At 40.3% G+C, this 67,758-nt stretch overlaps 1 protein-coding gene across 1 annotated transcript; it reads left to right on the top strand.

The window, feature by feature from the left end:
* Positions 1-33,376: 33,376 nt before the first annotated feature.
* On the top strand, positions 33,377-65,331 carry LOC109201497 (protein NLRC3-like). Its single transcript, XM_019357198.2, has 11 exons — positions 33,377-33,418; positions 33,503-33,595; positions 40,645-40,785; positions 41,042-41,143; positions 48,446-48,524; positions 48,687-48,873; positions 49,026-50,844; positions 54,946-55,119; positions 55,476-55,649; positions 63,270-63,316; positions 64,693-65,331. The coding sequence occupies exons 3-11, from the start codon at positions 40,667-40,669 to the stop codon at positions 65,241-65,243; spliced, it is 3,252 nt and encodes a 1,083-aa protein (XP_019212743.1). The 5' UTR covers positions 33,377-33,418; positions 33,503-33,595; positions 40,645-40,666; the 3' UTR covers positions 65,244-65,331.
* Positions 65,332-67,758: the final 2,427 nt, after the last annotated feature.

Genomic DNA, 67,758 nt, shown 5'->3' with positions numbered 1-67,758 from the left:
GCCTAAGATATGATTGGCTGGCTGGGAAGCCATGAAGGCAACAATATGCAAATTGTAACGTGCCAGCCCTCAGATATGATTGGTTGTCTTAGAAGCCATGAATCCCCCCATATGCAAATTTGAATGTGCCAGCCGTCAGATATGATTGGCTGGCTGGGAAGCCATGAAGGCAACAATATGCAAATTTGAATGTGCAAGCCCTCGGATATGATTGGTTGTCTCAGAAGCCATATAAAAAGCAGTAAAACTGTACTATGATTTGGTAGAAAAACTATAATTAATCAAAAATACTATATTTGGCAGAAATACTATGTTGTAGCAGAAACACTATATTTAGCACAAATCTGATGAAATAGAAGAAATAGTATGATTTAGCAGAAATGCTGTATTTAGCACAAATACTGGAAAGCAGCAGAAATGCTATGACTTAGCACAATAGTAATAACCTAAATAGAAAAATTGGAAAAGCAAAATGGACAGCTGAAAAAATCCTGAACATGCTAAGGGTCCCTCAAATGTAATTGTTAAATGAAAAAAAAAACAGCGAAAAAAAGTATAACAGTCACACAACCACAAATATGTACACATATGGTAACACACATGCACAGACAGACACACACAGGATCAAATTCAGTAAACCAGTCTAACTATATTGAATTTAAATCTTACAATGAGATCATCCCATTAAAAGGCTTTCTCTGTCTCTCTCTCTCTCTCTCTCTCTCTCTCTGTCACACACACACACACACACACACACACACACACACACACACGCATACACACACACACACACACACACACACACACACACACACAGGGAGAGAGAAGTAAGTTTCTAGCTCAGTCAAGCAGCCTGGGAGCTGCTGAATTTGAATCCACCAATCAGAGAGCCTGTGCACTTTTTCCCGCCAAAACAGGTGCAGCCGTTTTTACACACACAGAGCACAGAGACAGGATTTCTGCAGTGAATTTCTCATAGTGAGGATTCCTCTCAAACAAATGGCCATAATTTCCTAACCGTAGGGGCTAGAACGGTCATTCTTACACCGTTTTGTTCAGAAGAGATGAGGGAATCTTACAGTGTTGACAATTTATCATTAAAATATGAATTTTTAAAGATATTTCACTTGTAATGCACCATAACTGAGTAGAGGCGAAGCAAAAACTGCCTTGACCTGCCCTCAAACAACGCTTTCTAACTCTAAATCTATTTGGAGTATCAATATCATTTTTTCACCGTAAGAGACAGCAGGCTTTGGTGAACAGTCATGAAAATTTTCAGGTCTTTGTGGAAATCTATCAAAAAGATATGACGAGAGAAAAAAGTGGTTCATTTCCAGAGTTTGAAAGCTGAAGAAATCTGAGCGAAGGACGAATTTCCTACCCTCAAACAAGTCTAACTCATTTCAGAACGGTAATAGGTGAGAAAGAAATTCTTGAACTGTGAGCGTCAGGAGTGTCTGAAGATATACCGGGACAAGCCTCATGTATTAACTTTGCTTCGTTAAGGAGATATGACGATTCGAATATGCCTCTCATTACAGAAATCAAGCTGTGATTTTGAACAAGCTCTCCATTGACTTTCTATGGAGAGTTTTGAGACTTTGTGTTGGTCTGAGGAGATTTGCCAAAATTCTATAAATCTCACAACCATGATAGTGACATTTTCGGAAAGCCAGCAAAAATACCTACATTTTGATGTATAATTTGTGGAAGTTGAGTGAAAATTGAGCAAGTAGCAAGAAGTTGTTCGGACATGAAGAGAAGACTGCAAAACCTTCAGTGGCACACTGGAAGCCAAGTGCATAGCAACCATAACAACGCATGTATTTTGTGAAAAATCACAATTTTGCAACTCAAAACTTTAAGAGGCATAAAAGTAAAACGGTAAAAGATTTGAAAAAGCTGATTTATTCCTGAATAGCCCAATAATTTGAGAACATTTTAAAGTTTGAATGGTTGTTCTACGTGAAAGTAGGAAAAAGTAGTTAAGTTTCAAAAACAAGCAAGTTTTAGCAGAATTGCGGAAGTTTCCCATTCATTTCAATGGGACAAATTAAAGGAAAAAAACGTAATATTTTAAAAAGTATAATAGTATAAAATACCAAAAGATATAGCCATCATTAGCAGAAATAGCAGAATAGTTTAAAATTTGAACGGTGAAAATCGGCTGAAAATTGTGGAAGTAGATCCACGGCGAAAAGTGTACGGAAGTCCTAAGAATAATAATAAAGAATAAAGAGAAACAGGAACTCAATAGTGTGGATGCCTCCAGCATCCACACAATAATAAAGAATAAAGAGAAACAGGAACTCAATAGTGTGGAAGCCCTTTGAGGGCATCCACACAATAAAGAATAAAGAGAAACAGGAACTCAATAGTGTGGATGCCTCCAGCATCCACACAACTAGAAAAATTTGCATTTCCTGCGAAAATGCAGTGTGGATGCTTAAAGTTGAAGCTATCTGCTGAAAACTAGCTGAAAAAGCTGAAAAGTTGCAGCAATTGTAAAAACTTTGCAGAAGCAAAGGAACTTTGCTAAAATGTAGTAACTTAGCAGAACTGTAATATCTTAGAGGAAACATAATACTTGGCAGAAATACAATAGCATAGCAGAACTTAGCAGAAATATTGTAACTTACCAGAAACACAATAACTTCTCAAAAATACAAGAATTTAGGAGAAATAGTATAAGATAACAGAAAGAATATATTTAGTCAAACATTCTTAAACATTACAGAAATACTATGATTTAGAAAAACAGTACAACATAGCAGAAAAGCTGTGATTTACCACAGACACTGTAGTATACTATGAATATTGTAATTTTAAATAAATACTATGTTTTAGCAAAAATACTCCAGTTTAGCACAAGTATTATAACATAGCAGAAATACTATTCTATAGCAGAAATGCTATATTTAGAAAGAAAAATATAATATAGTAGAAATACTATGATTTAGCAGAAATCCTACAATATAGCTTAATAAAAATGATTTAGAACAGATACTATGATTGAGCAGAACAGTAATAACTTAAGTGAAAATATTGGAAAGGTAAAATGACAAGCTGAATAAAAAGGAACATGGTTAAGTTTGCCCAAAACTAGTTTTTGTTCACCTGTGAAAAAATAAAATAAAAATACATTTAGAAAAAAAAACCAAATAAGACCAGCCAACAGATACACAAAAAATCAAATATGGATACACAAATCAACAGATACACACAAAATCAAATATGGATACACAAATGTACAGAGAGAGAGACACAAACAGGGTCTATGCCAGTCAGCCAGTCTGAATATATTATATTTTTATCCAACAATGACATGCTGCCCGAAAAATTGTCTTTATCTCTCTCTCTCTCTGTCTCTCTCTCTCTCACACACACACACACACACACACACACACACACACAAAGCAGCAGCAGCAGCAGCAAGTGAACAAGGGCTGTTAACAGCATGTTTCTAGGTAAGTCAAACAGCTGTGAGCTTCTCAATTTGGATCCACCAATCAGAGAGATTGTGTGCTTTTTCCCGCCAAAACTGGTGCACCAAGTGCAGGCTCTTACACATGCAGCACAGAGAGAGACAGGATTTTTGCAGTGTATTTCTCATAGTGAGGACTCCCCTCAAACAAACAGCCATAAATTCCTAACCGTAGAGGCTAAAACGGTCATTCTAAGACCGTTTTGTTCAGAAGACATGGGGGAATCTTGAAATGTTGACCATTTAAAATACAAATATGAAATATTAAAGATATATGACATAGATGATTGGTTGGCTTAGAAGCCATGAAGGCCCCAATATGCAAATTTGAATGTGCCAGGCCTCAGATATGATTGGCTGGCTGGGAAGCCATGAAGGCAACAATATGCAAATTTGAATGTGCCAGGCCTCAGATATGATTGGCTGGCTGGGAAACCATGAAGGCAACAATATGCAAATTTGAATGTGCCAGGCCTCAGATATGATTGGTGTTCTTAGAAGCCATGAATGCCCCAATATGCAAATTTGAATGTGCCAGCCCTCAGATATGATTGGCTGGCTGGGAAGCCATGAAGCCAACAATATGCAAATTTGAATGTGCAAGCACTCAGATATGATTGGCTGTCTTAGAAGACATATAAAAAGCAGTTAAACTGTACTATGACTTGGTAGAAAAACTATATTTATTCAAAAATACTATATTTGGCAGAAATAGTATTTTTTAGCAGAAAAACTATAAGCAGAAATACTATATTAAGTACAAATCTCATAAAATAGCAGAAATAGTATGATTTAGCAGAAATGCTGTATTTAGCACAAATACTGAAAAGCAGCAGAAATGCTATGACTTAGCACAATAGTAATAACTTAAATAGAAAAATTGGAAAAGCAAAATGGACAGCTGAAAAAATCCTGAACATGCTAAGGGTCACTCAAATGTAATTGTTAAATGAAAAAAATCAGCAAAAAAAAAAGTATAACAGTCACACAATCACAAATATGTACACATATGGAAACACACATGTACATAGAGACACACACAGGATCAAATTCAGTCAACCAGTCTAAATATATTGAATTTAAATGACAGACAGACAGACAGCAGCATCAGCAAGCGAACAGGGGCTGTTAACAGCATGTTTCTAGGTCAGTCAAACAGCTGTGAGCTTCTCAATTTGAATCCACCAATCAGAGAGGCTGTGTGCTTTTTCCTGCCAAAACAGGTGCACTAAGTGCAGTCTTTTACAGCACAGAGAGAGACAGGATTTTTGCAGTCTATTTCTCATAGTGAGGACTCCCCTCAAACAAACAGCCATAAATTCCTAACTGTAGGGGCTAAAACGGTCATTCTTAGACCGTTGTGTTCAGAAGACATGGGAGAATCTTGAAATGTTGACCATTTAAAATAAAAATATGAAATATCATAGATATATGACATAGATGATTGGTTGTCTTAGAAGCCATGATTGCCCCAATATGCAAATTTGAATGTGCAAGGCCTAAGATATGATTGGCTGGCTGAGAAGCCATGAAGGTAAAAATATGCAAATTTGAATGTGCAAGCCCTCAGATATGATTGGTTGTCTTAGAAGCCATATAAAAAGCAGTAAAACTGTACTATGATTTGGTAGAAAAACTATAATTAATCAAAAATACTATATTTGGCAGAAATACTATTTTGTAGCAGAAACACTATATTTAGCACAAATCTGATGAAATAGAAGAAATAGTATGATTTAGCAGAAATGCTGTATTTAGCACAAATACTGAAAAGCAGCACAAATGCTATGACTTAGCACAATAGTAATAACTTAAATAGAAAAATTAGAAAAGCAAAATGGACAGCTGCAAAAAGTCCCACAAGCACAGAGAGACACACACAGGATCAAATTCAGTCAACCAGTCTAAATATATTTAATTTAAATCATACAATAAGATGCTCCCATAAAAACTCTCTCTCGCCCTCTCTCTCTCTCTCTCTGTTTCACACACACACACACACACACACACACACACACACACAGGGAGAGAAAATCAAGTTTCTAGGTCAGTCAAGCAGCCTGGGAGCTGCTAAATTTGAATCCACCAATCAGAGAGGCTGTGTACTTTTTCCCGCCAAAACTGGTGCACTAAGTGCAGGCTTTTACACACGCAGCACAGAGAGAGACAGGATTTTTGCAGTCTATTTCTCATAGTGAGAATTCCCCTCAAACAAACAGCCATAAATTTCTAACCGTAGGGGCTAAAACAGTCATTCTTAGACCATTTTATTCAGAAGACATAGGGGAATCTTGAAATGCTGACCATTTAAAATAAAAATATGAAATATTAGAGATATATGACATAGATGATTGGTGGGCTTAGAAGCCACGAAGGTCCCAATATGCAAATTTAAATGTGCCAGGATTGGCTGGCTGGGAAGCCATGAAGGCAATAATATGCAAATTTAAATGTGCCAGGACTCAGATATGATTGGCTGGCTGGGAAGCCATGAAGGTCCCAATATGCAAATTTGAATGTGCCAGGACTCAGATATGATTGGCTGGCTGGGAAGCCGTCCAGGTCCTGATATGTAAATTTGAATATTACAGTCCTTACAGAGGACTGACTCCCTGGGGACCTGGCAGAAATATATAGAAGTACAATGATTACCCAGAAATACTGCATTTAGTAGAAATACTATGTTTTAGCACAAATACTATAAAATGGCAGAAATACTATAATTAAGCAGAAATATTATATTAAGTACAAATCCTATAAAATAGCAGAAATAGTATGATTTAGCACAAGTGCTGTATTTAGCACAAATCTTATAAAATAGCAGAAATAGTATGATTTAGCAGAAATGCTGTATTTAGCACAAATACTGAAAAGCAGCACAAATGCTATGACGTAGCACAATAGTAATAACTTAAATAGAACAATTGGAAAAGCAAAATGGACAGCTGCAAAAAGTCCCACGAGCACAGAGAGACACACACAGGATCAAATTCAGTCAACCAGTCTAAATATATTGAATTTAAATCATACAATAAGATGCTCCCATAAAAACTCTCTCTCGCCCTCTCTTTCTCTCTCTCTCTGTCTCACACACACACACACACACACACACACACACACACACACACACACACACACACATATAGGGAGAGACAAGCAAGTTTCTAGGTCAGTCAAGCAGCCTGGGACCTGCTAAATTTGAATCCACCAATCAGAGAGGCTGTGTACTCTTTCCCGCCAAAACAGGTGCACCTGTTTTTACACACACGCAGCACAGAGACAGGATTTGTGCTGACTACTCATTCTCACACCGTTTTGTTCAGAAGAGATGGGGGAATCTTAAAGTGTTGACAATTTATCATTAAAATATGAATTATTGAAGATATTTGACTTCTAATACACCATAACTGAGTAGAGGCAAAGCAAAAACTGCTTTGACTTGCGCTCAAACAACGCTTTGTAAGTCTAAATCTACATGGAGTATCGATATCATTGTTTCACCGTAAGACACAGCAGGCTTTGGTGAACAGTCATGGAAATTTTCAGGTCTCAGGTCTAACATTCTATTGTTCAGAAGACATGGGGGAATCATCAAGTGTTGTCTTTTTAAAAGAAAATATGAATAATTATAGATATATGACATAGATGATTGGTTGTCTTAGAAGCCATGAAAGCCCCAATATGCAAATTTGAATGTCTCAGCCCTCATATATGATTGGCTGGCTGGGAAGGCATGAAGGCCTCAATATGCAAATCTGAATGTGTCAGCCCTCAGATGTGATTGGCTGACTGGGAAGGCATGAAGGCCTCAATATGCAAATTTGAATGTCTCAGCCCTCAGATATGATTGGCTGGTTGGGAAGTCGTGCATGACTTGATATGTCAATTTGAAAATTACAGTCCTCACAGAGGATTGGCTCCCTGAGGAGCTGGCAGGAATACATAGAAATACTATGATTACCCAGAAATACTGCGTTTAGTAGAAATATTATGTTTTAGCACAAATACTATAAAATGGCAGAAATAGTATGATTTAGCAGAAATGCTGTATTTAGCACAAATACTGAAAAGCAGCAGAAATGCTATGACTTAGCACAATAGTAATAACTTAAATAGAAAAATTGGAAAAGCAAAATGAACAGCTGAAAAAATCCTGAACATTCCAAGGCTCCCTCAAATGTAATTGTTAAATGAAAAAAAAAATCAGAAAAAAAAAGTATAACAGTCACACAATCACAAATATGGACACATATACAAACACACAAGCACAGAGAGACACACACAGGATCAAATTCAGTCAACCAGTCTAAATATATTGAATTTAAATCATACAATAAGATGCTCCCATAAAAACTCTCTCTCGCCCTCTCTTTCTCTATCTCTCTGTCACACACACACACACACACACACACACACACACACATATAGGGAGAGACAAGCAAGTTTCTAGGTCAGTCAAGCGGCCTGGGAGCTGCTAAATTTGAATCCACCAATCAGAGAGGCTGTGTACTTTTTCCCGCCAAAACAGGTGCACATGTTTTTACACACATGCACCACAGAGACAGGATTTGTGCTGTCTATTTCTCATAGTGAGGATTCCCCTCAAACAAATGGCTATAATTTCCTAACCGTAGGGGCTAGAACAGTCATTCTTACACCGTTTTGTTCAGAAGAGATGGGGGAATCTTAAGGTGTTGACAATTTCTCTTGAAAATATGAATTATTGAAGATATTTGACTTCTAATGCACCATAACTGAGTAGAGGCAAAGCGAAAACTGCCTTGACTTGCCCTCAAACAATGCTTTCTAACTCTAAATCTATTTGGAGTATCGATATCATTCTTTCACTGTAAGAGACAGCAGGCTTTGGTGAACAGTCATGGAAATTTTCAGGTCTGTGTGGAAATCCATCAAAAAGATATGACAAGAGAAAAAAGTGCCTCATTTCCAGAGTTTGAAATCTGAAGAAATCTGAGCGAGGGATGAATTTCCTAACCTCAAACAAACCCAATTCATGGCCAAATGGTAATAGGTGAGAAAGAAATTCTTGAATTGTGAGCGTCAGGAGTGTCTGAAGATATATTGGCACAAGCCTCATGTCTTAACTTCGCTTCGTTAAGGAGATATGACGATTCGAAAATGCCTCTCATTACAGAAATCCAGCGGTGATTTTGAACAAGCTCTCCATTGACTTTCTATGCAGTTTCCAGACTTTGTGTTGGTCTGAGGAGATTTGCCAAAATTCTATTATACAGAAATACTGTAATCAGCACATATACTGTAACATGACAGAAATTCCTCCACTTAGTAGCAATACTATAACATAACACAAATATTATGATTTGGCGCAAAAACCATGATTTGGCAAAATACTATGATTGAGCAGAAGTACTAAGATGTAGTAAAAGTACTTTGATTTAAGAGAAATACAATTATGGAGGAGTAATACTTTAAAATGGGAGAAATATTGATACACACACACATACACAGAGCCTAAAGGGAACAGAATTTGTGCCATGGAGTGTTAAGAAGAATCTGAGGTCCATATTAGAAAAGCTGCTAAAATCATAAAAGTTTGCAGAATTGTAATAAATGATCAATATGAATTAGTGGTCTGTGATAGTGTAGTAAATTGTAGGTAAAAAAACATGTTGACCAAGGTGAAATTGAACCCACGACCTTTGGGTTGCAGACCTGTGTCATTACAAACTGTGCCACTGGGAAAGAGAACGAGCGCCTGGAAAACAGGGTGATGAGCAGTCAGAATTAGATCGCGGTGAGAGGCAAAGAGCGCCGTTTTTTGGAGTTACAAAACGTCGTGTAACTCAAAAACTAGGTGGACTAGAAGCATAATTCTTATACTGGGCGAATCAGCGGACTTTGGTGTCCTTTGACTGCGATTTTCATTGCTCTTTGTACATCCGTCGCTGAGATATGACGAGACAAGAAACGGCAGACCTCAGATATGATTGGCTGGCTGGGGAGCCGTGCAGGCCCTGATATGTAAATTTGAATGTCTCAGTCCTCAGAGGATTGGCTGCCTGGGGACCTGGCAGAAATATATAGTAATAGTATGATTAAGCATAAATACTACATTTAGCAGAAATACTGTATTAAGCACAAATCTTATAAAAAGCAAAAATACTATATTAAGCACAAATCCTATAAAAAGCAGAAATACTATATTAAGCAATATAAATATCCTATAAAAATCCTATAAAAAGCAAAAATACTATACTATGATTTGGTAGAAAAACTATAATTAATCAGAAATACTATATTTGGCAGAAATACTATATTTAGCACAAATCTTATAAAATAGCAGAAATAGTATGATTCAGCACAATAGTAATAACTTAAACAGAAAAATTGGAAAAGCAAAATGGACAGCTGAAAAAATGCTGAACATGCTAAGGGTCCCTCAATTATATTTGTTAAATGAAAAAAATCGGCAAAAAAAATATAACAGCTACACAATCACAAAAATGGACAAATATGGAAACACACATGCAAGGAGAGACACACACACAAGATCCAATTCAGTCAACCGGTCTAAATATATTGAATATGAATCTTACAGTGAGATGATCCCATAAAAAGGCTTTCTCTCTCTCTCTCTCTCTCTCTCTCTGTCACACACACACACACACACACACACACACACACACACACACACACAGAGGGAGGGAGAAGAAACTTTCTGGGTCAGTCAAGCAGCCTGGGAGCTGCTGGATTTGAATCCACCAATCAGAGAGGCTGTGTACTTTTTCCCGCCAAAACAGGTGCAGCCGTTTTTACACACACAGAGCACAGAGACAGGATTTCTGCAGTGTATTTCTCATAGTGAGGATTCCTCTCAAACAAATGGCCATAATTTCCTAACCGTAGGGGCTAGAACGGTCATTCTTACAGCGTTTTGTTCAGAAGAGATGGGGGAATCTTAAAGTGTTGACAATTTATCATTAAAATATGAATTATTAAAGATATTTGACTTGTAATGCACCATAACTGAGTAGAGGTGAAGCAAAAACTGCCTTGACCTGCCCTCAAACAAAGCTTTGTAACTCTAAATCTATTTGGATTATCGATATCATTCTTTCACCGTAAGAGACAGCAGGCTTTGGTGAACAGTCATGGAAATTTTCAGGTCTCTGTGGAAATCCATCAAAAAGATATGACAAGAGAAAAAATTGCCTCATTTCCAGAGTTTGAAATCTGAAGACATCTGAGCGAGGGACAAATTTCCTACCCTCAAACAAACCCAATTCATGGCCAAATGGTAATAGATGAGAAAAAAATTCTTGAATTGTGAGCGTCAGGAGTGTCTGAAGATATACTGGTACAAGCCTCATGTTTTAACTTCGCTTCGTTGAGGAGATATGACGATTCGAATATGCCTCTCATTACAGAAATCAAGCGGTGATTTTGAACAAACTCTCCATTGACTTTCTATGGAGAGTTTTCCGACTTTGTGTTGGTCTGAGGAGATTTGCCAAAATTCTATGAATCTCACAACAATGATGGTGACATTTTCTGAAAGCCAGCAAAAATACCTACGTTTTGATGTATAAATTGTGGAAGTTGAGTGAAAATTGAGCAAGTAGCAAGAAGTTGTTCGGACATGAAGAGAAGACTGCGAAACCTACAGTGGCACACTGGAAACCAAGTGCATAGCAACCATAACAACGCATGTATTTTGTGAAAAATCACAAGATGAACTCAAAACTTGAAGAGGGATAAGATGAAAATGGTAACAGATATGAAAAAGCTGAATCAACATGAATAGCCCAATAATTTGTGAACATTTTAAAGTTTGAATGGTTATTCTAGTGAAAGTAGAAAAGTAGTTAAGTTTCAAAAACAAGAAGTTTTAGCAGAATTGCAGAAGTTTCCCATTCATTTCAAAGGGACAAATTAAAGGAAAAAGCTTAATATTTTAAAAAGTATAATAGTATAAAATACCAAAAGATATAGCCGGAAAGGGAAAAATTAGCAGAATAGTTTAAAATTTGAACGGTGAAAATCGGCTGAAAATTGTGGAAGTAGATCCACGGCGAAAAACGTACGGAACACCAAAAAAAAAAAAAAAAAAACCAAGAATAACTAGAAAAATTTGCATTTCCTGCGAAAATGCAGTGTGGATGCTGTAACGCTGAAGCTGTCTGCTAAAATTAGCTGAAAAAGCTGAAAAGTTGCAGAAATTATAAAAACTTTGCAGAAGCAAAGGAACTTTGCTAAAATGTAGTAACTTAGCAGAACTGCAATATCTTAGAGGAAACATAATACTTGGCAGAAATACAAGAGCATAGCAGAACTTAGCAGAAATATTGTAACTTAACAGAAACACGATAACTTCTCAAAAATACAAGAATTTAGGAGAAATAGTATAAGATAACAGAAAGAATATATTTAGCCAAACATTCTTAAACATTACAGAAATACTATGATTTAGAAAAACAGTACAACATAGCAGAAATGCTGTGATTTAAGAGACATTGTAATATACTATGAATATTGTAATTTTAAATAAATACTATGTATTAGCAAAAATACTCAAGTTTAGCACAAATATTATAACATAGCAGAAATACTATTCTATAGCAGAAATGCTATATTTAGAAAGAAAAATATAATATAGTAGAAATACTATGATTTAGCAGAAATCCTACAATATAGCTTAATATGGAACAAATACTATGATTGAGCAGAATAGTAATAACTTAAGTGAAAATATTGGAAAGGTAAATTGATAAGCTGAATAAAAAGGAACATGGTTAAGTTCGCTGAAAACCAATTGTTGTTCACCTGTGAAAAAATAAAATAAAAATACATTTAGAAAAAAAAACAAATAAGAAAAGCCAACAGATACACACAAAATCAAATATGGATACACAAATCAACAAATACACAAGAAATCAAATATGGATACACAAATGTACAGAGAGAGACACACACAGACAGAGTCTATGCCAGTCAACCAGTCTGAATATATAATATTTTATCCAACAATGAGATGCTGCCCGAAAAAGCGTCTTTGTGTGTGTCTTTCTTTCTCTCTCTCTCTCTCTTACACACACACACACAGCATCAGCAAGTGAACAGGGGCTGTTAACAGCATGTTTCTAGGTCAGTCAAACAGCTGTGAGCTTCTCAATTTGGTAAATGGTAAATGGACTGGTTCTTATATAGCGCTTTTCTACTCTTCTGAGCACTCAAAGCGCTTTACACAACTTGTGCATTCGCCCAAGCACATTTGTCTAAGTGCTTCTTTTAACTAACATTCACACACATTCATACTCCGATGGATGCATCGGAGAGCAATTTGGGGTTAGTATCTTGCCCAAGGATATTTGGCATGCAGAGTAGGGGAAGCCAGGAATCGAACCACCAACCTTCCGATCAGTAGGTGACCTGCTCTACCACCTGAGCTACAGCCACCCTGTTGAATCTGAATCCACCAATCCGAGAGGCTGTGTGCTTTTTCCCGCCAAAACTGGTGCACCAAGTGCAGGCTTGTACACATGCAGCACAGAGAGAGACAGGATTTTTGCAGTCTATTTCTCATAGTCAGGACTCCCCTCAAACAAACAGCCATAAATTCCTAACCGTAGGGGCTAAAACGGTCATTCTTAGACCGTTTTGTTCAGACGACATGGGGGAATCTTGAAATGTTGACCATTTAAAATAAAAATATGAAATATTATGGATATATGACATAGATGATTGGTTGCCTGGGAAGCCATGAAGGCCCCAATATGCAAATTTGAATGTGCCAGCCCTCAGATATGATTGGCGTGCTGGGAAGCCATGAAGGCAACAATATGCAAATTTTAATGTGCCAGCCCTCAGACATGATTGGTTATCTTAGAAGCCATGAATGCCCCAATATGCAAATTTGAATGTGTAAGGTCTCAGATATGATTGGTTGTCTTAGAAGCCATATAAAAAGCAATAAAATTGTACTATGATTTGGTAGAAAAACTATAATTAATCAAAAATACTATATTTGGCAGAAATACAATTTTTTGGCAGAAACACTATAATTGGCACAAATCTGATGAAATAGCAGAAATAGTATGATTTAGCAGAAATGCTGTATTTAGCACAAATACTGAAAAGCAGCAGAAATGCTATGACTTAGCACAATAGTAATAACTTACATAGAAAAATTGGAAAAGCAAAATGAACAGCTGAAAAATGCTGAACATGCTAAGGGTCCCTCAAATGTGATTGTTAAATGAAAAAAAAAATCAGCAAAAAAAAGTATAACAGTCACGCAATCACAAATATGGACACATATGGAAACACACAAGCACAGAGAGACACACACAGGATCAAATTCAGTCAACCAGTCTAAATATATTGAATTTAAATCATACAATAAGATGCTCCCATAAAAACTCTCTCGCCCTCCCTTTCTCTCTCTCTCTGTCACACACACACACACACACACACACACACACACACACACACACACAGGGAGAGACAAGCAAGTTTCTAGGTCAGTCAAGCAGCATGGGAGCTGCTAAATTTGAATCCACCAATCAGACAGGCTGTGTACTTTTTCCCGCCAAAACAGGTGCACCTCTTTTTACACACATGCAGCACAGAGACAGGATTTGTGCTGTCTATTTTTCATAGTCAGGACTCCCCTCAAACAAATGGCTATAATTTCCTAACCGTAGGGGCTAGAACAGTCATTCTCACACCGTTTTGTTCAGAAGAGATGGGGGAATCTTAAAGTGTTGACAATTTATCATTAAAATATGAATTATTGAAGACATTTGACTTGTAATGCACCATAACTGAGTAGAGGCGCAGCAAAAACTGCCTTGACTTGCCCTCAAACAATGCTTTCTAACTCTAAATCTATTTGGAGTATCGATATCATTCTTTCACCGTAAGAGACTGCAGGCTTTGGTGAACAGTCATGGAAATTTTCAGGTCTGTGTGGAAATCCATCAAAAAGATATGACGAGAGAAAAAAGTGCCTCATTTCCAGAGTTTGAAATCTGAAGAAATCTGAGCGAGGGATGAATTTCCTACCCTCAAACAAACCCAATTCATGACCAAATGGTAATAGGTGAGAAAGAAATTCTTGAATTGTGAGCGTCAGGAGTGTCTGAAAATATATTGGCACAAGCCTCATGTCTTAACTTTGCTGCGTTAAGGAGATATGACGATTTGAAAATGCCTCTCATTAGAGAAATCCAGCGGTGATTTTGAACAAGTTCTCCATTGACTTTCTATGCAGTTTTCAGACTTTGTGTTGGTGTGAGGAGATTTGCCAAAATTCTATTATACAGAAATACTGTAATCAGCACATAAACTGTAACATTTTAGAAATTCCTCCACTTAGTAGTAATACTATAACATAACACAAATGTTATGATGAGTTGAGCGGCTGGTACTCTGGTGCAGTCAGCACAATCTGGAGCTGAACACTCTTAAAACTGTAGAGATGACAGTGGACTTCAGGAGACATCCCTCAACTCTGCCCCCCCTCATCATATCAGACAGCCCTGTGTCGACTGTGGAGATCTTCAAGTTGCTGGGTACCACCATCTCCCAGGACCTGAAGTGGGAGACCAACATCAACTCCATCCTCAAAAAGACCCAGCAGAGGATGTACTTCCTGAGACAACTGGGGAAGTACAGTCTTCCACAGGAGCTGCTGATCCAGTTCTACACTGCAGTCATTGAGTCTGTCCTGTGCTCCTCCATCACAGTCTGGTATGGTGCAGCCACTAAACAGGACAGGTGCAGACTGCAGCGGACTGTACGGGCAGCAGAAAGGATCATCGGCGCCCCCCTGCCCTCCATCCAGGATCTGTACCTCTCAAGAACCAGGAAACGGGCAGGGAAAATCATCACAGACCCCTCACACCCTGGACACAGACTTTTTGATCTGCTGCCCTCTGGCAGACGGTACAGAAGCCTGCAGACCAGGACTACCCGACACAGGAACAGTTTCTTTCCCCTCGCCATCTCCCTTCTAAACAGTTGAACTGTCACACTGCTCCCCACTGCCAGACTGCAACTGCACCTTATGTACATTCTGTAGTATTCATTCCACCTCATTTCATTTCTGTATTTTATGTATATACGTTTAGATTAGTTATTTATAGTTGGTTTACACAGCTTTGTGTATGTATGTGTATGCATGTGTAATGTATATATAGATACGTGTGTGTGTGTGTGTGTGTGTGTGTGTGAGAGAGAGAGAGATTTACATTGCTGTGCTCGAGAGCCACCATCTACCGGAACCAAATTCCTTGTATTTGTATGCACATATACTTGGCCAATAAACATGATTCTGATGATTTGGCACAAAAACCATGATTTGGCAAAAATACTATGATTTAGCAGAAATACTATGATTGAGCAGAAGTACTAAGATGTAGTAAAAGTACTTTGATTTAAGAGAAATCCAATTATGGAGGAGTAATACTTTAAAATGGGAGAAATATTGATACACACACACATTCACAGAGCCTAAAGGGAAGAGTATTTGTGCCATGGAGTGTTAAGAAGAATCTGAGGTCCATATTAGAAAAGCTGGTAAAGAGTTTTCAGAATTGTAATAAATGATGAATATGAATTAGTGGTCTGTGATAGTGTATTAATTTGTAGGGCAAAAAACGGCTGGCTGGGAAGCTGGCAGAAATATATAGTAATAGTGTGATTAAGCATAAATACTACATTTAGCAGAAATACTGTATTAAGCACAAATCCTATAAAAAGCAGAAATACTATATTAAGCACAAATGCTATAAAAAGCAGAAATACTATATTAAGCAATATAAATATCCTATAAAAATGGTATAAAAAGCAAAAATACTGTAATATGATTTGGTAGAAAAACTATAATTAATCAGAAATACTATATTGGGCAGAAATACTATATTTAGCACAAATCTTATAAAATAGCAGAAATAGTATGATTCAGCACAATAGTAATAACTTAAACAGAAAAATTGGAAAAGCAAAATGGACAGCTGAAAAAATGCTGAACATGCTAAGGGTCCTTCAAATGTACTTGTTAAATGAAAAAAAAACTCAGCAAAAAAAGTGTAACAGTCACACAATCACAAATATGGAAACATATGGAAACACACATGCACAGAGAGACACACAGGATCAAATTCAGTCAACCAGTCTAAATATATTGTATTTAAATCATACAATAAGATGCTCCCATAAAAACTCTGTCTCGCCCTCTCTTTCTCTCTCTCTGTCACACACACACACACACACACACACACACACACACACACACACAGGGAGAGAGGAGCAACTTGCTAGGTCATTCAAGCAGCCTGGGAGCTGCTAAATTTGAATCCACCAATCAGAGAGGCTGTGTACTTTTTCCCGCCAAAACAGGTGCAGCCGTTTTTACACACACTCAGAACAGAGAGAGGCAGGATTTTTGCAGTCTATTTCTCATAGTGAGGATTCCTCTCAAACAAATGGCCATAATTTCCTAACCGTAGGGGCTAGAACGGTCATTCTTACACCGTTTTGTTCAGAAGAGATGGGGGAATCTTACAGTGTTGACAATTTATCATTAAAATATGAATTATTGAAGATATTTGACTTGTAATGCACCATAACTGAGTAGAGGCGCAGCAAAAACTGCCTTGACTTCCCCTCAAACAACGCTTTCTAACTCTAAATCTATTTGGAGTATCGATATCATTCTTTCACCGTAAGAGACAGCAGGCTTTGGTGAACAGTCATGGAAATTTTCAGGTCTCTGTTGAAATCCATCAAAAAGATATGACGAGAGAAAAAAGTGCCTCATTTCCAGAGTTTGAAATCTGAAGAAATCTGAGCAAACGACGAATTTCCTACCCTCAAACAAGTCTAACTCATTTCAGAACGGTAATAGGTGAGAAAGAAATTCTTGAATTGTGAGCGTCAGGAGTGTCTGAAGATATACTGGGACAAGCCTTATGTCTTAACTTTGCTTCGTTAAGGAGATATGACGATTCGAATATGCCTCTCATTACAGAAATCAAGCGGTGATTTTGAACAAGCTCTCCATTGACTTTCTATGGAGAGTTTTGAGACTTTGTGTTGGTCTGAGGAGATTTGCCAAAATTCTATAAATCTCACAACCATCATAGTGACATTTTCGGAAAGCCAGCAAAAATACCTACGTTTTGATGTATAAATTGTGGAAGTTGAGTGAAAATTGAGCAAGTAGCAAGAAGTTGTTCGGACATGAAGAGAAGACTGCAAAACCTTCAGTGGCACACTGGAAGCCAAGTGCATAGCAACCATAACAACGCATGTATTTTGTGAAAAATCACAATTTTGCAACTGAAAACTTTAAGAGGCATAAAAGTAAAATGGTAAAAGATTTGAAAAAGCTGATTTATTCCTGAATAGCCCAATAATTTGTGAACATTTTAAAATTTGAATGGTTGTTCTACGTGAAAGTAGGAAAAAGTAGTTAAGTTTCAAAAACAAGCAAATTTTAGCAGAATTGCAGAAGTTTCCCATTCATTTCAATGGGACAAATTAAGCTTAATATTTTAAAAAGTATAATAGTATAAAATACCAAAAGACATAGCCATCATTAGCAGAAATAGCAGAATAGTTTAAAATTTGAACGGTGAAAATCGGCTGAAAATTGTGGAAGTAGATCCACGGCGAAAAACGTACGGAAGTCCCAAGAGAAACTCAATAGTGTGGATGCTTAAAGCATCCACACAATAAAGAGAAACAGGAACTCAATAGTGTGGATGCCTCCAGCATCCACACAATAATAATAAAGAATAAAGAGAAACAGGAACTCAATAGTGTGGATGCTTAAAGCATCCACACAATAAAGAATAAAGAGAAACAGGAACTCAATAGTGTGGATGCCTCCAGCATCCACACAATAAAGAGAACAGGAAAACAATAGTGTGGATGCCTTAAAGCATCCACACAACTAGAAAAATTTGCATTTCCTGCGAAAATGCTGTGTGGATGCCGGAACGCTGAAGCTGTCTGCTGAAAATGACTGAAAAAGATGAGAAGCTGCAGAAATTGTATGGCAGTAAAGAAACTGAAAGATTCTGCTGAAAACAGGTGAAAAAACAGAAATTTTTGCTGTAAAGAGGTGAAAAGGCAAAGATTCTGCCTAAAAGGTGTACAGAAGTTCAAATATGTACTGAAAAGAGGAGAGGTGAAAAGGTTTCTTCTGAAATGAGCAGAAGATACTGAGATTTATACTGATAAGAGGTGAAAGGCTGAAAATTTTGCTTAAAATAGGTGAATCTGCAGAATTTCTACTGAAAAGAGGTAAAGAAGTAGAACGTTGCACTTAAAACAGGTGAATCAGCAGAATGTCTGCTAAAAAAGAGATTTCTGTTGAAAACACCTGAAAAATCTGGGATTTGTGCTGAAATGGGGTGAAGAAGAGGTGTTGGGCTGTTGAGAAGAGTTGAACTGACAAATGCGATGATATGGCACAAATACTATGATTGGGTATAAATACTATAATTTGGCACAAGTACTATGATTTAGTACAAATACTATGATTTGGCAGAAATACTATGATTTGGCAATAATACTGCGTTTTAGCACAACTACTGAGATTTGATTGAAATACTATGATTTAGAAAAGATATTATGACTTTGTACAAATACAATGTTTTGGCACAAATAATATGATTTGGTTCAGATGCTATGATTTGAAACAAATGCTATGATTGGGCAGAAATACTACATTTTAGCACAAATACTATGATTTGCTATAAATACTATGATTTGGCACATATACTGTATTCAGCAGATATACTATAAACAAATAGATAGTCTACGACTTAGTAGTAATACTATAATATAATAGATATACTATAATTTTGCAGACAGTCTATGTTTTTGCACAACTAGCACAATGTGGCAGAAGTACTATGATTTGGCACAATTACTATGATTTAGTAGAAATACTCTTATTGGCAGAAATACTATGTTTCAGTACAAATACTATGATTTGGCAATAATACTGCGTTCCAGCACAACTACTGAGATTTGATTGAAATACTATGATGTAGAAGAAATACTATGACTTCGTACGAATACTATGTTTTGGTTCGAATACTATGATTTGCAAAAAATACTATGGTTTGGCACAAGTACCATGATTTAGTACAAATACTACGAATTGGCATAAATACTGTGACTTAGTAGTAATACTTTAACATAACAGATATACTGTGATTTTGCAGATATAGTATGTTTTTCCACATATACTACGATTTTGCTCAAATACTATGAAATTACAGTAATACTATGATTTTGAAGGAATACTATGATTAGGTAGAAATACTATGCCTTAGTAGTAATACTATAAAATAACAGATATACTGTGATTTTGCAGACATAGTATGTTTTTCCACATATACTACGATTTTGCTCAAATACTACGAAATAGCAGTAATACTATGATTTTGAAGGAACACTAAGATTTGGTAGAAATACTATGCCTTAGTAGTAATACTATAACATAACAGATATACTGTGATTTTGCAGACATAGTATGTTTTTGCACATATACTACGATTTTGCTCAAATACTACGAAATAGCAGTAATACTATGATTTTGAAGGAATACTATGATTTGGTAGAAATACTATGCCTTAGTAGTAATACTATAACATAACAGATATACTGTGATTTTGCAGACATAGTATGTTTTTGCACAAATACTGAGATTTTGCTCAAATACTATGAAATTGCAGTAATACTATGATTTTGAAGGAATACTATGATTTGGCAGAAATACTATGCCTTAGTAGTAATACTATAACATAACAGATATACTGTGATTTTGCAGACATAGTATGTTTTTGCACAAATACTACGATTTTGCTCAAATACTATGAAACTGCAGTAATACTATGATTTTGAAGGAATACTATGATTTGGTAGAAATACTATGCCTTAGTAGTAATACTATAACATAACAGATATACTGTGATTTTGCAGACATAGTATGTTTTTGCACAAATACTACAATTTGGCAGAAATACTATGTTTGGGCACAAATAATATGATTTGCTATAAATACTATGATTTGGCACATATACCATAATCAGCAGATATACTATAACATAACAGAAATTCTACGACTTAGTAGTAATAGTATAACATAACAGAAATTTTAATTGGGCACAAATAACATGATTTGGAACAAATACCATGACTTGGCAAAAAAATACCATGATTTGGCACAAATATAATGATATGGCAGAAATACTATGATTGGGTACAAATACTATGATTTGGCACAAGTACTATGATTTAGTAGAAATACTATGTTTTAACATAAATAATATCTTTTGACAGAAATTTCTGCTAAAAGGTACTATTTCTGCTTTTTAGCAGAAATACTGTAATTTTGCATAAATACTGTGATTTGGGAGAAATACTATGATTTGGCAGATATATTATATTCAGCACATATACTATAACATAACAGACATTCCTCCAATTAGTAGTAATACTATAACATAAAATAAATATTATGGTTTGGCCCCAAAACCGTGATTTGGCACAAATACCATGATTTTTCAAAAATACTATGATTTAGCAGAAATACTATGATTGAGCAGAAGTACTAAGATGTAGTAGAAGTACTTTGATTTAGCACAAATACTATTATGGAGGAGTAATACTTTAACATGGGAGAGATATTGATACACACACACACATATACAGAGAGCAAAGTGTACAGGGGCTGTTAAGAGTCTGGGCTTGGTATATCTAGGTCAGCTAAATTGGCTGCACCTGCTGTAATCAGCACTTACACACACAGACACAGAGAGAAGTATGAGTCTTCTTCAGTGTATTTCTCACATTCAGGATTCCCCTCGAACAAATGGCGTTAATTTCCTAACCGTAGGAGATAGAACGGTCATTCTGACACCGTTTTGTTCAGAAGAGATGGGGAAATCTCCAGGTCTTCATAATTCAGAGATAAAATATAAATTATTGAAGATATATGACTTGTAATACACTGTAACTGAGTAGAGGCAAAGCAAAACTGCCTTGACCTGCCCTCAAACAACGTTTTGTAACTCTAAATCTATATGGAGCATCAAAATCATTCTTTCACCGTAAGAAACAGCAGGCTTTGGTGAACAGTCATGGAAATTTTCAGGTCTCTGTTGAAATCCATCAAAAAGATCTGACGAGAGAAAAAAGTGCCTCATTTCCAGAGTTTGAAATCTGAACAGATCTGAGCGAGGGACAAATTTCCTACTCTCAAACATATGCAATTCATGGCCAAACGGTAATAGGTGAGAAAAAAATTCTTGAATTGTGAGCATCAGGACTGTCTGAAGATATATTGGCACAAGCCTCATGTCTCAACTCTGTTTTGTTAAGGAGATATGACGATTTGAAAATGCCTCTCATTAGAGAATTCCAGCGGTGATTTTGAACAAGCTCTCCATTGACTTTCTATGGAGAGTTTTGAGACTTTGTGTTGGTCTGAGGAGATTTGCCAAAATTCTATAAATCCCACAACAGTGATAGTGACATTTTCTGAAAGCCTGCAAAAATACCTACATTTTGATGTATAATTTGTGGGAGTTGAGTGGAAATTGAGCGAGTACCAAGAAGTTGTTCGGACATGAAGAGAAAATTCAGAATGGACGAGTGTACACTCTGAGTTAATTGCATAGCAACCATAACAACGTATGTATTTTCTGAAAAATCACAATTTTGCAACTCAAAATTTAAAGAGGGATAAGATTAAAATGGTAGAAGATCTGAAAAAGCTGAATCATATAGGAATAGTCCAATAATTTGAGAACATTTTAAAGTTTGAATGGAGTTCCTAGGTGAAAGTATAAGAAAGTAGTTAAGTTTCAAAAACAGGCAAGTTTTAGCAGAATTGTGGAAGTTTTCCATTCATTTCAATGGGACAAATTAAAGGAAAAAAGTGTAATATTTTAAAAAGTATAACAGTAATAAACACCAAAAGTCATAGCTGCAATAAGCAGAAAGAGCAGAACAGTGTAGAGTTTGAATGGAGAAAATCGGTCAAAAACTGCTGAAGTAGTTCAGTGCCGAAAAACGTACGGAAGCAACTTGAAGATGAAGAAAAGATAAAGAATAAAGAGAAACAGGAACTCAATAGTGTGGAAGCCCTTGAGGGCATCCACACAACTAGAAAAATTTGCATTTCCTGCGAAAATGCTGTGTGGATGCCTTAACGCTGAAGCTGTCTGCTGAAAAGCTGAAAAAGATGAAAAGTTGCAAAAAGTTGTATGGTGGTGAAAAAAAAAATGTTGCCCTGAGCAGGATTCGAACCTGGCCCTAGCAGACTCAAAGCAGCTACTCATCTCACTGACCCAAACACATTCTCACAGAGAAGAGGTGGACAGACTGACAATTCTGCTGAAATGAGCAGAAGCTGCTGAGAATTGTGCTGATAAGAGGTGAAAAGGCTGAAAATTTTGCAGAAAAGAGGTGAATCAGCAGAATTTCTGCAGAAAAGAGGCAAAGGAGCAGAAACGTGCGCTGAAAAGAGATGAATCAGCAGAGTTTCTGCTGAAAAGAGTTTTTTTTTTCTGAAAACAGCCCCAAAAAATGGAATTTGTGCTGAAAAGGGGTGAAAAAAATGAAAATTTTGCTGAAAAGGGGTGAAGAAGGTAAAGTATACCAAATCAAAGTATTTGTGCCAAAACATAGTGTTTCTGCCATATTGTGGTACTACTACATTACAACATGAATACGGATTAAAGATGAAAGAGACTGGCAACAAATTCCTCCACTACAAACCAGTCTGATACCACTTCTTTGCAGTGTTCACGTTTACTAAGGCACTACCCAAAAGGCGCCACAAGAGGGCACTCCAACACAAGAGATGAGGTGAATGAGCAGAATTTCTGCTGAAAAGAGGCAGAAGGTTCTGTATGTAGAAAAAGAAACACTGTTGAACCATGTGTGAAATAAATAAAGAAATGAAATGAAAGAACAACCTGGTTCTGCTCAAATTCACCAATCAGAGGTACTGCCTCTGTCTGCTTCATCAGGCTGTGTATTTGTTTCTGCCATGGAGCGGTCCATGGAGAGGTCCATATTAGAAAAGCTGCTAAAATCATAAAACTTTGCAGAATTGTAATAAATTAGCAATATAAATTACAGGTCTGTGATAGTGTATAAATTTGTAGTGAAAAAAAAAAAACGTGGACCAAGGTGGGATTGAACCCACGACCTTTGAGCTGCAGAGCCGTGTCATTACTGATTGCGCCACCTGGAAAGGGGGCGGCGGTCTGAAAGACAGATACTTGGGCAGTCAGAAAATAGATCGCGGTGAGATGCGAAAAACGCCGTTTTTTGGAGTTACAAAACGTCGTGTAACTCAAAAACTAGGAGGGCTAGCAGCATAATTCTTGTACTGGGTGAATCAGCGGACTTTGGTGTATTTTGACTGCGATTTTCATAGCTCGTTCTACCTCCGTCGCGGAAATATGACGAGAGAAGAAACGGCTTCATTTCCAGAGTTTGAAGACTGAGAGAAGGACAGATTTCCACCCCTCAAACAAACGTAATTCATTGCTCAACGGTAAGATAATTGTAAAAACTGCTTCCACTGTGAGTGTCAGCAGTGTCTGAAGATATATTGGCACAAGCCTCATGTCCTAACTTTGCTTTGTTTAATAGATATGACGATTTGAAAATGCCTCCCGTTTCAGAATTTCAGCTCTGAATTTCAAAACCTCCCCATAGACTGTGAATGGGGAGTTGTCAGACCTTGTGTCACTCCGAGGCAAATTGCGAAAAAACGGTAAATCTCACAATAAAGATAGTGACATTGTCTGAAAGCCAGCAAAGATACCTACGTTTTGATGTATAATTTGTGGGGGTTGAGTGGAAATTGAGCGAGTAGCAAGAAGTTGTTTAGACATGAAGAGAAAATTCAGAACGGACCAGCACTCACTCTGACTTAATTGCATAGCAACCATAGCAACGCATGTATTTTCTGAAAAATCACAATTTTGCAACTGAAAACTTAAAGAGAGATAAGATTAAAACGGTAGAAGATCTGAAAAAGCTGAATCAGACAGGAATAGCCCAATAATCTGAGAACATTTTAAAGTTTGAATGGAGTTTCTAGGTGAAAGCATGAGAACGTAGTTAAGTTTCAAAGACAAGCAAGTTTTAGCAGAATTGTGGAAGTTTCCCATTCATTTCAATGGGACAAATTAAAGGAAAAAAGTGTAATATTTTAAAAAGTATAAGAGTAATAAACACCAAAAGTCATAGCTGGAATTAGCAGAAAGGGCAGAACAGTTTAGAGTTTGAACTGAGAAAATCGGCTGAAAACTGGAGGAGTAGTTAAGTGCCGAAAAACGTACGGAAGCAACAGGAATAATAAAGAACTAGAAAAATTTGCATTTCCTGCGAAAATGCTGTGTGGATGCCTTAACGCTGAAGCTGTCTGCTGAAAAGCTGAAAAAGATGAAAAGTTGCAAAAAGTTGTATGGTGGTGAAAAAAAAGTTTTGTGCTGAGCAGGATTCAAACCTGGCAATTCTGGACTCAAGGCAGCTACTCATCTCACTGAGCTAAACTCATTCTCTCAAAAGAGAGGAGGAGAGAGTGACAATTCTGCTAAAATGAGCAGAAGCTGCTCATTTTTTGTGCTGAGAAGAGGCGAAAAGGCTGAAAATTTTGCAGAAAAGAGATAAATCAGCAGAATTTCTGCAGAAAAGAGGTAGAACAAAAGAACAAAAGAGAAAACTGAAAACAGGATTTACCATGACCGGGATTTGAACCTGGCACTTCTCATCTTTTGGCAGCTGCTCATCTCACTGAACCAAACTCATTCTCGCAAAAACAAGAGATGGAGAAATGGACAATTTTGCTAAATGAGCAGAAGCTGCTGAGAATTGTGCTGAGAAGAAGTGAAAAGGCCCTAAATTTTGCAGAAAAGAGGTGAATCAGCAGAATTTCTGCAGAAAAGAGGTAAAGAAGCAATAAGTTGCGCTCAAAAGAGATGAATCAGCAGAATTTCTGCTCAAAAGACTTTTTTTTCTGAAAACAGCTGAGATTTGTGCTGATAAGAGGTGAAAGGCTGAACATTTTGCAGAAAAGAGGTGAATCAGCAGAATTTCTGCAGAAAAGAGGTAAAGAAGCAATAAGTTGCGCTGAAAAGAGATGAATCAGCAGAGTTTCTGCTGAAAAGAGTTTTGTTTTTCTGAAAACAGCCAAAAAAGCTGGAATTTGTGCTGAAAAGGGGTGAAAAAAATTAAAATTTTGCTGAAAAGGGGTGAAGAAGCTAAAGTATACCAAATCAAAGTATTTGTGCCAAAACATAGTGTTTCTGCCATATTGTGGTACTACTACATTACAACATGAATACGGATTAAAGATGAAAGAAACTGGCAACAAATTCCTCCACTACAAACCAGTCTGATACCACTTCTTTGCAGTGTTCACTAAGGCACTACCCAAAAGGCGCCACGAGAGGGCACTCCAACACAAGAGATGAGGTGAATGAGCAGAATTTCTGCTGAAAAGAGGCAGAAGGTTCTGTATGTAGAAAAAGAAACACTGTTGAACCATGTGTGAAATAAATAAAGAAATGAAATGAAAGAACAACCTGGTTCTTCTCAAATTCACCAATCAGAGATACTGCCTCAGTCTGCTTCATCAGGCTGTGTACTTGTTTCTGCCATGGAGCGTTAACAAGAATCTGAGGTCCATATTAGAAAAGCTGCTAAAATCATAAAACTTTGCAGAATTGTAATGAATTAGCAATATAAATTACAGGTCTGTGATAGTGTATAAATTTGTAGTGAAAAAAAAAAAAACGTGGACCAAGGTGGGATTGAACCCACGACCTTTGAGCTGCAGAGCCGTGTCATTACTGATTGCGCCACCTGGAAAGGGGGCAGCGGTCTGAAAGACAGATACTTGGGCAGTCAGAAAATAGATCGCGGTGAGAGGCGAAAAACGCCGTTTTTTGGAGTTACAAAACGTCGTGTAACTCAAAAACTAGGAGGGCTAGCAGCATAATTCTTGTACTGGGTGAATCAGCGGACTTTGGTGTATTTTGACTGCGATTTTCATAGCTCGTTCTACCTCCGTCGCGGAGATATGACGAGAGAAGAAACGGCTTCATTTCCAGAGTTTGAAGACTGAGAGAAGGACAGATTTCCACCCCTCAAACAAACGTAATTCATTGCTCAACGGTAAGATAATTGTAAAAACTGCTTCCACTGTGAGTGTCAGCAGTGTCTGAAGATATATTGGCACAAGCCTCATGTCCTAACTTTGCTTTGTTAAAGAGATATGGGGATTTTAAAATGCCTCCCGTTACAGAATTTCAGCTCTGAATTTCAAAACCTCCCCATAGACTTTGAATGGGGAGTATTGAGACCTTGTGTCACTCCGAGGCAAATTGCGAAAAAACGGTAAACCTCACAATAAAGATAGTGACATTGTCTGAAAGCCAGCAAAAATACCTACGTTTTGATGTATAATTTGTGGGGATTGAGTGGAAATTGAGTGAGTAGCAAGAAGTTGTTTAGACATGAAGAGAAAATTCAGAACGGACCAGCACTCACTCTGACTTAATTGCATAGCAACCATAGCAACGCATGTATTTTCTGAAAAATCACAATTTTGCAACTGAAAACTTAAAGAGAAATAAGATTAAAACGGTAGAAGATCTGAAAAAGCTGAATCAGACAGGAATAGCCCAATAATCTGAGAACATTTTAAAGTTTGAATGGAGTTTCTAGGTGAAAGTATGACAAAGTAGTTGAGTTTCAAAGACAAGCAAGTTTTAGCAGAATTGTGGAAGTTTCCCATTCATTTCAATGGGACAAATTAAAGGAAAAAAGTGTAATATTTTAAAAAGTATAAGAGTAATAAACACCAAAAGTCATAGCTGGAATTAGCAGAAAGGGTAGAACAGTTTAGAGTTTGAACTGAGAAAATCGGCTGAAAACTGGAGGAGTAGTTAAGTGCCGAAAAACGTACGGAAGCAACAGGAATAATAAAGAACTAGAAAAATTTGCATTTCCTGCGAAAATGCTGTGTGGATGCCTTAACGCTGAAGTTGCCTGCTGAAAAGCTGAAAAAGTTGAAAACTTGCAAAAAGTTATAGGGCAGTGAAGAAACTGAAAATTCTGCTGAAAACAGGTGAAGAAGCAGAAAATTTTTGCTGAAAAGTGATGAAAAGCCAAAAATTCTACTGAAAGGGGTAAAGATGAAGAAATTTTTTGCTGAAAAGTGGTGGAAAAAAAACTTTGCCCTGAGCAGGATTCGAACCTGGCCCTCCTGGTATCAAGGCGGCCACTCAGCTCACTGAGCCAAACTCATTCTGACAAAGAATAGATGGAGAGACTGACAATTTCGCTGAAATGAGCAGAAGCTGCTGAGAATTGTGCTGATAAGAGGTGAAAAGGCTGAAAATTTTGCAGAAAAGAGGTGAATCAGCAGAATTTCTGCTGAAAAGAGGTAAAGAAGCAAAAACTTGCGCTAAAAAGAGATGAATCAGCAGAATTTCTGCTCAAAAGAGGTTTTTTCTGAAAAAAGCTGATATTTGTGCTGATAAGAGGTGAAAAGGCTGAAAATTTTTGCAGAAGAGGTGAATAAGCAGAATTTGGCCTTAAAAGAGGTGAAAATTTGGCTGAAAAGAGTTCAATCAGCAGCATTTCTGCTGAAACAAGGTGAAGAAGAGGTGTTGGGCTGTTGAGAAGAGTTAAATAAGTTGAACTGATGTTTGGGTAGAAATACTATGATTTGGCAACAATACTGCATTTTAGCACAACTCCTGAGATTTGATTGAAATACTATGATTTAGAAGAAATATTATGACTTTGTACAAATACAATGTTTTGGCACAAATACTATGATTCTATGATTTAGTTCGAATGCTATGATTTGAAACAAACACTATGATTTGGCAGAAATACTATTATTTAGTAGAAATACTATGATTTACCAAAAGTACAATGTTTCTGCAAAAATACTATGATTTTGCAGAAATACTATGGCTTAGTAGTAATACTATAACATCACAGATATATGATGATTTTGCAGACATAGTAGGTTTTTGCACAAATACTACGATTTCGCTCAAAAACTATGAAATTGCAGTAATACTATGATTTTGAAGGAATACTATGATTTGGTAGAAATACTATGCCTTAGTAGTAATACTATAACATAGCAGATATAATGTGATTTTGCAGACATAGTATGTTTTTGCACAAATACTACGATTTCGCTCAAATACTATGGAATTGCAGTAATACTATGATTTGGAATACTATGATTTGGTAGGAATACTATGCCTTAGTAGTAATACTATAACATAACAGATATACTATGATTTTGCAGAAATTCTATGTTTTTGCACAAATACTACGATTTCGCTCAAAAACTATGAAATTGCAGTAATACTATGATTTTGAAGGAATACTATGATTTGGTAGAAATGCTATGTTTTAACATAACTAATATCTTTTGACAGAAATTTCTGCTAAAAGGTACTATTTCTGCTTTTTAGCAGAAATACTGTAATTTGGCATAAATACTATGATTCGGGAAAAATACTATGATTTGGCAGATATACTATAATCAGCACATATACTATAACATGACAGAAATTCCTCCACTTAGTAGTAATACTATAACATAACACAAATGTTATGATTTGACACAAAAACCATGATTTAGCAGAAATACTATGATTGAGCAGAAGTACTAAGATGTAGTAAAAGTACTTTGATTTAACAGAAATACAATTATGGAGGAGTAATACTTTAAAATGGGAGAAATATTGATACACACACACATACACAGAGCCTAAAGAGAACAGTATTTGTGCCATGGAGTGTTAACAAGAATCTGAGGTCCATATTAGAAAAGCTGCTAAAATCATAAAAGTTTGCAGAATTGTAATAAATGATGAATATGAATTACTGGTCTGTGATAGTGTATTAATTTGTAGGGAAAAAAAATGTTGACCAAGGTTGAATTGAACCCGCGCTCCTTGGGCTGCCGTCCGGTGTCATTACCAACTGCGCCACTGGGAAAGAGAGCGGCGGCGGCTGAAAAACAGGGAGATGAGCTGTCAGGTTTAGATCGCGGTGAGAGGCGTAAAACGCCGATTTTTAGAGTTACAAAACGTCGTGTAACTCAAACACTAGGTGGAATAGAAGCATCATTCTTGTACTGGGTGAATCAGCGGACTTTGGTGTACTTTGACTGCGATTTTTATTGCTCTTTGTACCTCCGACGCGGAGATATGACGAGAGAAGAAACGGCTTCATTTTCAGAGTTTGAAAAGTGAGAGGAGGACAGATTTCCACCCCTCAAACAAACGTAATTCATTGCTCAACAGTAAGATGACTGTAAAAACTACTCCAACCGTGAGTGTCAGCAGTGTCTGAAGATGAATTGGCACAAGCCTCTCGTCTTAACTTTGCTTTGTTAAAATTATTTATGATTTGGCAGAAACACTGGGACTTGGTAGAAATACTATGATTTACATGAAATACTTTGACTTACCAGAAATCCTATAATCTAGCAAAAAGCACTACAGCATAGCAGAAGTTCTATCATTGAGCAGAATTACTAGGATTTAGTACAAACACTATGATTTGGCTCAAAAACCTTTATTTTGCAGTTATATTGTGATTTGGCAGAAATACTATGAGCAGTAATAATATAACATAGCAGAAATACTGTTATTTTGTGGAAATACTATGCTTTGGCACAAATACCATGATTTGGCAAAAATACTATGATTTAGCAGAAATACTATGATTGAGCAGAAGTACTAAGATGTAGTAGAAGTACTTTGATTTAACAGAAATACTATTATGGAGGAGTAATACTTTAACATGGGAGAAATATTGATACAGACACACAAACATACACATACACAGAGCCTAAAGGGAACAGAGGCTGTTAAGAGTCTGGGCTTGGTATATCTAGGTCAGTTAAATTAGCTGCACCTGCTGTAATCAGCCCTTACACACACAGACACAGAGAGAGGTATAAGTTTTCTGCAGTGTATTTCTCACATTCACATTCAGGATTCCCCTCGAACCTCCTCGTCTCAAGGCAGCTACTCATCTCACTGAGCCAAACTCATTCTCACAAAGAAGAGGTAGATAGACTGACAATTGTGCTGAAATTATCAGAAGCTGCTGAGAATTGTGCTGAGAAGAGGTGAAAAGGCTGAAAATTTTGCAGAAAAGAGGTAAATCAGCAGAATTTCTGCAGAAAAGAGGTAAAGAAGCAATAAGTTGCGCTGAAAAGAGATGAATCAGCACAGTTTCTGCTGAAAAGAGTTTTGTTTTTCTGAAAACAGCCAAAAAAGCTGGAATTTGTGTTGAAAAGGGGTGAAAAAAATGAAAATTTTGCCTACAGGGGTGAAGAAGCTAAAGTATACCAAATCAAAGTATTTGTGCCCAAACATAGTGTTTCTGCCATATTGTGGTACTACTACATTACAACATGAATACGGATTAAAGATGAAAGAAACTGGCAACAAATTCCTCCACTACAAACCAGTCTGATACCACTTCTTTGCAGTTCACGTTTACTAAGGCACTACCCAAAAGGCGCCACGAGAGAGCACTCCAACACAAGAGATGAGGTGAATGAGCAGAATTTCTGCTGAAAAGAGGCAGAAGGTTCTGTATGTAGAAAAAGAAACACTGTTGAATCATGTGTGAAATAAATAAAGAAATGAAATGAAAGAACAACCTGGTTCTACTCAAATTCACCAATCAGAGGTACTGCCTCTGTCTGCTTCATCAGGCTGTGTACTTGTTTCTGCCATGGAGCGTTAACAAGAATCTGAGGTCCATATTAGAAAAGCTGCTAAAATCATAAAACTTTGCAGAATTGTAATAGATTAGCAATATAAATTACAGGTCTGTGATAGTGTATAAATTTGTAGTGAAAAAAAAAAAAACGTGGACCAAGGTGGGATTGAACCCACGACCTTTGAGCTGCAGAGCCGTGTCATTACTGATTGCGCCACCTGGAAAGGGGGCGGCGGTCTGAAAGACAGATACTTGGGCAGTCAGAAATAGATCGCGGTGAGAGGCGAAAAACGCCGTTTTTTGGAGTTACAAAACGTCGTGTAACTCAAAAACTAGGAGGGCTAGCAGCATAATTCTTGTACTGGGTGAATCAGCGGACTTTGGTGTATTTTGACTGCGATTTTCATAGCTCGTTCTACCTCCGTCGCGGAGATATGACGAGAGAAGAAACGGCTTCATTTCCAGAGTTTGAAGACTGAGAGAAGGACAGATTTCCACCCCTCAAACAAACGTAATTCATTGCTCAACGGTAAGATAATTGTAAAAACTGCTTCCACTGTGAGTGTCAGCAGTGTCTGAAGATATATTGGCACAAGCCTCATGTCCTAACTGTGGTTTGTTAAAGAGATATGGCGATTTTAAAATGCCTCCCGTTACAGAATTTCAGCTCTGAATTTCAAAACCTCCCCATAGACTTTGAATGGGGAGTATTGAGACCTTGTGTCACTCCGAGGCAAATTGCGAAAAAACGGTAAATCTCACAATAAAGATAGTGACATTGCCTGAAAGCCAGCAAAAATACCTACGTTTTGATGTATAATTTGTGGGGGTTGAGTGGAAATTGAGTGAGTAGCAAGAAGTTGTTTAGACATGAAGAGAAAATTCAGAACGGACCAGCACTCACTCTGACTTAATTGCATAGCAACCATAGCAACGCATGTATTTTCTGAAAAATCACAATTTTGCAACTGAAAACTTAAAGAGAGATAAGATTAAAACGGTAGAAGATCTGAAAAAGCTGAATCAGACAGGAATAGCCCAATAATCTGAGAACATTTTAAAGTTTGAATGGAGTTTCTAGGTGAAAGCATGAGAACGTAGTTAAGTTTGAAAGACAAGCAAGTTTTAGCAGAATTGTGGAAGTTTCCCATTCATTTCAATGGGACAAATTAAAGGAAAAAAGTGTAATATTTTAAAAAGTATAAGAGTAATAAACACCAAAAGTCATAGCTGGAATTAGCAGAAAGGGCAGAACAGTTTAGAGTTTGAACCGAGAAAATCGGCTGAAAATTGGAGGAGTAGTTAAGTGCCGAAAAACGTACGGAAGCAACAGGAATAATAAAGAATAAAGAGAAACAGGAAAACAATTGTGTGGAAGCCCTTTAGGGCATCCACACAATAAAGAGAAACAGGAAAACAATAGTGTGGAAGCCCTTTAGGGCATCCACACAATAAAGAGAAACAGGAAAACAATTGTGTGGAAGCCCTTTAGGGCATCCACACAATAAAGAGAAACAGGAACTCAATAGTGTGGATGCATAAAGCATCCACACAATAAAGAAAAACAGAAGAACAATACTGTGAATGCTTTTACAAGCATTCACACTAATAATAAAGATTACAACAACAATACTGTGAATGCTTTTACAAGCATTCACACTAATAATTAGTGTGAAGCTTTTAACTCTGCTGATCCTCTTTGAATCATGGATCAGCTGAAATGTTTAAATGTTGTTCACACGTGTTGGACTGACTGAAGCTTCCAGTCACAGTGAATCAGTGTGTGTCAGTGAATGCATCGTGTATGCTTCACGGCTCCATCTAGTGGACTGATAGTAGAGCAGCTGATGGCAGCTTCCTCTGCCTCACACTGCTGTCTGACTGCATTCAGCTGACACTGAGAAGCAGGAAAGAAGCAGCTGATATTTGGACAGCACACATGATGGAAAGGAGGATTTCAGTTGATGTGCACATGAATGATTTGTGTTTCCTCTGCAGGTGAAGGTAGAAAGTGTGTGTGAGCTGATGTGAATTGAGCAGCATGGATCAGTGTGAGGACAGAGAGGAGGGAGTCCCTCCCTCTAAAAGCACTCTGTGTGGGGAACATGAGAGCCAGACCAAAGCTCAGAGGTGAGATGACCATCTCTAACTGTCCATGACTCTTCTCCATGTCACAGCTCAGCACTCACATCACTGCTCCATCATTATTCACAGGAACCCACCTGGACCTCCACCCAGCTGTGTGTCCTTACAGAGTGACCGGTCTAAAGGTCATCCCATTGATTTTAAAGTCTCTGCTGCAGAGAGGTGAGCTGTTAGTAACATGAGCTGTTTGATGTCAGTTTATTTCATTTAAATGAACTGCTTGATGTTTTCTGGTCTCTAAACTGCATCTCAAAGGAAGTAACTGAGTGAGGAATTCCTTTATTCTGTAAAACATGTTCAAGATTTAAACTCCTGCTGTTCACAGTGGGACCATCAATAGTCCTGCACAGTGTAATTGACCCCTGGTTGGCGCTCTGTTCTTACACTGTAAAACAGTAGTTTGGAGTTTTGTTCTGCTCATGTTCAGCCTGCAAACCTGTTTTTCTTTGGGATGATGAAGGTAATCTAAGTCTTCATCAGCTTCTGTGGCTGCAAATGAAAAACACATTTTTCTTCTCTAACAGGGTCAATGGGAGACCTGCTGGACCTGAACCTGCAGATCATCCCATTCATTTTAACGTCCAGCCTGTGTCTGCTGCAGAGAGGTGAGCTGTTAGTAACATGAACTCTTTGAGTTGGTTGGTTGCTGATAGACATACATGAGTTCCAATGACTTAGTGGAGAATAAAAACACTGAAGCTAAAAATCAGTCTCACTGTTGTGCTGCTCTTTGCTGCAGCAATGAGTTTATTTAAAAACTTTTGCTCTGTCTCTTCAGCAGGAAGTGGTTCTGTTTGTTTGCTGGCTGAGCTAAAACAGGAAAATCCATTTGTTAGTTTGTAACAAAGCTAATGAGGGGAAACAGAGCGAGAACTTTATTAATCCCTCGAGTTGGTTCCTCCGGGAAATTCAGTTAAACAACAGCTGGAACTAATCAGATAGAACAAGACAGGGAGACAAGACTGTCAGAATAAAACAGGAAACACACACATGAAGCTACATTAGAGATTTTGAATCTTGGGTTTTCATAAGCTGTAAGCCATAATCATAGCTAATAATAAAAGCTATAATAAAATTATAAAAACCAAAGAACTAAACTATAACTATACTGGGGAACTAATACTATGATAAATTATGAAGACATGGAAAGCTATGGCTGAGAATACAAATGACTGGGCGTGAAAACATGGAGGTGGGAACACAGACGACGCAACACACACTGAATGAAACACAGAGGCCGTTTATCAATGCCCAAGTACGCGAGTACGTACTCGCGTTCTCGGCTAGTAGTAATGGCCGAGAACGCAAGGGAGTACGTACCCACCGAGAACGCGAGCACGGACTCGCGATATGTACAATTGGAACACCAGCGTACGTGATGATGTCACAGGTCCGGAGTTTTTACTGCCGTCCCCTCTTAATTTAACTGTGAGTAACATGTTATGCAGCTTAACTTTAATCACAGCCAAACCGGTTTACTCAGGAAAAAATAAAACACTGAAATAAACCAAACATTAACATTTAGAAGTGATCTAAGTGACTTATGTATCATTTTTAACCTCAGTAGTGAAACCTCTATTAATAAAAATAGTGTACATGTACATACGTGTACATACCTTAATAAAAACAAGCAGGTGAGATGTTAGAAAGCTTTTATTTTTATTTTAGTGGACACTCAATACTATAGACAGCTGCTGGAGTTTCTTTAACCTGAGTAGTGAGAAGTCCACGAGCGGGGGGGAGGGGAGGGGGGGGTTGAAAACGATGTGCCGGGAGTCCGGGAGTTTTGGACGAAATGCATTCTGGGATATTTAGCTGTACCAAGTCACCATCGATGCATGCTCGATAAAACGGGCGGAGCGAGAACACATCCGGGACTTTTTCTGCGTTCTCGGCTTGATGCGTACTTCGAATTGGAACAGTACTTGGTCTCCGACTGATGACGTTTCACGAGTACACGAGAATGCAAGTACGCACAAGTACGCATATTGATAAACGCCCAGAGGCTGTATCCCAATTCAGGGTCTGCAGCCTTAAAGTACGCAGCCTCAACGATCCTCAAGGGCCGCGTACTCAAAGACCGCTAAGGCCGGAAGTGCGAGGCTTGTGAAATGGGACGGTCTAGCCTCCGTCGCGCTGCCCAGGGTGCCTAGCAACCATGATACTAACAGCTGGAAACGTTTCATACAGCTTTGACAGAAATGAAGGAGAACATATTTTGTTCGTGTGTTTGTTTCTACACGAGCTTTGTGTGATTTAATAAGTATCTGAGGCTGAGACCACAGGACTGTAAAACATGATTGCTGGCCTTCATATCTGTACTGAACAGTCATTTAAGATTAGCTAGTAAATAACAATCAGCTAATGTTGTTCATGAGACTAAAGTCAGTGTAAATATGATATGGCCAATATTATAGTTATTATATTAATCATCATAAGCCATTACAGCAGTGAGTTTGAACTCTCAAATCAAATCACTTCTATTGTCACATCACATGTGCAGGTACACTGGTACAGCACATGTGAGTGAAATTCATGTGAGTGAACTCTGTGTCTAATACTGAGCTTCAGTAAAGATTCAAGTTGCAGTTATTTATATTTCCTATCACCTTAAACCTTCACTTAAAGACAAGTATCTTTGACAGTGTATATACACAAGAGACAAATATTGTTCGTCTAATATGTTGGCATTATTACATTTGGCTCAGTGCTTACATATATGTGTAAAAAGAAAATGTACGAGCTGTGATAACTGTGTCTGATAGAATGAAGAGTAGACTGATATATGAAATATTCCTTTATTGGGTGAGAAAATCAGACCATGTCATAACTGCTTTAAGTCATACAGAATAGATATCAGAGCCTTAAACAGGCTGACTTCTGCTAAATGGGTCAAACTGGGCAGAAAGTAAACAAACACATAACATCCTTATAGAATATGATGTAACACTATAGATCAACTTAGCTCAGAATATATAAAGCATATAAACAATTACAGCAATATGATGCAACAAACACAGCAGTGCTACTAATCCAAAATACTCAAAGCTTCATAGAACTGAAACAAACATTTATTTTTAGCTCCATTCTGCTGCTGATACATACTTTAGGTTTCTGAATATTAAACTTGTTGCTGCCTTTCATAGTGTGTAACTTGAAGGCCCTGAGTACTTTCTCCCACACTGAAAACACTGGGATGATAACATTATTTGAACATTACCTAATAAGACTGATTCAGGACAGACAATTAGTTATGTTAAACTTTTCTAGCAGTCCTTCACAAACAGGGAACAGTCTGTCTATTCTCTCCATCTGTCAGCTGCTGCTGGCTCTTCCTCCTCCTCTTCCTCACACACTGCTGAGTTTGTCCTGGTGAATCATCAGGGGTGCAAAGCCTCACAGATGATGTGCAGCAGTGGGTCCCTCAGTCTGTCCTCACTCTGGACACTTGCAGTTGTCACACATGGAAATCAAATGTGTGATAAGCTGCAGGATTCAAACACAAGTGTAACTTATAAACACATGTTCATACTTTTATTCCACAATCAGAGAGAAAGAAACAGAGAGAGAGTGCAGGACAGACAGACAGGTGACAGTCTCAGGTGTATACACTGCTACAAAACAGCACAAGAGAAGGAGGATTTAGTGTTTGTGTTATTACGAGTGCTAAACAAGAAGAGTTCCAGATGGTCCAGTGGACACATGTGTGACTCCTGTGATTAAAGCATCTTTCTTTCAGCTTAACGAGTGAACCGTCAGCTCGTTCAAACACACGTTAAAGTCCGTTTGGCTCGACACCACCGAACAGAGGCAGCAATATAACATAGCTAACATTAACAGTGCAGTGAATCCAGCTCAGCCATTTGGTTGAGCATATACATTTGTTTGTTTGATTGTGATCATTATTGACCTAAAGTATTAGAAAATATGGACAAATAATTCTTTCATTGTATTTTTCTTGGTAAGGTAGTCAAAGGGTTAATTATCCATAAAATCATCACATTCTCTGTAAGATTAGGGTAGACTATTGTATTATTATATTTTAAAGGCTTTAAAACCAAGTAAACGCTGAAAGTACAAACATCACTAATGTCACATAACTTTGCCGACATGTGGCTAACAGTCATATTTTAATGTTCCTCATTATTAAACATTTGCACATAAATAAGTGACATAATATTCAGTACTTACTTTTAACAGTTTACTCTTCGGCCGCTCCGCTTCTGCTGTCTGCGGCAAAATTATCCACAGTGATAATTCATAGCCGCGCTATGAATTGTGGGATATGTTGGGCCACAAAGTCTACACCGCCACAGCCTTAAAATTCAGGGAAATGAAGGCCGCATTTCGAGCAGCCTTTGAATTGGGACAGCCTTCGTCGCGCCGCTGTGACGTAATCGGCCTTAAAATGCGGCCTTTAAGGCTGCAGACCCTGAGTTGGGATACAGCCAGAGACTAAATACACATAAGGGATGATCACACATGGAAGCACAGCTGACACACATGAACACACAGTAAAACAGGAAACATGGAGATTAGACATGACGTGAACTTAACATAACCACACAGACATGACTCATGACAGGTAGACGCACAAACCAGGGAGACTGAGTACAGGAGGAGATGACATAAACAACTAAGAAACAAAGGACTAAACAGCAACCTAGAAAGTAACTAGATGAACTAAACTAGGGCACAAATGAATACCAAAGATACCGTATTTTCATGACCATAAGGCGCACTTAAAAGTCTTAGATTTTCTTCAAAAAGTGCGGCGCGCCCTATAAGGCAGTGCGCCCTGTGTGTTGTAATGAGGACGTAGTAGAGAACGCTAAAGGGTGAAGTGTGGGCGTTGACCGTAGCGGTATATACGATCGCACATACCTGTATAAAAGAACAGGTATGTGCGTTATGCAGGACATCGTTGTTTTAACAACCCTGAAAATGGCAAAGAGACACGCTTACGAAGCACAGTTTAAACTGAAGGCCATCAGCTACCCGGAGGAACATGGAAATCGGGCAGCGGTGAGAGAATTTAAGATTAACGAATCGATGGTTCGCAAGTGGAGGAAGCTAGAAAACAAGCTCCGGCAGGTCAAGAAAACGCAGCTGAGTTCCCGCGGACATAAGGCGAATGAACTGTGAGCTTGCTGTCATTCCGGGAGGCCTGACAAAGGAACTCCAACCGCTGGACATCGGTGTGAACCGCCCGTTCAAAGTAAGGCTGTGAGCAGCCTGGGAGCGATGGATGACCGATGGAGACCACAGTTTCACCAAGAGTGAAAGGCAGCGCCGGGCGAGTTACGCCACAGTTTGCCAATGGATTGTAGATGCTTGGGCTAACATGTCTGCTGGCACTGTTGTTCGAGCTTTCGCCAAAGCCGGCATCATTTCCGAGGAGCCGCACGGCACGGAAAGTGACTCTGACAGTGAAGAAAGTGAACCTGGAATGTTTGATGGAGATTTAGCGCAGCTGTTCAATTCAGACACAGAGGATGAGGACTTCGATGGGTTTGATTGATGATAAAAATGTGAGTACCAAACTCAGTTTTGCTCCTGTTTTATTTTTAAATACGCACACTTGTGTGCTTGTGTGTTGTTGATGATGACGATCACCGGTAATAGAAATGTGAGTACCAAACTCAGGTTTGCTCCCGCTTTATTTTTAAATACGCATACGGTACTTGTATGCGCCCTATGATCCAGTGCGCCTTATGTGTGTGTTAAATACAGTAATGGCACACATAACTGAGACTGCGCCTTTTTGTACGGTGCGTCTTATGGTCGTGAAAATACGGTACATAAAAATCTCAAACACTGGGTCACACCACCCAGGACCATGACACCAACCTCAGATGTACCACAACATAACCTAGCAGACCTACACCCTAGTGCAAAGATTCGTTTTGTTTAGTTTTTTTTTTCTCTCTGGCCCTCCAGGTGCACCGAGGGCCCTCGCACTTCATTGCCAATGGCCATGGCACCGCCCCCACCACAATGCCACCCTGAGCAGCGGCTCATGTCGCTTGCATCAAAAACCACCACTGTACACAGGGGAGGCAAGGAAACAGAAAAAGAACCACGATTAACACTAAATCAAAGAATATTAATGAACCCAGAGAACACATAAACACTGGGTCAGAGGACATAACAGTTACTTTCTGTTTAACACATTTTTGGGGCGTTCTTATTTCACATCACTACGAGCCGTCAAACATCTAAGAATCAATATGTCTGTGAAGGTTCTCAGTCATCCAGGTCATCGTAGTCTAAGGAATTTGCAAAGAAAAGCGTCTGGACTTCTTTAAGTTGCTTGAAGACGTTTCACCTCTCATCCGAGAAGCTTCTTCAGTTCTAAGGTCAAATGGCAGAGAGTCCGCTTGTGAAGTGGCTGTTTGGTCCGAGACCAAACAGCCACTTGTGACATTATAATCACTGTGAAAAAAAAAAGCGATAATGAGCTGGTCCTGATGTAGAAAAGAAAAGAAAAGAAAAGAAAAGAAAGAAACAGAGATTCTGGTTCTCAGAGCAGCAGCAGGGAGAATATCAGGGTTAGATCCAGGAGTTAAAGCTTTGGTTCGTATTTCAGGATGTCGTTTAGTTTAGTTTAGTTTAGTTTTGTTCATTCATTCATGCATCTGCAGGAATAAAGTCAGAGCCTGCAGGATCTCTAAGTTCATCCTTGTTTCTTTCTAGACTGTTTGAATTCAGTGTGTCAGAGGAACAGAAACATGGAGGTATGTTCATGAAAGTGTCTGATTCCTGATGTCGGAGAAACTTTACATAATTCAGCAGAGCTGATGTGGAGCTGAGATCTGCATCAACATGAAGGTTACATGTTAAACTAGGACAGTCACAGATATCATGTGTGAACATGATGTGATCCTAAAGTGTCTGAGTGGCCATAAAAGAGCTTTAATTCATACTGAGGTAGGAGTTTGCAGAGAGCTGACTGTATCACACTCAGAGCTGTTCCTAATGTTCTGTCAGTTTCTCCTTTTTGTGCTTTGTTATTGGAAAGTCTTAAATTTCAGAGTCAGCAGGTGAGATCAGGTTTCTGTGATCCCTGATGTGGATCATGTGATCTGGTTTCTAGGTTACCTGTCATGTAACCTAGAAACCAGGTCACATGACAGGTCAGGGGTCAGCGACTGTAACTCAGTTACTCCTGTTAATGTGAACTCACTGAGTGTTTGTGGTTTACCTCTCAGACTGACTGAAGTCCAGAAGAAGATGATGATGGAGGAAGAGGAGGACAGAGCAGAGTCTGCAGGGTCCAGCTGTCCGTCTGTGAGGAGTGACCGGTCCAAAGATCTACCTGTAAAGTTCAGTGCTGAACCTGGACCAACGAGGTCAGAGAGCTGAACTCACTGAGTAACAGAAATAATTCTGCACTGACATTATAATCAGTGTTGATTCTGGTTGATTTTCTGACTGTGTTTGTGAGCTGAGAGGAAATTAAAATTAATTTGTAACAAAAATCAGTTTTGTCCAGTTTTCCTGTAAAAAGCTGAACTCTAATCTAAGAGGACTGTTACTGACAGGAAACAGCTGCATCATCTGCAGTCTGTGTGATCACAGCTGCTTCAATCATGTTTGTGTCTGCAGAGGTCAGAGGTCACAGTCTGCAGGGTCCAGCTGTCCGTCTGTGAGGAGTGACCGGTCCAAAGAGCCACCTCCACTCTTCAGTGCTGAACCTGGACCAACGAGGTCAGAGAGCTGTGATGACTCCTTTACATGTTTGTGTTTCCTGGATAAATCTGACCTGAAACATCCTCAGATTGCACAATGTGCAGAATACTTCATGTTGGTCGGCTGGTCCGTCTTGTTATTTATTTAATACTCAAACTTTCCATCAAGAGGCCAGTGTGCGTTTATCATCTTCCATATTGAACTGATTGGTTCAGCTGCCCGTCACTAACACATGTACTGCCCATCTGCACGTGTGCAAAGGGAGCTCTACTTGGACAAACTGCACGAAGTGCGTTGATAGAAACATTTCAGGGATTTTGAGTCATTCTGCACTCCAGATGTGTTAATTGTGTTAAAGATTTTTATCAGGTTAATCATGATAACAGATTAATCCCCTAACCCTACATGTTCATTTTGACAGCACTGGTAAATCCTTTTTAAAAAGAAAACAATGAAAGAGAAAAGATCCAAATGTTAGACTTGGTCATTTGCTGTTTGAGGACAGTGATGCTCATATCTGTGGGGAAAGTGTGACCTGAGTGGGTTCATGTTTGTCTTTAAAGAGCTGCTCTGATTCTCTTTGTGTCTGATCTGTTAAACAGTCTGAGAGGTCACACAGAGACCCAGCAGCTAAAGCCTGGATCATACTGGCTGCTGTTAATCAGACTCCATCAGGACTAGAGCTGGGCGATATGACCCAAAATTCATATCTCGATATTTTTTAGCTGGATGGCGATATATGATATATATCTCGATATTTTTTTAAAGCCATAAAGTAATAACAAAAAGAGAGTTCTTAGTCAAAGCTGTGTCCCAGATGTCACACAGGCACTTTTATTAACATACAGCATAGATGTACATGAAAAAAACTACTCAAAAATAAATTATGAGCATTTATTAAATAATGATGCTCTATAAATAAAAGAAAACTATGTTGTTTTGTGCATAACAAAGAGCTCACAATTGTGCAGTCAAAATGTAAACTAAAAGACGCTGAGCATAATAACAGACAGATTTCACAGCTGCTCTGTTCCCAACTTCTACTGCGTGACTGACAGCCTGGAGTTTGAAATCCGCTTCGTAACTGTGGTATATTGTAATAAGCAGCAGTTATTACTACCTCCCACCCGTAGGTGGCACTGGGGTATTGTATGTGATTGGTGAGTGTTAGTAGTAAAAGATCTGATCTCCACCATTGCCTCGTCTCAGTCCTCTGTGCTTTATCAAAAGTTGGCCTTGGCCGCAACCCACGTTAAGCTGGCAGTTGGAGCAACGCTGCATAAAGTCATAACATGGTGTCAGAAGTTGGCAGGGCCGTGTGAGCAGGGACCGACCGCGACGTGAGTAAGCTAGCTGTGGATTAGCTAACGGTGGACGGTGCTAACGGCATGGAGCAATTCAGGCCACCATCGCCGCTACTGCTCACCGGCAATTTATCTGAGACCTGGCGCAGGTGGGAACAAAGATTCAGACTGTATATGACTGCTACGGGTGCGCTGGAGAAAGATGAAAAGGTTAAAACAGCCATTCTTCTCCACACTATCGGCGAGGAGGCGCTTGAAGTGTATAACACACTCACTGTAACCCCGGCCGGAGACGCGCTAGCTATGGAGGACATTCTGAAAGCGTTTAAGGAATACTGTAGTCCACAAAAGAACGTTGTTTTTGAGCGCCATACATTCTGGTCATACCCAATGTCAGCAGGTGTAACAGTGGACAGATATGTCACAGAACTCCGTCAGAAAAGTAGAAGTTGCGAGTTTGGGGTCAATGAAGATGACATGATCAGGGACAAGTTGGTGTTCAGCATAAATGATACAAGACTCAAAGAGAGATTGCTTCGTGACAACGACCTCACACTGCGCAAGACGATAGAAATATGCAGATCAGCAGAGGTGGCCAAGTCACAGATTCAGGCTATGCAGTCAACAACTGCAGCCCAAGACACGTCAGTAGATGCATTAAGGAAAACGCCAGGATACATTAAATCAGGACACAGTAAAAGCAAACCGAGCAACGACAAGCAAACGGCTTGTTACAAATGCGGCAACAAACACGCGCCCCGACAGTGTCCAGCCTATGGGGCAACATGCCACAGGTGTGGGAAAAATAACCATTTTTCAAAAGTATGCAGAGCGGGCGCAGAGAAAAGTAGAAATTACAAGAAAACAAAGACTATTAATAACATTGAGACTGATGGGGACTCACTGTACATAGGTATGCTGTGCAGTGACAAGCACAAAACTGGAAGGTGGCATGAAAGTGTAACAATCGGGGATGTATCAGTCACCTTCAAGCTAGACACAGGCGCGGACGCAAATGTGCTCCCCAGATCAGTTTACAACAAGCTACCAGGGATGCCTCGGTTACAGCCCACAAAGACTGCACTCATAGCTTTTGGTGGAGCCCGCATACGTGTAGATGGTGTGGTGTCTCTTGAGTGTGAAGCAAGGAGGCACAAGGCTGTGTTTGATTTTCTTGTATCAGACCATGCAGATAAACCGATCCTAGGTGGGCAAGCTTGTGAGGAGCTGCATCTGGTGAAGCGAGTTGAAGCCCTTACCATACCATCCACTATACCGAAACTAGCCAAACCACCTTCTACCAAGGAAGAGCTTGTGGAGATGTATGCTGATGTGTTCACAGGCTTGGGTGAGTTCCCTGGAGTCCACCACATACACACTGACGCAAACGCAACACCTGTGATTCATGCATGCAGGAACGTGCCCCTCTCCATAATGGGCCCGCTGAAGCAGACGCTACAGGACTTACAGAACAGAGATGTCATAACGCCTGTCAATGAGCCTACAGATTGGGTCAACAGTCTTGTCGCCACACAGAAGAAGAACGGAACACTAAGGGTGTGTTTGGACCCTTGTGATCTGAACCAAGCAGTTAAACGCCAGCACTACTCCATTCCCACACACGAGGACGTTCGAAGCAAGCTAGCAGGAAAATCCATCTTCACCATATTGGATGAAAAAGACGGATACTGGCAGATCAAGCTGGACGAGCCGTCATCGAAGCTGTGTACCTTTAATACACCTTGGGGCCGGTATCGCTTCCTCCGGCTCCCATTCGGGATCAAATCCGCTAGCGAGGTTTTTCAACAAAAGAATTGTGAGACTTTCGGCGACATCCCTGGTGTATTTATCATTGCAGATGATATGATAATTGCAGCTACATCAGAGCACGAACACGATGAGATCCTGCAGAAGGTCATGGAGAAAGCAAGAGCAGCTAACGTGAAGTTTAACAAGGACAAAATTCAGTTCAAAGTCGACACGGTGAAATACATGGGCCGTATCATCACAGCAGCTGGGCAGAAAGCAGATGCTTCAAAGATCAAAGCTATTGTCGACATGCCGACTCCAGAAGACAAACAAAGCCTTCAGCGTCTGCTGGGAATGACGAAGTTTTTGGCACAGTACATTCAAAATGAAGCATCACTCACAGCACCTTTAAGACAGCTACTCAAAAAGGACACAGCGTGGCAGTGGCAGCCACACCACACGGCAGCGCTACAGATGCTCAAAGCGACGCTCACACAAGCACCAGTGCTGAGATTTTATGACTACAGGAAACCCTTAACATTGCAGGCCGATTCTTCAAAAGACGGGCTGGGCGCATGCCTATTACAAGAAGGGCAACCTGTGTGCTATGCGTCACGAGCACTCACAGACACGGAAAAAAGGTATGCACAAATAGAAAAGGAGCTGCTGGCCATTGTGTTTGCCACTAAACGATTCCACCAGTATGTCTATGGAAGACCAGTGACCGTGCAGTCTGACCATAAACCCCTGGAGGCGATAATGCGTAAGCCGCTATGCAAGGCACCAGCAAGGTTACAAGGAATGCTGCTGCAACTACAGAGATATGATCTCACCGTCACATACACCCCCGGCAAAGACATGTTCATAGCCGATGCACTTTCACGAGCCACAACCACCAGTGACAATGAAAATGTGAGTGAAAACACAAATGAAGAAAGAGTTGTGTATGCTCTGGAGGCCACAGCAGCGTTGAGTGAAAAAACACTGAGTAGCCTGAGAACGGCAGTTGCAGCAGATAGCGTGCTACAAGCTGTGCGTGAAAGGCACCTCAACGGATGGCCAGCCAGAAGGAAGAGTTTAGACAGAACACTCCACAGCTACTGGCCTATGAGAAACAACATCAGTATCCACGATGACATTATTATGATAGGGGACAAGATTGTAATACCCCAAAGCTTCAGACAAGTGATCCTGGAGAAGTCGCATTTCGCTCACCAAGGTGTACAGCGCACAAAAGCCAGAGCAAGAAGAGTACTGTACTGGTCACACGATATAGAGACTATGCTTGAGAAGTGTGAACAATGCCAGCAAATGCAGCCAAAGAACCAGGCCGAGCCGCTTATCCCACATCAGATTCCAGAGCTGCCATGGATGAAAATCGGAGCAGACATCTTCGAACTGAACGGTCAGCCATATCTTCTGTTAGTTGACTATTTATCCAAATACCCAGAAGTTCTTAACTTACCTGACAAAACGGCACACTCTGTGATTCAGAAGATGAAATCAGTCTTCGCAAGACACGGAATTCCCAAAGAGATAGTGAGCGATCATGTTCCATTTGCCAGCTACGAGATGAGATCGTTTGCAGCATCCTGGGAGATAAAGCTAACTTTCTCCAGTCCCGGCTTTCCCTCTTCAAATGGAATGGCGGAGCGAGCCATAAAGACTGTTAAACATGCACTTAAAAAAGCGGCGCGAACTGGAACAGATCCACATCTAGTGCTGTTATCTCTGAGGAACACCCCAGTCACGGGACTGAGTGTGTCACCTGCACAAATGTTGATGGGACGGGTTCTCCGCAGCACATTGCCATGTGCCAGTGCTGTGTTAAGACAGTCAACCCCACAGAACATTCACGTTAAAGTGCGTGGACTGCAGTCAAAGCGGAAATACCACTTTGATCAGCATGCAAGACCACTGCCTGTTTTGACCTCAGGCGATACTGTGCACATGCAAACACAGCGCGGTTGGGAGCCAGCTGTTGTAGCACATCGGCGAGAGGAACCACGCTCCTACACTGTGCAAACACCAGAGGGTGCGGTGCTCAGGAGGAACAGGAGACATCTGAGGAAAATACACCCCAGTCTGTTTAAGGACACATCCATGGACCCAGATGATCTGTCTGTTCACACCCAAGAGCCAGTGGTGCCACCAGCGAGTGACACCCCACAACACCCTCGTCCTGCAAGTATGGACAATACACCCACATGCTACACACGCAGTGGCCGAGCAATAATACGCCCTGCCAGGTATAGAGACTAAGTGATTTGGAAACTTAAAGTCGCTCTACCCTGTACCTGAGTTGTTTTGTACATGTCAGATAACTGTCCTGTTGGAAAAGAGCGAAATATGTCATGTTTCATATGTTCATTTTGACATGTCTCATCCAATTTGTCACGTGTTCGTCTGTTTCAAAACTTTGCACTGATATGTATTTGCATTGTTCAAATGATAGGCAATTTAAGGTGTGCTTGACCTAATGTTCCAAGAATATAATATTGATAATGTTCCTATGGTTTAAAGGGTGCATTCATGTTACAAGATATTGGAGTTAAGAGGTAGTATCTTTATCTCGGAAAGGAAGGATGTGGTATATTGTAATAAGCAGCAGTTATTACTACCTCCCACCCGTAGGTGGCACTGGGGTATTGTATGTGATTGGAGAGTGTTAGTAGTAAAAGATCTGATCTCCACCATTGCCTCGTCTCAGTCCTCTGTGCTTTATCAAAAGTTGGCCTTGGCCGCAACCCACGTTAAGCTGGCAGTTGGAGCAACGCTGCATAAAGTCATAACAGTAACCATGTCTCTGAACAGGTGCCATTTATGGTCCTTATACACACACAATATGGTAATATTACGTTGAAGCACAGTACGTATCACTCCGCGAGGCTTCTCGGTAGCCGTAATGCTTCAACAATCCGTCAAGCAGTGCAGCTTCCTAGCTTACCAAAGTCGTACTAAAACATTTTTTGACAGATTGCTGGGTCACGGTCATCAAGCACAACCAGAATTCATACAAAAGGCGCGCAGTCAACTTTTGAGAAAATGAAAGGATTTCAGGCTGTGCAGTTAGGCATTAGCGTGGCTAGCTCGTTAACACGTTGACGCCGTCCAGCCCCACGCATGGGGCGATGCGCAGTAACTTGTTAACAGAGATTTGACAAGATGTCCATCTTGTCGCTGCCTGCAGGTGAAGCGATGGGGAAGGAGGGGGAGTTGTGTTCAGTGAAGGAGAGGCGAGATCGAGTAACGTTGCGTAAAGACAAAAGTGGATGAAAGAGAGGCAAACTTGCGGCTCCGCAACTATAATTATAACGTAACATAGACTATATCGAGATAAAGGATACTGTCACATCTTATATCTCATATAAAAATATATTTTTAAAAAACTCGATATATCGCCCAGCTCTAATCAGGACAACACTGAACCACAGTGGTGTGGATGTAGTGGATAAATCCCACCATACTGATGCTCAGATTTAATCACAGGGAACAAAACCAGATGTTACCTTCAGATTGTGACCTTTGGAGTGGACGATGCAGATTTCAATAGAGAATAAATGTTGTTGTTTTTCAGCTGTGAAAAAAGAATCTAATTTTCTGAACTTAAGAATTTATGATGGAATGGAAGAAAGCACTGGAAGCACTGGGAGTAACCTGTAAACTGGATCCTAATGGACAACAATTATGCAAATAATGTTGTTATACTCTAGTGCTGTGCAGTGTTATTATTTAGGATGCGAACCAGTCTTGTATTTGTTGGTGAAAGGTTAAATAAAAGTTAAAAAAAAAAAGAATTTATGATGTTGGAAAAAACATGGTGACTATAACACAACATTTCCACTGTATTCATAGAATGAATGTAAAACTGTCAGACATTCATTAAATATGCAAAATGTCTACAGAAACATCAGAGGGTCAGATGTGAAGCACTCAGTGATTTTGATCAAATGACTCATCAGTTATTGATCTGTACTACACTGATCTACCACGTTAGTAAAGCTGGTGTTCTGGTGGTGGAGAGACCTCGGATCATGTTCTGGTTTTGGAGCAGTGATCTGCTGATGGTTCAGTTTGATGAGCTTCTTCAAAATCATCCCTGACATCACCACTGAAAGGACGTCCATAAAAACAGACTGAAAATTACTGATATGTTCACAATCTGAGAGTTTAAAACTTGACAGACTTGATTCAGATGAAGTTATTTGAGCAGAAACTCCTGGATCTTTATCCTGTGTTGATCTAATCCTTCATGGTTCCTCCACAGAGTGGACCAGCAGAGCTCAGAGGTTCCCAGTGGTCAGTCTGCCCAGCAGCATCAAACACACCTGGACTCCATATTTATGGTCTGTACATGTACAACAACTACTGTTACATCTATTCTGTTCACAGTCATCTCCATGCTGCTCTTTGTAGACCAGTGGATTGTCAGTGTGTCCAACATGGATCTGATGTTTGGCTCCATGATTTCAGTCTGATTGGCTCATTCATAAAGTATTCTGTTCCAGCTGCTGGAGGACAACATCATCACTTTTGTGAAGAACGAGCTGAAGAAGATCCAGAAGGTTCTGAGTCCAGATTACCCAGAATGCTTAGAGAGTCAGAGGAGCAGCTGCAGAGAGGCATTTGTGAAGATCACAGTGGACTTCCTGAGGAGAATGAAGCAGGAGGAGCTGGCTGACCGTCTGCAGAGCAGTAAGAGGATTTATCTAAAGATTTAAGCTGCTGGATAAATGAATATTTTCTAATGTCTTATGAGATGGAGCAACATGTTTTAAAGATTCATTTTGGAATTAAGTTTTTGTTTCCACTTTCAAATGATATTCTACATATTTCTTCTCTTTCAGAGCACATTGATGCCATTTGTCAGCATAAACTTAAATCTGCTCTGAAGAAGAAGTTCCAGTGTGTGTTTGAGGGGATCGCTAAAGCAGGAAACCCAACCCCTCTGAATGAGATCTACACAGAGCTCTACATCACAGAGGGAGGGACTGCAGAGGTCAATGATGAACATGAGGTCAGACAGATTGAAACAGCATCCAGGAAACCAGACAGACCAGAAACAACAATCAGACAAGAAGACATCTTTAAAGCCTCACCTGGAAGAGATGAACCAATCAGAACAGTGCTGACAAAGGGAGTGGCTGGCATTGGGAAAACAGTCTTAACACAGAAATACACCCTGGACTGGGCTGAAGACAAAGCCAACCAGGACATCCAGTTCATATTTCCATTCACTTTCAGAGAGCTGAATGTGCTGAAAGAGGAAAAGTTCAGCTTGGTGGAACTTGTTCATCACTTCTTTACTGAAACCAAAGAAGCAGGAATCTGCAGCTTTGAAGACTTCCAGGTTGTGTTCATCTTTGATGGTCTGGATGAGTGTCGACTTCCTCTGGACTTCCACAAAGCTACAATCCTAACTGACCCTAGAAAGTCCACCTCATTGGATGTGCTGCTGATAAACCTCATCAGGGGGAAACTGCTTCCCTCTGCTCGCCTCTGGATAACCACACGACCTGCAGCAGCCAATCAGATCCCTCCTGACTGTGTTGGCATGGTGACAGAGATCAGAGGGTTCACTGACCCACAGAAGGAGGAGTACTTCAGGAAGAGATTCAGAGATAAGGAGCAGGCCAGCAGGATCATCTCCCACATCAAGATGTCACGAAGCCTCCACATCATGTGCCACATCCCAGTCTTCTGCTGGATCACTGCTACAGTTCTGGAGGATGTGCTGGAAACCAGAGAGGGAGGACAGCTGCCCAAGACCCTGACTGAGATGTACATCCACTTCCTGGTGGTTCAGGCCAAAGTGAAGAAGGTCAAGTATGATGGAGGAGCTGAGACAGATCCACACTGGAGTCCAGAGAGCAGGAAGATGATTGAGTCTCTGGGAAAACTGGCTTTTGATCAGCTGCAGAAAGGAAACCTGATCTTCTATGAATCAGACCTGACAGAGTGTGGCATCGATATCAGAGCAGCCTCAGTGTACTCAGGAGTGTTCACACAGATCTTTAAAGAGGAGAGAGGACTGTACCAGGACAAGGTGTTCTGCTTCATCCATCTGAGTGTTCAGGAGTTTCTGGCTGCTCTTCATGTCCATCTGACCTTCATCAACTCTGGACTCAATCTGTTGGAAGACAAACAAACAACCTCTACATGGTCTAAAATATTTAACAAACCAAACCTACAATCTCTCCATCAGAGTGCTGTGAACAAGGCCTTACAGAGTCCAAATGGACACCTGGACTTGTTCCTCCGCTTCCTCCTGGGTCTTTCACTGCAGACCAATCAGACTCTCCTACGAGGTCTGCTGACACAGACAGGAAGTAGCTCACAGACCAATCAGGAAACAGTCCAGTACATCAAGAAGAAGCTCAGTCAGAATCTGTCTGCAGAGAAAAGCATCAATCTGCTCCACTGTCTGAATGAACTGAATGATCGTTCTCTAGTGGAGGAGATTCAACAGTCCCTGAGATCAGGAATTCTCTCCACAGATCAACTGTCTCCTGCTCAGTGGTCAGCTCTGGTCTTCATCTTACTGTCATCAGAAAAAGATCTGTCATCAGAAAAAGATCTGGATGTGTTTGACCTGAAGAAATACTCTGCTTCAGAGGAGGCTCTTCTGAGACTGCTGCCAGTGGTCAAAGCCTCCAACAAAGCTCTGTAAGGAAATATGTGGTCATGTTTATTTTTAAAATGTTGATTAAAAGTGGTCATAGATTTCTTCCTTGACAGATCCATGTCCTAAAACCATCAGCCTACGTAGTTGTATAGTATAAACGAAAAACTTTTGACCACAATATTGGAACTTGAATGAGCTTTTGATACAGCCTTTAAACACTTAAGGAGCTTAAAATGTTTTGATCTATGAACCCACATTAGACACTGTAGTTAAACTCTAAAAACAGAACATTAAAATCTGTATGTCTGCAAATGTATGTGCATTGATGTGAGCATGCGTGGAGATCTGAGGTTGGTTGGTAGGATGGACCCCTGTGCAGAATCACATGTGTTTGGAATTTTGGGAATTTGGTACTTTTCTCGTTTCTCTCTGTATGTAGCCTTGGGCTGGTTCACCTGAATCAGGGTTGTCCAGGCTGCTGGGTGTGGTGTGTTAATTGTTATTTATTCATATATATTGATATTTCTGTTCTTGAATTTATTAAAACATCAACATTTTAGTAATGTGGGGTATTTTTTTGTTTATTATTAACAGGAACACAGTTGAAAGTAACTGCATTGTTGGGATTGTCTAAAACAGGGGTCGGCAAACCACAGTCGGCCATCGGGCATACCAGGCATTTGCTCGGTGGCCCCATGATTCTTTTGTTTTTTTGTAACGGTATAAACAGTGAAAGGTGTTGGATTGGCCAGATTCTGGCCGGTGTGTAAAAATAACGCAGTTGTTTGGTGGTGGCTATGGCGGAGCTTCCTCAGATTCAGTAAAATTAGCAAGCGGTGGAGGCCAGCAGGTGGATGAGGGAAAGGGGAAGCAGGAGGAGGAGAGACCCGAGGCAGCCGCCGGTCTGAGTGTCAGGTGAACTGAACTTCAGGTAAGAAGTTATGACCTGCAGTCTATCTGGGTCAGATATAAACCAAGTTTAGGTGTAGTTTATTTTCGTTGTGCTGACTTTTTACAGTCAGTTACAATAACTCGTACTGCGTACTAGCTAGCATGACGGAGTTGCTATACAGCTGGGTGGGTGCTATGATGTTACTGATGTTGAACTTTATTTAAATCATAGGGTTAGTAGAGTTGCCAACCGTCCCATAAAAAGACGGAATCCTCCCACATTCAGAGAAATTATTAAATTAAATTAAATTATTATTATTATTAGAAAATATTACGCGTTTTGTGTTGAGAGGGGATGCAGTTTGTCCCGGACTTCAGCTAGAATGAAAAAGACACAAAGCTGGAGTTATTCTTTGTCTTTGCTGCACAGCTGCCTCTTCTCTCATTCTGTTATACTCTCTCTCCTGTTGCTACTTTAATCATGACACTGATCTATGATCAGCTGATCGGCTTTTCTCTCTTGTTTGTTTATCGCCCACTTTGCGCCAGAAAGAAGAAACCGCCGGATGTCGCGTTAAACAACAGCAGCACGTTTAAGCTACAGTTAAGCCCATAATCGTTCATACCCCTGGCAAATTTTGACTTAAAGTTACTTTTATTCAACTAGCAACTGCCACAGTCTCTGGGAAAATCCAAAGTTCCATACCATTCCAAATAGTCAAAGCTGTTCTAAAGCATCCTAATTACCCTGATTAATTGGAAATAGCTGTTTTACTCAACTCAACGGGTGAAAAACAGCAGTTCTCTGCAGGTGGTCTGTGGACATTCATGGCTAAGACAAAGGAACTCAATTAGGACCTGCAGCTGTGCATTGTGGCTGCTCACAAGTGAGGAATGGGCTACAAGGCCATATCCAAATGTTTTCAAGTTCCAGTGGCTACAGTGCAAAGTATTATTAAAAAATACAAGATGTTCCGCACTGTGGAAAATCTCAGAGGACGTTGTCGGAAGCCAAAAGTGAAACCTGTGCTGGCCAGGAGACTAGTGAGAGAGGTGAAAAAGAATCCAAGGATCACCAACAAAGCCATTCTGGTGAATCTGGGCTCTGCTGGTGGCAATGTCTCAAGGCAGACAGTCCAACGGACACTGTTGGGTTCCACGGATGCAGACCAAGGAAAACGCCACTTCTCCAGGCACTTCTAAGGCATGCAAAAGCTCATTTGGCCTTTGCAAATGCTCATCTGGACAAAGAAGAAGATTTCTGGTCTTCAGTGTTATGGTCAGATGAAACAAAAATTGAATTATTTGGTCTCAATGATGTTGCCTTCATTTGGCATAAAAAATGGAGAAGCCTTCAACCCACAGAACAGCATCCCCACTGTCAAACGTGGTGGTGGGAACCTAATGCTTTGGGGGTGTTTTTTAGCCAATGGACCATGGAACCTAATCACAGTAAACAGCACCATGAAAAAAGAGCAATACATAAAGATTCTCAACAACAACATCAACCAGTCTGCAGAAAAACTTGGCCTTGGGAACCAGTGGACATTTTAGCACGACAATGACCCAAAACATACAGCAAACGTAGTGAAGAAATGGTTAGCAGACAACAACATTAACGTTTTGCAGTGGCCAAGCCAGAGTCCTGACTTGAATCCAATTGAGAATCTGTGGAGGGAGCTAAAGATCGTTTGGCCACAGCTGTAGATTACACTATCAGTGCTTGTTCACTCTTGACAATAATTAGATTTCTAAATTCTCTTTGTGCATTTACAGGTAAACAATATCTAATATTTTATCTAAATGACTGCTTTGTCTTTGGAAAGGTAAAAAGCCTGAGGCCGATGACAGTCCAGTTCTACTCTAAGTACATCCTTACGGTGGCTCACAGGACAAGGCCACATTCCTGTCCTGCCAGAAGAGAAGAGAAACTTCAGAGTCTTCATGCAGTTCAACCACACCTGTCATATTCCATACGGCAGGGGTCTCAAACTCCAGTCCTCAAGGGCCGGTGTCATGCAACTTTTCCATGCCCTCGAGGACTGGAGTTTGAGACCCCTGCCGTATGGTGTTCATGCTGTTTTCTACCCCACAGTTTCAGCATGTCTGACTGCCTGTTCAAAAATATATGATGAGTTTAAGCATGTGAAAACGATTTGCCGGGAGTCCGCTGTTCTCGCCAGCTCTAGTAAGCCTTGAACCCCGGCTAGCTATTGAGCTGGTGGGTAACAGATGTCTCCGAAAATGTCGGAGCGCTTTTGAAAATATGTGGTGTCTTGATAAACTGAGCAGATATTTGAGGTTTACACAGTTACATTGTCGCCTGAAAATATGTTAAACGTTTATTTTGTGACCCAGAAAGAATAATAAGAGTAATATTAAAACTAATTTGCGGCCGCCATTGTTGGAAACTGAGCTAGGAATTCTGGGACACAGCTTCTTCTTCTTCTTCGGGGTTTAACGGCAGCTGGCATCCTTGTACATGCAGTGCTGCCATCTTCTGTTTCAGTCCGTTATTACACTCTTAAATCCTACTACTTATTCCTGCGTCTTTTGGGATCTTACTAAGCTTCAAACGATGCGTCGACTCTTAAATTAGTCGTCGACGATTTTGATAGTCAACGTAATCGTGACTAGTCGACTAATCGTGGCAGCCCTACTCGCCCGTAGATCGACCGGTAAATTGAGAGCTTCACTTTTACACTCTTCTCTCTCTTCATCACGATGGATCGGTACATGGTCCGCATCACTGGAGCCGCAGCACCAATCCACCTATTGTTCTCCCGTCTCCTTCTCCCATCACTTGTGAACAAGACGCTTAGATACTTAAACTCCTCCACTTGGGGCAGAGTCTCATCCCTGACCCGGAGTGGGCACTCCACCCTTTTCAGGCTAAGGACCACTTCATTTCAATAAACTGGGGGGGTGCACCAAGATTCAGTATGAGATAAAGAATGATTTTTAACTGTAAGGTTGGAGAAATCTGTTGTTGGAAATTGGAAGAACAGGTCATCTTAAAAGTCACTGTATTGTAGTATTCAGGCCCCTTCAATCTGTGATCACTGTTGCTTTGCATTATAAATGCTACTATTACAAAAGTCACAAATATTAGTGTATGTGTGTGTTATTGGGTAATAAACCAAGAGAACAGAATCTACCAGCACCTCACTGATTTCTGCTTAAAAACAACAAAAAGCAATAAAGCTGTAATTTGTTTTGTTGATCTTGTCTCCCTTCCCCCTTGATTTCAGACTGAGTGGCTGTAACCTCTCAGACAGAAGCTGTGAAGCTCTGTCCTCAGTCCTGAGCTCCCAGTCCTCTGGTCTGACAGAGCTGGATCTGGGTAACAACAACCTGCAGGATCCAGGAGTGAAGCTTCTGTCTGCTGGGATGAAGAGTCAATACTGCAAACTGGAAATGCTGAGGTTAGATCAAGCGATATCGATTTTTTTTTTTCATCAATTAACGTCATTTAATCAATTTCATTTGGAAAAAATTAACATTGAGCCACTGTGTGTGTGTGTGTGTGTGTGTGTGTGTGCGCGCATGTGTGTGTGTGTGTGTGTGTGCGCGCGCGCGTGTGTGTGTGTGTGTGTGTGTTTTAATGAATCCATCCAAGTCACAGTAAACTGCCACATTTGTCTTTTGTAACATAAGGCAATAACGATTCCAGCATGTCCTGAAACAGTGTTGAAATATTGTAAATATAGTAGCTCCTCATGGCACCATGAATATACTTTAACAAAGGTGTTTCATGTCTTCATGTCATCATTTTCCTCAGACTGAGTAGCTGTAACCTGTCAGACAGAAGCTGTGAAACGCTGTCTTCAGTGCTGAGCTCCCAGTCCTCTAGTCTGAGAGAGTTGGACCTGGGTAACAACAACCTGCAGGATTCAGGACTGAAGCTTCTATTTTCTGCAGTGGAAAGTCCAAAGTGTACACTGGGAATACTCAGGTCAGTATTTAGTCTTTTCTGATGATAATTTAAAACCTGAGTCACATCGATAAATGGATTACTCATTTACAACAGACATGATTTCTCAAATCACCTTATATCTAACCCAAAGGTCTGTAATTTATTACTTTGACACCTCTTAAAATTGATCTAAGAGAACATATATTTTCAAGTTTCAGCACAAAAATACTAATCAGATTTTTTCCCCTGGATCACATGTGTACCCTCCTGGTCGGAGCTCTAGCAGCCTGTATCAGTGAATGTGACTTTAAATTAAATTGCTGCCCCTGACAGGAAGAGTTCTGAGTGATACACAAAACGGCAAATATGAGCACTGCATGTGTATGAGACGACACAGATACAGGCCTAAGACACTTGCTTTCGAACTTTGTCTCTGAGAGATAACCTTTATTATTAAATACACTTCATTTCTCATCCATGTAGAGAATGTAGAGTTTGACATGCTAATATTACAAAATGCAAAAAATAACTTGTTTTGGAGTATTTATGGTTCAGCTGATGAACTTGTTCAAACAAACCAGTCATTTACACAGAAATGGCACAAGTGAAACTTTTTCAAGGGACTTAACACTAAGCTTGTCCTGCTACACCTCACTGCAGCATTAAAAACTGTTGATCACAGTGAACACATTGTTAATATTCTCACACATTAACATTATTCATGTAGTTCCACAGGGTCCTCTGCTGGGACCATTCCTTTTGATGTTATAATGTCTGCTTTGTATAATGTCTGCAGACTACATTTAGATAGTGACATTAAAATGTATTCAGCTGAATCACTGTCCACAGAGTCTGAGTCAGATGGAGACTATAGATTTAGTCTGGATGAATAATCAGTGTAAGTACACTAGGAGTAAAAGGACACCTTTACACAGCCTATACCTGGTGGGGTAGAACCCAGCCTCTATAGACCGTGTGCTTAAGTTCTGTGCTGCTAATATTACTGCCCGTGCTGTCTTTCAGTTCAGCTTTGTCGAGCCTCTGGTAGGATTTTTGAATGTCAGACACTTTTTTTACATGACCTGTTTAAAAACAAAACAGTAAACACATTAAGCTGAAGTAAGATGAAAAATTTTAAAGGTGGGGCACAAAAATTGTTGCTGCTTTCTGGAAAGTGCTTCTAAAAAGACCCAATGGAGAAAGTGAAGAGAAAAATCAAAGATTAAGAAGAAGAAAATGGCAGAGGCAGTTTCTCTTGGACTGCCTGCAGATGGGGCAAGACTGTAGAAGCAGGGACGATTGGAGAAAATGTAAAGAGGCCATATGATAAACCAGGAGATTAATACTCTGGTATTATGGGGATAGTTAACAGGCCATGCAATTAACTAATAACCAAGAAGGTCCTAACAGGTAATAAACCTGTTATTACTTACAGTGGCTTCATAAACGCACTGTTGGAAATGTCCAGGGCATCATAAGCCAACCAGTCCTGTTACTGTTATTAACTTCTTCACCATAAAGTGTCACCATCAGGCTTCAATGACAGTTGCCAGTATTAATAGTATTAATGAGCTACAGGTAGTGTGGATGGGAAAATGTAGAGATGCTGGCCAAACAATTTGATCAAATCCACAGTGGGAATAATTGAAGTGATGACAGCAGATGTGAGAGAACAAAAATGAATCATATTGAAATGTTAAATCAGGAAAATCCTGGAGAGGAGGATAGTTCTAATGTTCAGTTTGTAATGTTTGAATTCAAAGCAGCTCTTAAATGCATAAAAATGACTTCACCTGGGAAGGATCAGGTGTGTTACATCATGATGAAGCAGTTAGAGGATGCTCTGCTGCTCTTCTATAATAGAATATATCAGGAAGCTGTACAGAACTGTGAAACCAGGGAAAGACCCCACTAAGACCTCAGGTTATAGGCCTACAGCTCTAACATCTCATCCAGGGAAAGTCATGGAAAGAATGACAGTGGACAGACTGATGTATGTGACGCAAAGAAGGCAGCTGTTTGCACCTTCTCAGCAGGGGGAGGAACACCATGGACCCAGCAGTAAGTTAGAGTCAGAGATGAGGAAAGCTCAGTGCATTAGGAGATGAGGTGTGGTTTTTATTAGCCAACTTAAATGATGGCAATGAATGAGCTGTTTCTGGTTAATATTCTGTTTGCCAACAGTATTACAGACCCAGGCCTAATCTGTCATCTGTTAAAATGTCTAAAATCTCCTCTTTTATTTGTGGATAATCCACTAACATGTTTTAATGCACAAGTTCATGTGATTTCTGTGTGCTGATAACATCCAGCCTTTTCTGTGTGGAAATAAAATAAGTCAATGAAACCAGACGAGGTCATTTCTGGAGAAGTTGTGGTGGGATTGTTGCTACTGCCGGACTCTGACTGTGGCTCGCTGCTGCTAATAAAAAGTTGGAGGTAAACAGGTCGGCTAAAAAAGCTGAAGGGAGATGGCTCATAAACAAGTGACCCGCCACTTTATTAGGTCACAGGTGTACTGTACTTGAGACAGTGGCCACTGTGTACCTAATAAAGTGTCAGCAATGGTAAATGTGTTTCCAAGAGGAGAAAAACAGCTGGTAGCAAAGGCAGGGAGGTGTCCTTTCCAGCTAAACACAAGAGGAATATAATGAAGGTCATAGTTTGAATCAGTCATATTTCATTCAATACAGTGATGTACTGATCTAGGATCAGCAGTTTGATCCACGGATGGATTGAAGTGTATTTGTGAAAATGTGGGACCGTTCCTTTATCAATGTCTAACAGTATGTTTATGAGAGCCATGTAATGTCGAGAGAGAGTTTTGATACCTGAGAGATTTGTGATGTTTAGCATGTTTGGAGGCTGTAGTTGGTGTGTAGTGTAGTTGTTGTGTTTTGTGTGTCAGTTCTATAGTGAACGTCACAGTTGCTGCCTTAAAGCCACCAAAGGGAGATTGCAGTGTAAACGCTGTCTCCACATGGAAAACAGGAGTGATCACAGGAGTGATCCACCTCCTGCTTTCAGACCTGCAGGTTTATCCCTGTGCTGTTCCCCTCTGTCTTATATTGGACACAAAGTGGGCATGCGCCAACCAGCGTGCAGCCTGTTGCAGTCGCTCCTGCTTTTTCTCTTAGTTTAGCTCTCTTTTCTTATGTATTCTTTTTTTTCTGACTTGTATTTTCATCCGTTTATTATCTTTCACTTAATCATGTGGATTGAGAGAGTGTTTGTTCTTCTGGTTGCCGTGGAACTATTACTTTTATTAGGGAACGGGACCGCGGCACATCTCCTACACTCACGGACTGTTTACTCCAGAGATCAGCTGATCGCCCTGATGCCGGCCGGCTCGCTGGCCAGACCCGCAGAAGTACCGGCTGAAATTTGGAGAAAAACACATCGGGGATGCAGAGGTCAAGGACAGAAGAGAAAAAAGGAGACGGTGAGACAGCGGAGGCTTGAAGCGAGGAGGAGGTATAAACCTTGTCTGCCGTCTATCGTAATGGGAAATGTGCGATCCTTAGCGAATAAAATCGACAAGCTCTCAGCACTGGTACGGAGTCAGAGGGAATACCAAGAGTGTAGCCTGATGTGTTTCACCGAATCATGGATGCACCAGGACATTCCCGACGAGAATGCCTCCGTGGAAGGCTTCCACACTGTTCGGGCGGACAGGGACAGCATTGCTAGCGGTAAGCGGAAAGGAGGTGGGCTTGCTGTTTTAGTTAACAACCGGTGGTGTAACCCTGCCAACATAACAATCAAAGAAAGGATTTGTTGCCCGGACATTGAACTGTGTGCTGTAGGACTCAGGCCGTATTAGTTACCCAGGGAATTCTCTCACGTCATCTTGGTGGCTGTTTATGTTCCTCCCTCTGCTAACCCCACAGCTGCATGTGACACTATCCACTCTGCCATAGCCCGGTTACAGACTCAGCACCAGAGTGCCTTTATTGTGATCTCGGGTGACTTCAACCATGTATCACTGGACAATATACTTCCAACATTCAGACAATATGTGGACTGTCCCACCAGGGGAGAGAAAATCCTAGACCTACTGTATGCTAATGTAAAGGATGCATACAGCTCATCCTCCCTCCCCCCACTCTGTAGGTCAGATCATAACCTGATTCACCTCACCCCCCGCTATGTGCCAATTGTGAGGAGGGAACCTGTGACCACGAGGAGTGTTAGGAGGTGGTCAGAGGAGGCCTTAGCAGAACTACAGGACTGTTTCGAGGTGACCGACTGGGAGACACTCTGTGAGCCTCACGCCGAGGACATCCATGGGTTTACTGAGTGTATCACAGACTACATAACTTTCTGCACCGACTCCATTGCTCCAGCTCAGACAGTTCATTGTTACCCAAATAACAAGCCGTGGGTGACTAAGGACATCAAAGCCCTCCTTAATGACAAGAAGACGGCTTTCAGAGGGGGCAATAAAGAGGAGGTGAGGAAGGTCCAGGTGTTACTAAAGGACAAGATCAGAGAGGCTAAGGACAATTATAGGAGGAAGCTGGAGTGGAAACTCCAGCCGAACAGCATGAGAGAGGTGTGGAGGGGCATGAAGACCATCACTGGATTCAGGCCAACCAACAGCAGGGGAGCTGAGGGAGGTGAGGATAGAGCTAACGAGTTGAATCTTTTTTTCAATAGATTCGACACCACAGTGTCTGCTCACACCCCCACAACCTCACCTGTAGTCAGCCTGGAACCCAGAGCCACACCACTGTGCCAGCCTCTCTCTTCAGATGGCGCTGTTGCCTCCTGTGGGATTCCTGAGACCCCTCCCCCACCCATCACCTTCATTCAATACCAGGTTGAGATGCAAATGAGGAGACTTCACTCAGGCAAGTCTGCTGGTCCAGACGGAGTGAGTCCCTACGTCCTCAAGACCTGTGCCCCCCAGCTGTGTGGAGTCTTTCATAAACTGTTTATGCTGAGTCTGAGTCTGCAGAGGGTCCCAGTGATGTGGAAGACATCATGCCTCGTCCCTATTCCAAAGACGCCACGTCCCAGTGGCCCCCAGGATTACAGGCCCGTGGCACTGACCTCCCACATCATGAAGACCCTGGAAAGGCTCATCCTGGACCAGCTGAGACCCATTGTCAGACCACATCTGGATCCCCTTTAATTGCCTATCAGCCTCGTCTCGGAACAGAGGACGCCATCATCTACCTGCTCAATCGTGTCTACACCCACCTGGACCAGCCAGCAAGCACTGTGAGGGTCATGTTTTTTGACTTTTCCAGTGCTTTCAACACCATCAGGCCGACCCTCCTGGGTGATAAGTTAACAGCGATGCAGGTGGATGCTTCTCTGGTGTCCTGGATTGTTGATTACCTGACAGGAAGACCACAATATGTACGTCTTCCACAGTGTGTGTCTGACAAGGTAATCAGCAACACAGGGGCACCACAGGGGACCGTCCTCTCCCTCTTCCTCTTCACCCTCTACACCACAGACTTCAGCCATTGCACAGAGACCTGCCATCTTCAGAAGTTTTCTGATGACTCTGCGGTGGTTGGATGCATCAGCAGGGATGATGAGACAGAGTACCGGGCTGTGGTCGACTCCTTTGTCACGTGGTGTGAGCAGAATCATCTGCAGCTCAACGTGGCAAAGACCAAGGAATTGATAGTGGACGTCAGGAAGACCAGGAAACACTTGACCCCTGTTTCAATCCAGGAGGTCAGTGTTGACATTGTGGAGGACTATAAATACCTTGGATTACATATAGACAATAAACTGAACTGGGCTAAAGACACCACAGCACTTTGCAGAAAGGGCCAGAGTCGTCTCTATTTCTTGAGGCGACTGAGGTCCTTCAACATCTGCCAGAAAATGCTCAGGATTTTCTATGAGTCTGTTGTGGCCAGTGCGATCCTCTATGCTGTTGCATGCTGGGGGAGCAGGCTGAGGGTCGCAGATGCAAACAGACACGATAAACTGATCCGTAAGGCCAGTAATGTTGTGGGGATGGAGCTGGACTCCCTCAAGGTGGTGTCGGAGAGGCGGATGCTGTCCAAGATTCAATTTTTTTCAATTCAATTTAATTTTATTTATATAGCGCCAAATCACAACAAAAGTCGCCTCAAGGCGGCAAAGGCGGATAAAGGCAATGTTGGATAACACCTCCCACCCACTCCATGACATGCTGGTCAGTCACAGGAGCACGTTCAGTGAGAGACTGAGAGTACTGAAAAGCACCACTGAACGACACAGGAAATCATTCCTGCCTGTGGCCATCTCCCTGTACAACTCATCCACTTAACACACACATGTTTCTTTTTTTTTCCTTCTTTTTCTTTTTTAGCTATTTATTAATAAACGACTTATGTATATATATGCCTGTATATATTGTATTATTCTTAGTTAGTGTATTGTCTGTCTTGTTAATGTCTGTTGATTATGGAGCACTGTAACAAAAAAATAATTTCCCCTAGGGATCAACAAAGTATTCTGATTCTGATTCTGAAACTATTTTTGCAGTGGCACAAATAATTTGTGTGGCTTCTTAATGTGTAAATAGTTTGAAATGGTTACATAAAAACCACCTGAGGCCTCGGCAGCATTTTTAGGGAAATAGTTGTTGTTTGGAAAACTTCTGCATCATTTTTAAATGTACAAAACCATTGGTTAAACATGTTTGTGCTTTTTCCAGTAAAAATCTGACTTTTTTCTCCTCCGATATTTCCTCCAATGACTGGAGATATGGTGTTGATGAATGTGTCAGAACTAATCCAAAGATATAACCCTGTGCAGTATTAAATTCGGTTCTTTCAATTCTTTTGACGGCAAAGAAAGACTGGACCCAGGATGGTCAAAACTCAAAAGATGATCTTTATTTTACATTTCCGGAAATGGAGAACTGTTAGGCGCTATCATGCACCCACAGTTCTTGTAAAATCACAAGGTGAATGTGTATATGTATATATAGTCACCCGCTAAGTTTTGATCAAAACAACTCCTTATATGGTTCCAGTTCCTCTTTCTTTGCGTCTTACTTCCTGTGCAGCGCTGCACTAAACTTTCAAATTTCTTTACTTCTCCTTTCTAAAGTCTGTTGCCAGGGCAACTTGTCACCCTCTGACCTAGTTCTTTGTCACCTCTGGGCCTGGTTTATCAAGGCCTCTATTGGAGGCATAAAACAATACATAAAACAATACAATCAGAAAATAAGCATTAAGAATTTCTTCTTCTTCTTCTTCTTCTTCTTCTTCTTATTATTATTATTATTATTATTATTATTGATTTCTTAACAGCAGTCTGGAGAAATGGCATCATCCAGTCTGTCCTGTTTCCATCAATCACTGTCTAGTTGGCCTCCGTCATGAAGCATGACGGGGCCAGACAATACAGGTCTTTAGAGAGGCTCATCTGTGCTGTCTTTCCTCCATCCAGGACCTGTAAAGGTCCAGAATGAGGGACAAACACATCTCTGCAGACCTTTCACATCATGGAGATAAACTGTTCATATTTCTTCCTTCAGGCAGACGATACAGAGTGTTGTTGTCAAAAAACAGACACCACAGACAATTCATTCCCCCGGGTTTTCACTTTGATGAACACTGTGAATGTTCATGTGTATGAGAGCCATGTAATGTCCATGTGTGCATGCTGACTGTGCTGCTCTGACCCCCCTCCTCCTTTCAGGGTGGAGCCTGCTGGAGTCCGATGGTTGAGACCAGGTCTGAGGAAGTGTAAGTGTGTTTTTAATGGGATTCATGAAAACAAAGCAGCACACATTCAACCATCTTCAGGGCTCGCAAAATCGTTAGCCCAACATCCCGGGGCTAGCGATTTTTCCAGTCGGGCTACCAGAATCTATCCCTGCCCTGCCCGTCGAGCTATCATAGGAAGGGAAAATATATGTCAATGCTTTTGCATTCTTTCGGAAATGTAGCTGGGTAAATATGTCATTGGCATCGGTGAACCACTGTCAATATGTGACTAGGGCTGCTCAATTAATCGAATTTTAATCTAAATTACGATCTGGGCTTTCAACGATCATTAAAAATGACTGAGCCGATTATTAGCACCTCCCTCGCGCTTTACTCTCGCGCTGCTCCGTGTGGCAAATCGAGCGCACCTCTCTGCATTTCGAACACGCGGCACAACAATTAAGAGGAGCTAACAGAGGGAAGCTCGGAAAGCTAAGCAGAAGTTATTTGGAGAGGAGAGTGACTGCCGTTGGCTGAAAAGAGAGGTAAAAAAAACCTTCAGTGGTGTGGAAACATTATGGGTTCGCGGAGTCAGATGTGGATCAAGTAGACATAGTGTGTAAACTTTGGTGTTGTAGCTGCACCACAGAGCTACATGGCAAAGTTCACTAAACATAGATGTTTACATTTTATTTTTTACATTGCAAACATTTGCACCGTTATCAGTATTTGCACACTATTTTATACTATTTTTGACAATCTTTAAAGCCATTATTCAATACATTGTTATTGTTAAATAAATTATTGCTCAGTCTGCAAATAACATCCTAAAAATCAACCTGAAAAATCTCTTTAGAACAGCCTACTATGTTGCAAAGAGTGAACTACCACTGGCAAAATTTAGCAGTCTTTGCAAACTTCAAAAAGCAAATGGTCTAGATCTTGGTTCCACCTGCCTCTTACCTGTGATTTCAGTGGAAATTTCAAATTCAGGATCTGACACAGACTGATTCCTGTTGTACAGTTCTTACAAGTTCATAGAAATTTCTGTTCAATTACAACCAAGTATTTGAGTTGATGATTGTAATTTTTATACAATATTGTAATTTGTGTTTCAACAATTTTTTGATTAATGTTTAGTTTCTGTTACAATATTATACATTAAAGTATAATATTGTAACGGAAACAGAACAGGAAACAAAACATTAAAAAATTGCTCCCTTTTTTATTCGGGCTACTTAAATTTATTTTGGGCTACCAAAAACTGAAGAGTCCCTGCCCGAAGGGCTACCAGGGATTCTTAAATTTTGCGAGCCCTGATCTTCATCATGTCAGGAGTCATCATCAAAGTGTCAATCAATGAACAGATGATGGATCAATAACTGCAGCTGGATTGTGTTTGTTCTCTCCATCAGATTCCTGTCAACTCACAATCGACACAAACACAGTGAACACAAACCTCAAACTGTCTGACAACAACAGGAAGGTGACACGTGTGGAGGAGGTTCAGTCATATCCTGATCATCCAGACAGATTTGATTACTGGAAACAGCTGCTGTGTAGAAATGGTCTGACTGGTCGCTGTTACTGGGAGGTTGAGTGGAGAGGAAGTGCTGAGATATCAGTGAGTTACAGAAGCATCAGAAGGAAAGGAGGCAGAGACTGTGTGTTTGGATGGAATGATCAGTCCTGGAGTCTGTGGTGCTCTGATGATGGTCCTCAGTCTGTCTGTCACAATAGCAGGCAAACATCCATCTCCTCCTCCTCCTCCTCCTCCTCCTCCTCCTCCTCCTCTGTCTCTAACAGAGCAGCAGTGTATGTGGACTGTCCTGCTGGCACTCTGTCCTTCTACAGAGTCTCCTCTGACACTCTGATCCACCTCCACACCTTCAACACCACATTCACTGAAACTATTTATCCTGGGTTTTTGGTCTGGTCTCCTTGTTGCTCAGTGTCCCTGTGCTGAGTTGAGTGTAAAGAGTGTCTCTTGTTAGAGAAACACTCTGACTGTTGAACAGATAGTTCAGTCTGTACATGTCTGTCTCTTTCACTCACAAACATGTTTTCAGATTGATGGATTCAATCAGTTGATGTTTGAAACTCTTCTAAATGATTCCTTGTAAACTTCTTCCTCTTCAGTCCTTTAAAGATGGAAGCTCCCATTATTCCAGGATCCACATGTTGTTTTCTGTCTTTTTCCACTCAAAGCTTCACAGTGAATATCAGTATGTTGTGTTTCTCTGAAGCTCAGTTCACAACCAGCTCCTCTGCATTTCCAACAAGTCTGAGCTCATTAAAATGAATTCAAATGTTTGATTTCTCTTTCTTAATTGATATCGGATCGATACCAAAATATGCAGTATCGCATAGCACTAGCAGAGACCTGAGGCGGTGAACTGAACGTCAGGTAAGAAGTTATGACCTGCAGTCTATCTGGGTCAGATATAAGCAGTGTTGGGACTAACGCGTTATTAAGTAACGCGTTACAGTAACTACGTTATTATTGTGGTAACGAGCACGGTAACTAGTTATTATGCCAAAACCAGGAACGCGTTACTCGTTACTGGGATTTAGATAGGCTCGTTACTCGTTACTTCGTGTGGTGGCTATCGCGGAGCTTCCACAGATTCAATAACATTAGCAAGTGGTGGAGGCCAGCAGGTGGATGAAGGAAAAGGGAGGCAAGAGGAGAGACCCGAAGCGGCCGCCGGTCCGCGTGTCAGGTGAACTGAACTTCAGGTAAGAAGTTATGACCTGCAGTCTATCAGTCAGATATAAACCAAGTTTAGGTGGAGTTTATTTTCGGTATGCTGACATTTTCGTACTGCGTGCTAGCTAGCATGACGGAGTTTTTATACAGCTGGGTGGGTGCTATGTTACTGATGTTGAACTTTATTTTGTTCATAAGATTAATTATTAGAGTTGCCAACCGTCCCCTAAAAAACAGAATCGTCTCGTTTTCAGAGAAAATATTACGCGTTTCGTACTGAGGTGAAAAGGAACACAGTTTGTCCCGGACTTCAGCTACAATGAAAAAGACACAAAGCTGAAGCTGCACAGCTGCCTCTTCTTCTCTCATTCTCTCCTCTCCTGTTTCTACTTCAATCACGAAACTGATCAATGATCAGCTGATAGGCTTTTCTCTCTTGTTTATTTATCGCCCACTTTGCGCCAGAAAGAGGAAACCAGCGGATGTCGCGCTAAACAACAGCAGCACGTTTAAGCTTGATCAGCTGTTGTTAGAATTTATTTAATATTAATTTCTAGTATCAGCTGATGTTTGCTGGAGCCACAGCTGTTGGTCATGATGGTTTGTATATCTGGTGAGAGGGAAACATGAAGATGAAACCAGGAGACGTCCTTACTGAATCATCAGACCTGAACAGGTGATGGAGAAACAAGTTTACCTTTTAGGCGACATGAATGAGTTGAAGGGAAGTTATGAGCTGTTTCTGAGAGACAAATAACACCAGGATCCTTTTCTAAGTAGCTGACAGCTGGTAACTGTGCAGGGCCGGATCTAGCAAAGTGTCGACAGGGGTCCGTGTAGGGCATTAACAGGAAAGTTTGCAGTCTGCATGCCAAATATTCTTGGGCAAGATACTAACCCCAAATTGCTCTCCGATGCATCCATCGGAGTATGAATGTGTGTGAATGTTACTTAGAAAGCACTTAGAAAAATGTGCTTGTGTGAATGGGTGAATGCACAAGTTGTGTAAAGCACTTTGAGTGCTCAGAAGAGTAGAAAAGCGCTATATAAGAACCAGTCCATTTACCATTTACCAAAGGGGGGCACAAGGAAATACTTTTCTTTATTATTCTCATTTAAAATGTCTCGCTTTTAAAAAAATTGTTATCTGAGTCTTACAACAAACAATTGATAGATTGATACATACATACCATCAGAACAGTGTACATCACTGTCACAACAGTGTTTATTTTCATTCAAAGGCTTTATGATTTTTCCTATAATGGTGGGCCGGTCTCTAGTCAAAATGCCCAGGACGATTTTTTTGTCCTAGTCCAGCCCTGTATGCAGCTCATCTGCAGTCTGGTGTTACCTACATCTTCCTATTCAGAAGGCAGAATTTCCAAGTTCTGAGTACAATCAAAAGCACCACGACTGCAGTTTTTGTGTTGGATGTAAAAAGCAGGCTAGAATCATGGCGGCGGTCAACGACGGTCCAGGCGTGGGATTTCTCTCGTGGAAATGTGCACATTATTTTTTCCTTTCTATTGGTAGGTGGCACAGTGCGATATTTTCAGTCGCGCGATTCAGCTCCTGCTCAAACTGTACGTTTGACTCGCAGGGGTTAGAAGTTCATAGGTCACGATGCAGGGTCTCACACTATACGGCCCGATGCTCTGATGCGACCTGAGTGCTCAAACTGTGCGTTCATAAAATGAAGGTTATAACAGAAATTCTGTCGCTCGCTCTCCCTCTCTGTCTTTCACTCAAGCAGACACGCACACCACCACCA

Source organism: Oreochromis niloticus, linkage group LG3 (assembly GCF_001858045.2).
Source record: "Oreochromis niloticus isolate F11D_XX linkage group LG3, O_niloticus_UMD_NMBU, whole genome shotgun sequence".
NCBI lineage: Eukaryota > Metazoa > Chordata > Actinopteri > Cichliformes > Cichlidae > Oreochromis > Oreochromis niloticus.
The sequence above is the reverse complement of the archived record's forward strand: the minus strand, read 5'-3'. Positions and strand labels throughout refer to the sequence as shown.

Excerpts from the sequence above, each read along its gene's own strand:
- LOC109201497 (XM_019357198.2), top strand. The coding sequence starts at position 40,667 with ATGATGATGGAGGAAGAGGAGGACAGAGCAGAGTCTGCAGGGTCCAGC. Across the intron at positions 40,786-41,041 it reads GCTGAACCTGGACCAACGAG|AGGTCAGAGGTCACAGTCTG; the intron begins GTCAGAGAGCTG and ends TTGTGTCTGCAG. Across the intron at positions 63,317-64,692 it reads GAGACCAGGTCTGAGGAAGT|ATTCCTGTCAACTCACAATC; the intron begins GTAAGTGTGTTT and ends TCTCTCCATCAG.